Source organism: Hyla sarda, chromosome 4 (assembly GCF_029499605.1).
Source record: "Hyla sarda isolate aHylSar1 chromosome 4, aHylSar1.hap1, whole genome shotgun sequence".
NCBI classification, from domain to species: Eukaryota; Metazoa; Chordata; class Amphibia; order Anura; family Hylidae; genus Hyla; species Hyla sarda.
Window position 1 is genome coordinate 58983843 of NC_079192.1, and position 72089 is coordinate 59055931.

The 72089-nt window shown below is 42.7% G+C and overlaps 1 protein-coding gene across 4 annotated transcripts; it reads right to left on the bottom strand.

Moving 5' to 3' along the window:
* Positions 1–596: 596 nt before the first annotated feature.
* On the bottom strand, positions 597–59829 carry LOC130366810 (olfactory receptor 1009-like). 4 transcript variants are annotated; one of them, XM_056569174.1, is made up of 3 exons: positions 59787–59829; positions 3127–3205; positions 597–1634 (listed from the first exon to the last, which is right to left on the bottom strand). In XM_056569174.1, exon 3 carries the CDS (start codon positions 1628–1630, stop codon positions 683–685), a length of 948 nt encoding a protein of 315 aa, XP_056425149.1. In that variant the 5' UTR covers positions 1631–1634; positions 3127–3205; positions 59787–59829; the 3' UTR covers positions 597–682. The 4 variants fall into 4 exon arrangements, with proteins under 4 accessions (XP_056425149.1, XP_056425152.1, XP_056425151.1 ...); XM_056569177.1 differs by having other exon boundaries at positions 59770–59796; XM_056569176.1 differs by lacking the exon at positions 59787–59829 and adding an exon at positions 40418–40566.
* Positions 59830–72089: the final 12260 nt, after the last annotated feature.

The window sequence follows — 72089 nt, forward strand, 5'->3', positions numbered from 1 at the left end:
ACTAAGTCAGTGTTTAGTGTTAGCCTATAAAATGGTTAATGCCAACCCTCATTACTACATCAGTACCCACCGGCACCAGGGGTACTTGGAAGAGATAGTTACTGGCAGACTTGGACCATCAAAAATAGTTTGGGACTAGGGTGGTAGCAGGCTGGTAGTATTAGGCTGGGGAGGGCCAAAAAAAAAAAGGCCATTGCCTTGGTTAGATTGACAAACTGTAAAGGGGTATGTGATTAGCTCTACATACCAGAAAAATGCATTTTTAGAAATGACCACTGGTCCTCTTTAAGTTGCTTCCTCTTTCAACACAGTGTAATTGACAGCTCATCTTGCATGCAAGATAAACTCGCAGTCATTCTTTGTGGCCTGAAAAAAGGTGTACTCTTAGGGTTTCTCAATGTAAATGTCAGGGCAAACAGTACATGCTTTCCTCTATTCTGAATGTATACAGCTATTTATATGAAATACTAAATATAATCACAGAAAACTATGAATTTAACTGTTTCCTCCTCATTCAGATGCTGCCTCAGATAATGGAGCATAGGAGACCTGAAATATCTGCTACTAGATCTGGCATTTGTGTTCTATTCTTTATTTATTCTCCATACATAGTTATGCTCAGTTTATTGCTGTTGTTTACATTTCCATACTATAAAATTTGATTAAACAAGGCCAAAGATGCTTAAGTGCTTGCAAAAATGCTTTTACCCACAAAAGTCATCACTGCTTTTTTAATTTCTGAATTTTTAAAACTGTAGATGATAGGGTTCAATAATGGGGAGGCCACCGTATAAAAAATCGAAAAAATTTTGTCCATATTGTTGGACTTCAACCCTAAGCTTGGCCGAAAATAAATTCCAAACACAGTGCTATAGAAAGAGATAACAACAGTAAGGTGGGAAGCACAGGTGGAAAACGCTTTGTATCGTCCACCTGCTGAATGAATTCCCAAGATGTTATATATGATTAATACATAGGACATCAGAATCGCAAAAAAGGAAACAACCCCCATTACAAGAGCCATCGACAAGACAACAACTTTTCGGATGTAGGCATGGACACATGTGAGTTTTAGTAGTGGGGGGATATCACAGTAGAAGTGATTGATTTTATTGGAACCGCATAATGGGAATTTAAAAACAGCGACAGTATGAGTCACAGAGGACAGGAAGCTGGTAAAATAGGCTCCACAAACCAAACCCCAACACGCAGTCTTGTCCATAATGTTGTGATAGACAAGTGGTTGGCAAATAGCAGCATAACGGTCATATGCCATTAAAGTAACCAAGAGGCTCTCAGATGTAGCAAACATGGCAAAGAAAAACATCTGGGTGGCGCAGGCTATGAATGGAATAGACTTGGACTCTGAGGTCATATCCACCAGCATCTTCGGTGTAATAGTCGAGGAGTAACATAAGTCTACAAAAGACAAATGACTTAGAAAAAAATACATAGGGGTATGAAGATGATGATTCACCAATATCAAAACCATCAAAAAAAGGTTACTTAAGAAAGAACACACATAAATGATCAAAAATAGAACAAAAAGGACTGATTGAAAGCCTTGGTCCTTGGTTAGTCCTAACAAAATAAACTGAGAAAAAGCTGTGTGATTCATCATGTTCATCATGATTCTGAAAGAGAGTTACAGAGAATCATAGTTATAAATCTAGGACTCACAAGCAATAGTTTATATTAAAGAGGTGGGGACAAAAGTGGGGGTCTATTTGAAAGGAGGGGCCCATGAGGGTATTTGAGTCTGATTTGGATGTCTGAATTTATTTTGTGCTTTGGCCAGGGCCAATTATTGTCTACTTTTGCCCAAATGCTGCTGCCGCAGCATTTGGCTGGTAAAATCTGTGACAGAAATCCCAGCGCTTCCTAGTATAAACACCAATCTCTAGTGATGGTGCCTACCGCTAGTAGAGGATCCAAGCATCTCTTCCTCTGGGAGGAGCACAATGACTGACTTCATTGTGCACTTCCTGAAGATACAGATGCTTGCGACCTTTAGCAGCCACAGAAAGAAGCAGAAGAAAACACCAGTGACAGTGCAGGGAAGCTCTTTAGGCTATGTTCACACAGCAGAATTTCTGCATGGAATTCCGCATAAAAATTCTGCATAAATTCATAGCCAATACACTCCAATGGGATTCCGCTGTCCCATTTACACAGCTGAATTTCTGGAATTCCATTGAAGTGAATAGTGTTGAGCGGCATAGGCCATATTCGAATTCGCGAATATTCGTGAAAATATGGATGAATATTCGTCATATATTCGCGAATATTCGCATATTCGTTATATGCTCGTTTTATTTTCGCGTATGCGAAAATTAACATATGTGAAAATTCGTACATGCGAAAATTAGTATATGCTAATTTTCACATATGCGAATTTTCGCACGCCAGTCTCACACAGTAGTATTACAGCCTTCTTTACACCACACAAGCTGGAAGCAGAGAGGGGTGATCACTGTGATGTGTACTGTGAAGAAAAAAAAAAAAAAAAAAAAACGAATATTCGTAATTACGAATATATAGCGCTATATTTGCGAAATTCGCGAATTCGCGAATATGCGTTATTCGCGAATAATATTCGAATTGCGAATATTCGCGAGCAACACTAGAAGTGAATGGGCAATTAATTTCTGCGCAATTTACTGCAGAATTTTCATGCAGAATTCCGTGCAGAAATTCTGCTGTTTGAGCATAGCCTGATTTTTTATTTTGTTGTTTACATATTTTAGGGATTGGAATCAGTGTAGTTAGTACAGGAAAAATCACCACAGTGCACATAGTGTGTTGCCTTTTTCTTTCTACTTTTATACTCCTTTTGACGTGAAGGGCACTATGGGGAAATTTATCAAAACCTGTGTAGAAGAAGAGTGGTAGAGTTGCCCATTGCAACCAATCAGATCACTTCTTTCATTTTTCAGAGGCCTCTTTAAAAATGAAAGAAGCAAACTGATTGGTTGCTATGGACAACTGCACCACTCTTCCTCTTAATAGGTTTTGATAAATCTCCTCCTTTATGTTGGCTGGTGGGGTGGATTGTGTGCCAGGGCTGATTTTTTAGTCTCAGTCTGGCACAGCTGGTGGCACTAAACAGTGGACTAGCTGTCATACCTTTTTCTTGACCCCAGACTTTACAAGATTTGTGGCTGAAGGATGGAATTAATGCCAGTGTATCACATTAATAGTTAATCTGTAAGATAACAAAACAATATTAGATATTTAGTATAGCTCTGACTCTCGATATACTGCAAAAAAAAAACAACTAATTTGTACTTTAATATGAACAACTCATACTATTTGTTAATTATGTTGATGAACAAAGGATAAGCAAACTGTATACATATGTGTTTTCTAAACCAACAAACTTAATACAAGGATTTTATTAGCCCATAGTTTCACCACTTTTAAGATTCATTGTAAAGTCTACCCGGCTAATAGGCTGTTCAAATAAATGAAAGAAAAGTATTTAGAACATCACTAATAGACTGCATTCGGACCATTACAATGAATGGGCATGGCTCAGGTACATGGCAGCACACAATGGTTTACACACATGGACAAAATTGTTGGTATTCCAGTGCTGAAGACAGAAACCCCCAAAGTGCTCCCTGGAGTAACTTAAAAGTGACAAAAGTAATAATGAATAGAAAAAAATTACTGAAAATAAACTGATGAAAATCAGACATTGCTTTGCTGGTGGGCTGACAGTGAAGGAATAGGGAGACGTACATTGTATAGGTATGTTTGCACGGAGCATTTCATTTTTTTATGTGATACATTATGTATATGGTGTTCCCATGGTGATTGTGACCTCACAACGATTGACACTATCTGAAACCTTTGTTGTTTTAAGAGAGATGTGTTTACATTCGATTACAAAACTTTTTCTTATGATGTTCATCCAATGAAATGTTACTATGGTGTGTTTACATGTGTGTATGATCCATTTACACTATGCTTCATATGAAGCATATGAAGGCTTTTGTTGTCAAAACATTGTAATTGTAAAGGGGACAAATAAAACTTCAGCTTGCATCATGATCCGTGGCCTGATTGGTGCTGCGGTTTTGGACAATTTTGTGGACCTCAAATAACTGCAAATCAGGAAACTCCATAACCTTCCTCTTGGTATATCAATTTCTGTATAGTACACACAGGTTCTGCAGCACTGTACACTCAAATTGGTCCCTGTCCCCATTGGGGCTCACAATCTAAACCTATCAGTATGTTTTTGAAGTGTGGGAGGAAACACACAAAAACACAGAGAGAACATCTTTGCAGATGTTGTCCTTGGTGGAATTTGAACCCAGGTCTCCAACGCTACAAAAGTGCTAACCACTGAGCCGCTGTGATGTTTCAATGTTTAATGAAAAATAAACAGACACCAGGATTTCCATAATTGTATTCATTTCTAATCATTATGACAGAAAATACAAATCTATTCTACAAAAAATTGTAAAAAACCTGCCCAATTGCCTTAAAGATACCAACGACTTCCTCAATAGTGTTGAGCAAGAATATTCATAATGCAAATTTTTATTGCGAATATCGGCTCTTCACGATTTCGCAAATATTACGAATATAGTGCTACATATTCGTAATGACGAATATTCATTTTTTTGGGGGGGGGGGATGTTTCACATGCAAATTTTTGTGCAAATTTTCCATACAAATTTTTGCATGGAAAAAAAAGTGAGCAAACATAGTGAATATGCGAATTTTGTGAACATAGGACAAATAATAGTCAATATATTCGCGAAATATCACAAATTCGAATATGGCCCCTGCTGCTCATCACTATTTCTATCATGGATATTAAGAGTCTCTATAAGAATATTCCGGTACATGAGGGTATGTATGTATACAGGAACAATTGATAAAAGATGTTACACTGAGTCATAGTAAGTTCAGATTCCTAATGGATCTGTTGGAACTCATTCTTAATAAAAACTATTTTCATTTTGGTGAGGAATTTTTCCTACAGAAGCAAGGAACTTCAATGGGGTCCCCAGTGGCCTCATGTCTTGCTAATATTTTTATGGATAAATGTGAGAAAGAATTTGTTCCATCACATCCATTTAGTAAGTATTGTATTTACACACTTGGTTATGTTATGTGGATCATGTGTTCGTCCTCTGGACGTGCACACATCCTGAACTGTTGTAATATGTTAATCATTTGAATCAATGTTATCCTTTGATAGAGTTTACACTTGAAAGCAATCCGACTGAGATACATTACCCTGATGTACATGTAAAGAGGGTAGATCAGGGATTTCAGACATCCCTTTTTTCTAAAGAAACTGATCGTAACAATTTGTTACATAAAAAAAAAGTGGATATGCCCCCCAGGTCTTCAAAGGTATTCCCAAAGGACAGCTTATTAGAGCAAAAAGGATTTGTAGCACCCAGGAAGAATATGAAAATAACAGAAATAAGATCATAGAGAAATTTGCACAGAGAGGGTATGAAAGGAACAGATTAGAGGAAATATGTAAAATAGTGGGTAAAATACCTAGAGATGAATCGAGAAAAAAGAAAAAACAAAAGACAGATATAGGTGACAGTACATTTTTCACTACATTTGATGGACATGCTAAATTAGTCAAAAATACCATTAATAGAAACTTGGGTATTCTACAAACCAACAGCAAGCTGGTTAGTTTATTTAAACAAAAAAAGCCCTGTCTTGTATACAAGAAAGGCAAATCCATTGCAGATATGTTAATAAGATCTGACATTAAGAAAAAGAAGGTTCCACGACAGACATTTTTAAAAGCAAAAAAATAAAGGTACTTTCCAATGTGGTTCATGTCAGAACTGCAGTGGAATACTCAAAGGAGATAAGGTGAATCATCCAATGACCATCCAGGGATGGTATACATGTAATACAAAACAGGTAGTGTACTTACTAAAGTGCCCATGTGGCATGGTATATGTCGGTCAAACAATGAGAGCTGTAAAAATAAGGATTAATGAACATAAGAGTGCTAGCCGTAAATTTGCTAAAAAAACAGAGAAGGAAAAAGAAGGTATCAGTGAGAAATATGGGGAAACGAGTGTCGCTAGGCATTTCTGTGACAAGACACCAGGTGTGTGAAATGGATGGTATTAGAAGAAATCTCAGGCCCGAGTAATGAATATATAAAAAAAGAAATTGTTACAATGGGAAGTCTTTTGGATAACAAGGTTGAATTCTCTTACTCCTAATGGTATTAATGAACACTGCAACTTTAATGCATTTTTGTAATATTTTGCTATTTCGTGAAGATTTTACATCTTATGTGTGTTTTTAATTGTTGACGTAACTCTCGCGAGAATTGCGGGCTATGTAACATGGTGGAGGGCGCACTATTGTAGGCTTGACAAAGGGATGGAATGCATGCGATGACGACGGAGCTCACAGGCGTGTAGGCTCTTTTTCTTATCCCCGAAGGAGAGGCTGGACGAACGGCAAAGAGGACATTTGAAGCTCCGGCTGGAGCAATGGCCTTCCATGCATATGCGGTGTCCGTAATGTTTCACTAAAGCGACCAACTAGCACCTGGGTGAATATATGTTTTATGTACATGTGATGATACTATACCAGTTTTTGTTCTGAAGACTAATGGAGATAAAGCATTGAAATAATAGAAAACTATATCTGAGTTGGTGTACTGCTTGCTATGAATGGACTTGGCTGGAGCTGAAGGGAGCCTCAAGATGTACACATCACGCCCAGTGTGTTGAATATATACAGTACAGACCAAAAGTTTGGACACGCCTTCTCATTCAGAGTTTTCTTTATTTTCATGACTATGAAAATTGTAGATTCACATTGAAGGCATTAAAACTATAAATTAACACATGTGGAGTTATATACAAAACAAAAAAGTGTGAAACAACAGAAAATATGTTATATTCTAGGTTCTTCAAAGTAGCCACCTTTTGCTTTGATTACTGCTTTGCACACTCTTGGCATTCTCTTGTTGAGATTCAAGAGGTAGTCACCTGAAATGGTTTTCACTTCACAGGTGTGCTGGTGTGGAGGAGGAGATGTGATGGTGTGGGGGTGCTTTGCTGGTGACAGTGTTGGGGATTTATTCAAAATTGAAGGCTTACTGAACTAGCATGGCTACCAAAGCATCTTGCAGCTGCATTCTATTCCATCTGGTTTGCGTTTAGTTGGACCATCATTTATTTTTCAACAGGACAATGACCCCAAACACACCTCCAGTGCTGATGGGGTACTGCGCCAGATGACCTGGCCTCCACAGTCACAAGACCTGAACCCAATCGAGATGGCTTGGGGTGAGCTGGACCGCAGAGTGAAGGCAAAAAAGGGTCAACAAGTGCTAAGCATCTCTGGGAAATCCTTCAAGACTGTTGGAAGACCATTTCAGGTGACTACCTCTTGAAGATCATCAAGAGAATGGCAAGAGTGTGCAAAGCAGTAATCAAAGCAAAAGGTGTAATTCCACATATGTTAATTCATAGTTTTGATGCCTTCAGTGTGAAATTACAATTTTCATAGTCATGAAAACAAAGAAAACTCTGAATGAGAAGTTGTGTCCAAACTTTTGGTCTGTACTGTACACCCATCCTTGTGGTTTTCGCACCTTATACAGAAAATAAAAATCTACCTTTTAGGAGTCTGAAGTCCAGAAAAGGTTCTGTTCACATTTTATTTTGAGAACACATTTGGTGTATGCCCTGGAAGAAATTTCAAAGCACATGTCAATAAATCAATAGATTCAATGCTTCCAGAGTATGTTCAAAGAGCGTTTTTTTTTCCAAACATCAAAATATACTTTTTACAATGGAAAGCAATCTAATCTATGCCTATACAGTGCCATATGTGGAGCATTCCATGGGGTGTATACCAGATGTGAACAAAGCCAATGCACTTTAGAAGTTCAGAGAAAGCTCTTTTCATATGTTCTTCAGGGTTTGCAATTTACTTTTTGAGTTGTGTTTATGTGTAAAAGTTTATTGTAAAAAATAGGTTAAAAATATTAAGTTCATTGAGTACTTACCAACTTGTTCATCATACAGTGTACATCGCTTCCATGCAGATGATTTCCTGCTGGTATGTTGTGCTTTATATATATGATCAAAGATATTATCTTGGGAAATTATTCGTGTTGAGTATCAAGGGAAACAAAGAAAATGTTAAGGACGCTGCCTGGTTTTACCTTAATCACTAAGACACGTTTCTCTTTAGGTTGTAATAACTTTGAAATGCTTTTACTGAGCAAAGCGATTCTGAGAGTTTTTTTCGCGACATATTGAACTTTGTATTAGTGGTAAATTGTTGTTTACACATTTAGCATTTTTTGTGAAAAACGCCAAAAGATTGTGAAATTTTAACATTATTTTTAAGGCATTCACTGTGCAATAAAAATAATGTTATCTTTATTCTGTGGGTCAGTACAATTATGGCGCTAGCCAATTTGTATAGCTTTTTATGTTCTCTTCCCTTTTCACAACAAAATCCCTTTTTTTTTTTTGTGTTGCCATGTTCCGAAAGCCATCCTTTTTTTTATTTTTCGTACAATGCCATTGTTTGTTGAGGGCTATTAAGTTGACTGAGCATTATATAATAATTTAAAGGGGTACTCAGCTGGAAAATATATAAATATATATATATATATATATATATATATATATATATATATATATATAACTTCAAAAAATGGTACGGCACTCCAAATATCCAAAAAATAACTTATTTATTCCACATGTCAAACAGTGCTGCACTGTTTGACATGTGGAATAAATAAGTTATTTTTTGGATATTTGGAGTGCCGCACCATTTTTTTGAAGTTATCAATTGGCTGTGATCGAGCCTGAGGAGCTGGCACCCGTCTACTGTGGTATAGTAGTGCTGCATTTTTTTGGATATCTATATATATATATACAATGTGCATAAAAACGGCACAACCAAAATCCAGAAGAAAAGTGAGATGAGGGGTGCCCGCATAGCTGGAACCTGGGTCCACCGGTTCCTTAATCCAGACAATAGCAAATATGATGCAGCACTCCACAGGTTGCGAAAAAAAGGTGGTTTTATTCCATCATGTGCATAGACAACGTTTCACCAGCCTCACGCTGGCTTTTTCAAGTGAATCATAGTGATACTGGTGGGTATTTATAGACCGCCCACCAGGTCATGTGACAAAGGTAATACATGATTGACATATGTAAATAAAGAGGTCATCAGAAAGCATTGTGCAAACAATAATATAAATAATATAAATCATCATCTATAGTGTTGAATACAAATAAAAGGACATCAGATCATCATCTAATGTAGAATTACCGGTATTTAAGCATAATACATCAAAGTGCACTGGTAGTGATCTGTAAATCCGTGACGAGATGTGAATGCCTTCCGGGGTCCTGCCGCGATGTATCCCGGTCACAGGCGCCAATGCGCCGGATGTGATGTGCGCATCGCTGAGGAGTAGAAGCATTTCCGGGTTCGGGTGGAGCGTAACATCAGGAGCGCGTCCTCGCATCCATGGCAACCCGACTCCGGACTTAGACGTGGCTAGCGCATGCTCAGATAAGTTCATATCCTGTCAGTGAGGATTATCCCCATGCGAAAAATGAGGCCATATCAATGTCGCTGTATAGATCACAGGGTGTATATAGCTTGATTGAATAATATTAAATAAAGGCATAATGTATCCATTCCTGGGGGACAACAAAAGGTCTAGTGAGGGCTGAAAGTAAACGCAGCATACACAGAGCAGGTAAGTAAACAAAGGGAAGTGCGGTCACTGTTGCTAGGGCTGGGGTTCCATACCTTGTGGTTGCCCCTAGCAACCGGCCGTAGTATGTAAAGGCAGCAGAAAAAAGAAAAGTAAGTAAATCAGAGGGAATACAGTCCCTGATACTTGGACTTAGGCTCCAAAACTCGGGGTTGTCCTTGGCAACCGACCATAGTAGTAACAAGCTGCGAAAATAGAAAAGAGAAAAGAGGGTAATGACTAGCTCCAGTCGGCGTGTTTGGGCCGACTCCACTCTCCATACATACTAAGATGAGTTTACCGGTGTATATGAACCGGGACCGTTCTGGCATCAGCATATGTGGACCAAGATTTCCTCGGTGTGTATGGACCGATATCTGTTTCACAATAAGATGTAGAACGAGAGGCTAAAAAATAGAGAAATGTAAATTGTTAGAGCAACCTAGCAAACTCCACCATGCAAAGACATTTGTTAATGTGCGTAGATACCGTGGTCCATAGCGTATCGGGTTCTGTATTCAGGGGGTGTCTCATGAGTATTGTCCATGGACATGGACTATCTCTGCACCTATGAAGTGGTAGCCCCATGCACATCGGGTGTTCAACCCTTCAAACCCTGTAGCCCACGCTATCTTAGGACCTGAATCTAAGTCGCACCCACATGCATGAACATTCACACTGGAGTATAGGTAGTCAGTTAATAGGTCCAGTTCTCAAAAGTATAAAAAGGCAAGTATGTGGAGGGGGAGTAGAGTCAATTACCCAAAGAACAAGAAGTAAAGATTAGTAGTAGCCGAATATTTGGTTGCTGTTTCCTCAGGAATATATAATCGGAATACAATATGTGAGGTGGAGTGACGTCAAGGCAGGTACCCGGAAGGCATGTGAACTAAAACAAGAATTTAAAAAAAAGAAATTAGTAGCAAGAATAAATCACTATTCACCTCTAGCAGGGTTAATACCCCCCAGCATACAGGGCTAAACCCCCTTAGCGCCTCAACATCTTAGGTAAGACAGTAAACTCTACATTGAGTCCATTTGGTTTAAGTGTATTAAGGCTGTGGATCCACTTGAGTTCTCTAACCTGGAGGGATGCTATTCTATCACCCCCTCTTTTTGGGGGAGGAATATGGTCAACTATCATGCATTTCAGATCTGATTCTGTGTGTCCAGCTTCGGTAAAATGTTTAGACACAGGGAGGTCCAAACGTTTTTTTCTGATTGAGTACCTGTGTTGGTTCAATCTTGTCCTGAAATCATTTTTCGTTTCACCTACATATAGGTGTTTACATGGGCACCAAAGGATGTACACAACATAATCACTATCGCACGTTAAGTAGAATTTAATGGGGAATTCTTTCTGAGTGTCAGGATGTATGAACGTGGTGCCTTTCTGTAAATACTTGCATGTAACACAGCGCAAACAGGGAAAGCACCCCTTAGCTTTTACAGACAAATATTTCTGTTGTTTACCCGGTCCAGAGATGTCAGCTTTGACCAAGTGGTCTCTGAGGTTACGTGCTCTACGGTACGACATGAGTGGAGGAATTTGGAATTCCCTAATCTGTGGATAACTGTCTTTCACCAGATGCCAATGTTTCTTAATGGTTGCTGCTATGTTACTAGAGACTTCGTTGTAGGTGGAGATGAATGGTATTCTCATGGATTGGTCTTTCTTATGCGTCTTGAATTTGCCCATATGCCTTTCTGTTCTAACTTGTTGTACATGTCTAGAGATGATGTGTTTGGGATAGCCCCTCTCACTGAACTGTTTGACCATTCTGTCAACTGCGGCATCAAATTTATGGTCAGTATCAGTGATGCGGCTGGCTCTTAATAGTTGGCTATAAGGTAATGATGAGATCATAGATCTAGGGTGTGATGATTCAAATCTGAGTAGGGTATTGCAATCAGTAGGTTTATGGTAAAGATCTGTAGTCAGTCCGTTATTGAGAATGGACACCTGAGTATCCAGAAAATTAACTGTATTATCTGAGTGTGATAATGTAAACTGGAGATTGGGGTCGATACTATTGAGGTAGTTATGAAAGTTAGTCAGTTCTGTTTTGCCTGTCCAGATGAGGAAGATGTCGTCAATGGGGTGGTGGAGATACATTGACGACATCTTCCTCATCTGGACAGGCAAAACAGAAGAACTGACTAACTTTCATAACTACCTCAATAGTATCGACCCCAATCTCCAGTTTACATTATCACACTCAGATAATACAGTTAATTTTCTGGATACTCAGGTGTCCATTCTCAATAACGGACTGACTACAGATCTTTACCATAAACCTACTGATTGCAATACCCTACTCAGATTTGAATCATCACACCCTAGATCTATGATCTCATCATTACCTTATAGCCAACTATTAAGAGCCAGCCGCATCACTGATACTGACCATAAATTTGATGCCGCAGTTGACAGAATGGTCAAACAGTTCAGTGAGAGGGGCTATCCCAAACACATCATCTCTAGACATGTACAACAAGTTAGAACAGAAAGGCATATGGGCAAATTCAAGACGCATAAGAAAGACCAATCCATGAGAATACCATTCATCTCCACCTACAACGAAGTCTCTAGTAACATAGCAGCAACCATTAAGAAACATTGGCATCTGGTGAAAGACAGTTATCCACAGATTAGGGAATTCCAAATTCCTCCACTCATGTCGTACCGTAGAGCACGTAACCTCAGAGACCACTTGGTCAAAGCTGACATCTCTGGACCGGGTAAACAACAGAAATATTTGTCTGTAAAAGCTAAGGGGTGCTTTCCCTGTTTGCGCTGTGTTACATGCAAGTATTTACAGAAAGGCACCACGTTCATACATCCTGACACTCAGAAAGAATTCCCCATTAAATTCTACTTAACGTGCGATAGTGATTATGTTGTGTACATCCTTTGGTGCCCATGTAAACACCTATATGTAGGTGAAACGAAAAATGATTTCAGGACAAGATTGAACCAACACAGGTACTCAATCAGAAAAAAACGTTTGGACCTCCCTGTGTCTAAACATTTTACCGAAGCTGGACACACAGAATCAGATCTGAAATGCATGATAGTTGACCATATTCCTCCCCCAAAAAGAGGGGGTGATAGAATAGCATCCCTCCAGGTTAGAGAACTCAAGTGGATCCACAGCCTTAATACACTTAAACCAAATGGACTCAATGTAGAGTTTACTGTCTTACCTAAGATGTTGAGGCGCTAAGGGGGTTTAGCCCTGTATGCTGGGGGGTATTAACCCTGCTAGAGGTGAATAGTGATTTATTCTTGCTACTAATTTCTTTTTTTTAAATTCTTGTTTTAGTTCACATGCCTTCCGGGTACCTGCCTTGACGTCACTCCACCTCACATATTGTATTCCGATTATATATTCCTGAGGAAACAGCAACCAAATATTCGGCTACTACTAATCTTTACTTCTTGTTCTTTGGGTAATTGACTCTACTCCCCCTCCACATACTTGCCTTTTTATACTTTTGAGAACTGGACCTATTAACTGACTACCTATACTCCAGTGTGAATGTTCATGCATGTGGGTGCGACTTAGATTCAGGTCCTAAGATAGCGTGGGCTACAGGGTTTGAAGGGTTGAACACCCGATGTGCATGGGGCTACCACTTCATAGGTGCAGAGATAGTCCATGTCCATGGACAATACTCATGAGACACCCCCTGAATACAGAACCCGATACGCTATGGACCACGGTATCTACGCACATTAACAAATGTCTTTGCATGGTGGAGTTTGCTAGGTTGCTCTAACAATTTACATTTCTCTATTTTTTAGCCTCTCGTTCTACATCTTATTGTGAAACAGATATCGGTCCATACACACCGAGGAAATCTTGGTCCACATATGCTGATGCCAGAACGGTCCCGGTTCATATACACCGGTAAACTCATCTTAGTATGTATGGAGAGTGGAGTCGGCCCAAACACGCCGACTGGAGCTAGTCATTACCCTCTTTTCTCTTTTCTATTTTCGCAGCTTGTTACTACTATGGTCGGTTGCCAAGGACAACCCCGAGTTTTGGAGCCTAAGTCCAAGTATCAGGGACTGTATTCCCTCTGATTTACTTACTTTTCTTTTTTCTGCTGCCTTTACATACTACGGCCGGTTGCTAGGGGCAACCACAAGGTATGGAACCCCAGCCCTAGCAACAGTGACCGCACTTCCCTTTGTTTACTTACCTGCTCTGTGTATGCTGCGTTTACTTTCAGCCCTCACTAGACCTTTTGTTGTCCCCCAGGAATGGATACATTATGCCTTTATTTAATATTATTCAATCAAGCTATATACACCCTGTGATCTATACAGCGACATTGATATGGCCTCATTTTTCGCATGGGGATAATCCTCACTGACAGGATATGAACTTATCTGAGCATGCGCTAGCCACGTCTAAGTCCGGAGTCGGGTTGCCATGGATGCGAGGACGCGCTCCTGATGTTACGCTCCACCCGAACCCGGAAATGCTTCTACTCCTCAGCGATGCGCACATCACATCCGGCGCATTGGCGCCTGTGACCGGGATACATCGCGGCAGGACCCCGGAAGGCATTCACATCTCGTCACGGATTTACAGATCACTACCAGTGCACTTTGATGTATTATGCTTAAATACCGGTAATTCTACATTAGATGATGATCTGATGTCCTTTTATTTGTATTCAACACTATAGATGATGATTTATATTATTTATATTATTGTTTGCACAATGCTTTCTGATGACCTCTTTATTTACATATGTCAATCATGTATTACCTTTGTCACATGACCTGGTGGGCGGTCTATAAATACCCACCAGTATCACTATGATTCACTTGAAAAAGCCAGCGTGAGGCTGGTGAAACATTGTCTATGCACATGATGGAATAAAACCACCTTTTTTTCGCAACCTGTGGAGTGCTGCATCATATTTGCTATTATATATATATATATATATATATATATATATTTTTTTTTTTTTTTTTATCAACTAGTGCCAGAAAGTTAAACATATTTGTAAATTACTTCTATTAAAAAATCTTAATCCTCCCAGTACTTATCAGCTGCTGTATACTTGAGAGGAAGTTCTTTTCTTTTTTAATTTCCTTTCTGTCTGACCACAGTGCTCTCTACTAACATACCTGTCCATGTCAGGAACTGTCTAGAGCAGGATAGGTTTGCTATGGGGATTTTCTCCTGTTCTGGACAATTTCTGACATGAACAAAGGTGTCAGCAGAGAGTACTGTGGTCAGACAGAAAGGAAATTTAAAAAGAAAAGAACTTCCTGTGGAAAATACAGCAGCTGATAAGTATTGGAAGGGTTGAGTATGTTTAACTTTCTGGCACCAGTTTATTAAAAAAAAATGTTTTCCAGTGTAGTACTCCTTTTATGATGCTTTATTTTATCTAGTGTGGTGTTGTAACTAAACTGAACAGCTACAGTCAGGTTGTCTGATTGGCCTGACACACCTCCTGATAGGCTGAGCTGGCGGCACTATGACCTGCAGGGCCATCATCAGGATGATAAAAGATGCCGGAAGAGCAGACGTGGTGCTGGAACCATGGCAGGTAAGTTTATTAAATAAAAAAAAAATGAACCTTGTTTTCAAGCTACAGAGGGAAAATTACCACCTCTCAAAGAGAAAATCTGTGTATACTACATATACTGTGCCTACAAAAGACTGTATACTGTATCTGCTTGCACAGAGAAACTACCTCAGTAAAGCCATTGTTATTTGTTCAAGTTCACGTCTGTCTCTCCCTATTGTTTGCAAAACCATCATGGGCATTCCACACATGATCACCAACTTGGCCCAATAGGGTTTAGGTCTGGAGACATGCTTGACCAGTCCATCACCTTTACCCTCAGCTTCTTTAGTAAGGCAGTGGTCATTAGTATTGCTCGCAAATATCGCATATTCGCGAATATTCGTGAATATAGCACTATATATTCATAATTACGAATATTCATTTTATTTTATTTTTTCACAGTAAACATCACAGTGATCACCCCTCTCTGCTTCCAACTTGTGTGGTGTAAAGAAGGCTCTAATACTACTGTGTGAGACTGGCGTGCGAATTTTCACATATGCGAAAGTTTGCATATGCTAATTTTCGCATATGCTAATTTTCGTTTATGCTAATTTTTCATTTATGAGAATTTTTTGCATATGTGAAAATAAAACGAGAATATTACGATTATGCGAATTTAGCGAATATATGACGAATATTCGTCCATATATTCGCGAAATATTGCAAATTCGAATATGGCCTATGCCGCTCAACACTAGTGGTCATCTCTGAGATGTGTTTGGGGTCTTTATCATGTTGGAATACTGCCCTGTGGTCCAGTCTCTGATGGGAGGGGATCATGCTCATCTTCAGTATGTCACAGTACATGTTGGCCTTCATGGTTTCCTCAATGAACGGAAGCCCCCAGTGCCAGCAGGGAAATGGCTAACTGGGCCCAATTTAGACTTTTCCACTTAGAGGGGACACAACATTAAACACTGTTATACCGGCTGTGCACTCATTACTTTACATTGTAGCAGAGGGTCATTTCGACAGTGTTGTCACATGAAAAGATGGAGGAAAATATTTACAAAACTGTGAGGGATGTACTCACTTATGTGAGTTACTGTATGCATTCAGTATGACTCAATATGAATCACTCATGATGCCAATAAAATAATATGCCCTATTTACACATTCTGATTCTGCAGCGGATTTACATAAAAATTGGTGGACTTGTATCTCAGCTGTTTATTTCTGATCAGCATCGCACCTTCTATGGGATTTCTGTCATTCTGTAGTCGCACTGTTCACTGAACCGAGCTATGAAGATCAGAAATGAACAGGCACAGCCCTTAGCTGCTACCCATTTATTTTAGGGATTAGTGGGGGTCTAAACACCAGTACCCTGCAGCAGTTTTGCAATGTTGCTATGATATATCAGAATTTGCAAAAAAAAAAAAAAAAACACAGGAGCCCTTTAGGTTAAGTTTTGGTGAATATTTTTAGCCAAAACCTAGAGTTTTTAGGAATTAATTTAGATTTCAGCTTAACCCCTTAACGACGCAGGACGTATATTTACGTCCTGCGCCGGCTCCCGCGATATGAAGCGGGATCGCGCCGCGATCCTGCATCATATCGCGTCTGTCCCGGCGCTCATCAATGGCCGGGACCCGCGGCTAATACCACACACCGCCGATTGCGGCGATGTGCGGTATTATCCCTTTAGAAGCGGCGGTCAAAGCTGACCGCCGCTTCTAAAGTGAAACTGAAAGTGACCCGGCTGCTCAGTCGGGCTGTTCGGGACCGCCGCAGTGAAATCGCGGCGTCCCGAACAGCTGACCGGACACCGGGAGGGCCCTTACCTGCCTCCTCGGTGTCTGATCGACGAATGACTGCTCCGTGCCTGAGATCCAGGCAGGAGCAGTCAAGCGCTGATAATGCTGATCACAGGCGTGTTAATACACGCCAGTGATCAGCATAGGAGATCAGTGCGTGCAGTGTTATAGGTCCCTATGGGATAACAATGATCAGTATAAGAGATCAGTGTGTGCAGTGTTATAGGTCCCTATGGGACCTATAACACTGCAAAAAAAATGTAAAAAAAAAAAGTGTTAATAAAGGTAATTTCACCCCTTCCCTAATAAAAGTTTGAATCACCCCCCTTTTCCCATAAAAAAATAAAACAGTGTAAAAAAAATAAATAAACATATGTGGTATCGCCGCGTGCGTAAATGTCCGAACTATAAAAATATATCATTAATTAAACCGCACGGTCAATGGCGTACGCGCAAAAAAATTCCAAAGTCCAAAAAAGCGTATTTTGGTCACTTTTTATACCATTAAAAAAAATGAATAAAAAGTGATCAAAAAGTCAGATCAAAACAAAAATCATACCGATAAGAACTTTAGATCACGGTGCAAAAAATGAGTCCTCATACCGCCCTGTACATGGAAAAATAAAAAAAGTTATAGGGGTCAGAAGATGACATTTTTAAACGTATAAATTTTCCTGCATGTAGTTATGATTTTTTCCAGAAGTGCGACAAAATCAAACCTATATAAGTAGGGTATCATTTTAACCATATGGACCTACAGAATAATGATAAGGTGTAATTTTTACCGAAATATGCACTCCGTGGAAACGGAAGCCCCCAAAAGTTACAAAATGGCGTTTTTTTTCGATTTTGTCGCACAATGTTTTTTTTTTCCGTTTCGCCATGCATTTTTGGTTAAAATTACTAATGTCACTGCAAAGTAGAATTGGCGACGCAAAAAATAAGCCATAATATGGATTTTTAGGTGGAAAATTGAAAGGGTTATGATTTTTAAAAGGTAAGGAGGAAAAAACGCAAGTGCAAAAACGGAAAAACCCTGAGTCCTTAAGGGGTTAAAATACTGACAAAAATACTAGTGTGAACCAGCCTTAGCCAGAATAGCATTGTTTCGGGGGGAAGGCACATAGATTTCTGCAAGCCCTATTGTAGAAATGTGTGAATGAAATATCTTGCTTATAAGGCTGAATTCCCACAATGGGAAGGTCCCGAGGGTGTCTGGCACTGATTGTATAGGAAAGCTCCACAGCTGAAATTCCTTAGTGTACACTGTGCAGCAGAATTCCATTGACAGCAATGGGTCTCTATTGCACTGAAATTTTAAAATGGAATTTCAAAGTAGAACTCTGCTCAGAAATTCTGCTGTGTAAACATTGCCTTAAAGGGGTACTCTGAACCCTGGAGCCGGCGCCAAGTGCTTCACCAAAAGGAAAAGAGATACGCAATACAATGCACACCCACAGTTACTGTATTACAAAAGATTATCTTGGTTGCACATAAGTATATACAAAATGCAGACAATACAATTAAAATCAATTAAAAGGCACAATTGGAGGCAACTGCCTCCACAAGTGAATAGGTTACAAGCCTATCTTATTACAATAATATTATACCAATACAGTCCTAACCCCACAACACCAATAGCTTGTATACAACCTGAATGTCTTTCATGAATAATAGTGTTGAGCGGCATGGGCAATATTTGCATTCGCAATATTTCGCGAATATATGGACGAATATTCGTCATATATTCGCTAAATTCGCATATCCGTAATATTCGCGTAATATTTTGGCATAAGCCAAAATTTGCATACACGAAAATTCACATATGCGAAAAATTAGCATATGCAAAAATTAGCATATGCAAATTTTCACATATGCGAAAATTCGTACGCCAGTCTCACACAGTAGTATTAGAGCCTTCTTTACAACACACAAGCTGGAAGCAGAGAGGGATGATCACTGTGATGTGTACTGTGAAAAAAAAAATATATATATTCATAATTGCAAATATATAGTGCTATATTCGCGAACATTCGCGAATTCGCGAATATGCGATATTTGCGAATAAAATTCGCATTGCGAATATTAGCGAGCAACACTAATGGATAACACAAGGGGGATAAGCAGTAAAGGACAATAGAGTAGCCAGGCAGGTGCCCCCTAGAGGCCCCACGCATTACGTTGCCCGTCGGCAACTTCCTAAAGAGCTTGTGACATCATAGCCCCCCCTTATGACATCACGCCCCGCCCCATCAATGCAAGTCTATGGGAGGGGGCGTGATATCCGTCACGCCCCCTCCCATAGACTTGCATTGAGAGGGCGGGACGTGACATCATGATGGGGTGGGGCTATAGCATCACAACCTCCCTGCGCCAACTCCAGCGTTCGGAACAGTTTGTTCCAAACGCTGAGCAGCGGAGTACCCCTTTAATGTTTCTGTTATCATATCCTTGCCATCTGCTTTCATTGGCTTTGGTTTACCAAGATGAATGCAAACTATTGACTTAATCTGCCTTTATTAGACTTCCTGTATATATTGGGATCAAGACCACTCAGATTCAAAATACAAAGTCCCTATATTTTATTGAGACTATACATAAAACCATGTTAGTAAAACATGTAACGTCCATACAGGACTATCAATCACACCCAGGCCTTGGTGTCTTATGGGGCCTAAATAGCTTCTATCCATACCATACCCTCCGTCCTAAGAGCTGGAAGACACTATTATTGTAAAAGTGACATGGTGAATAGAGGTCCCTTGGCTTTGAGGCCCTGGAACGTTAAATTACATCTTTATTATAAAGCTATAGCCCTCTATTAGACATTTTCAGAATTATGAAGAGTTAATAGATTTTCTAAGGTGAGTTCATTTCACATAACAAATGTAGAAATTGTTTTCGGCAACTGAAGTCACAGAAGAGAATATGGCAGCATGTTTTCCCCAAGGTTCTAGTTAAAAGAAATCTCTCGGAGTCTTATCATCTTGTTTACTCTTACTTGTCTTGTTTAAAGACCTTAAATGAAAATTAGGCTTAGTTATGTCTATAGGGGAAAGCTCTCTATGGAGCCTTGTTACATCTCTTGTTTGTTATCTTACTAATGAATCACATTAACTAATCTCTTTTGTCCTCTAGTAACCTTTGTGAATTCATACAAGTGATATACACATAGAATGATAGATATGAATGTGTGTATTACAACTCTATTAATATGAACCATTCATGATGACAATATACATACAATAATGTGCCCTGTTTATCATAATAATGCTATTTGTAAAAATTTAATATTTATGCAATAACTGTAAAGTAAAAAAAAATATAGCAAAATCCATAATGTAACAATCCATATTTCGCAATCTTATGATTAAGGCTTTGTTCCCATTGCATTTAATGAAACTCTTTTGATGTAGATGGTAAACATGCTAATATATACTATGATAGGCCCCACATATGTCAGTATAGGTTGACTTTTCTTTCAATCCAGCTTTACTACTATTTAAAGGAGTACTACCATGCTGACAACTTATCCCCTGACAACAACGATCTCGCACGCAGCACCCCACTCTCATCAGGCACCGGAGCGAATATCCGCTCCAGGTCTGATGACAGGGCCGGTGATCGTGACCTCACAGCTCTGCCCCCGTGTGACGTCACACTCTACCCCTCATTGCAAGTCTATGGCAGGGGGCGAGACAGCTGTCTCGCCCCCTGCCATAGACTTACATTGAGGGGCGGAGCGTGATGTCACATGGGGGCAGAGCCATGACATCACGATACTCCGGCCCCGTGATCGGCAGTCATCAGACCCGTAGCGATGTTCGCTCCGGGGCCTGATGAGAGCGAGATGCTGTGTGCGAGATCGCAGGGGGTCCCCAGCGGCGGGACCCCGCGCGATCAGGCAACTTATCCTCTATCTAAAGGATAAGTTGTCAGCAAGGTAGTATCCCTTTAAAAAAATAACACTCAGTAGATGACATATGTGGTTTTGCGTTCAATGTATACATTAGGAAAATTTTCTAGCATACTGTATATATCAAACATGCATCACGATACTGTTTTCTAGACTGCAAATAGCAACTGCCAACCTCTGCGGCACACACAGTAGATGGCAGAGTATAGCAGAGCATGGCACACCAGGAGTCCCTGATCTGTACAGGGTTTCCCGTTCAAGAGCCGACAGTGCGCCAGCTTGTGGTTCCCTTTCTGCTCCTGAGCTGGGCACATGGCTATATTTCATGACATGTAGGGATGATGCGTTGGAAGGCTGTCATGAGAAACCACACTCAGTTAACCCCTTAATGACGCAAGGTTGTTTTGAGTTTAAAGGGATTATCCAGGAATTGAAAAAACACCTGATTTCTTTCAAAAACAGCTCCACATCTGTACCCAGGTTTGGTGTGGTTTTACAACTTGGGTCCATTCACTTCAATGGAACTGAGCTGCAGAACCACACCCAACCTGTAGACATGTAGACAGACAAGGAGCGGTTTTTGAAAGAAAGTAGCTTTGTTCTTTTATTCCTGGATAACCCCTTTAATAACCAATTCCCTTTTTTCAAATCTGACACATCTCTCTTTATGTGGTAATTACTTTGAAATGTATTTTTTTTCATCCAAGCAATTCTGAGATTGTTTTTTTTTTTTTTGTGACATATTGTACTTTATATTAGTGGTCAATTTTTGTTGATAGATTTAATGTTTTTTTGAGTGAAAAATCTTGCTTTTGTCAAGATTTGAAATTCTCTTCTTGGAAGAGAAATAGTCATGTTAAATACATTAGTTTTTAATTATTGAAATTTATAAACAAGGAGCTTTAAATATAAAAAGATTTATTGAATGCAGGTGGTAGGTAGATAGATCTATGTGGACAAGGAAGGTAAATGTGAAGAATGGGATATCATTGTTTTGTAACTAAGATGTATGGCAGTCTCTGAAAGCGAGGAAATAAGGGACTACAGAGTAACTTGCCTCCTCATCTGGTCCAAAATTGCATCATCAACTAATGTTGAACGAATATTCGAAATGCGACTTTTCACCACTTCTCAAATTTCGCAAATATTTAGAATATAGTGTTAAATATTCGTAATGAAGAATATTTTTTTTTAAATATGCGAATTTATGCAAATAGGCAAATATTTGTGAATATTGGCACTTCCAGAGGACACTGATCCCTCCCTTCTTTTAGGTGAAAGATATCGCGCATGCGCACTATGCGAATTTCAAGCATCAGGTGCAGACCCGGAGGCTTGTGAGGTCACGGCCATGCCCCCTCAATGCAAGTCTATGTGAAGGGGCATGGCCATGATGTCACGAGCCTCCGCCCCACATCACTAGTCATCCGGCATGGAGAAAAGTTTGCTCCATGCATCGGATGTCTGGGGTGCCACAGCCGAGATCACGGGAGTTGCCTTTGGATAAGGGATAAGATGTCTAGGGGCAGAGTACCCCTTAAATGACTGTGTTTTTTTGTTTTGTTTTTTCTTTCAGTTTTTTTATTTTTTTCAAATTGCCCTCACTTTGTCATTTCTGTATTTTTGCTCTCAAAGGGGAGTGGCTTAGCGTGTGCAGATTGATTTGTTGCATTATTCCATTATTATTATTCCATTATTACTATTTTTGTGCTTTACTCCCTAGGTGGTGTAGAATTTGATGTGTGTCTTCTTCCCCATACCGTTTTCTTTTTAAAAAATTTACACAATTTATTTAAGCTGCTTGCGCAGTTTCTTGAAATGGAAACTGATACAAATGATATTCTCCCCTTAATCTTTTCCTCTTACATTTAACCTTTTTTTTGTGATGAAATGCCAGTGGGCCAATTCAAAATCCAATGGTATATATATGAAATGCCAGTGGGGACAATGTTTAGACCACAACAACAGATCAAAGATATTTCTGAATAAATTCTTGTACAGATTTCTTAATATCTTTGTTTCTCAAGCTGTATATTAGGGGGTTGATCAGTGGAGTGAATACAGTATATAGCAAGGATAGGATTTTATTAAGATTCGATGTTTGTCCTCTTGTCGGAAGAATATAAATACTGAACAGAGTGCAGTAGAATATGGAGACCACAATAAGGTGCGAGCTACAAGTGGAGAAGGCTTTCTGTCTACTGATATTTGATGGAATATTTAAGATAGCGCAGACAATGTTCACATAAGAAATAACAATTATTATGCTGGGAATAATCACTATTGGAATACTTAGTAGATACCTTTGTACTTTCAGAGGAAATGTATCAGAACAGGAAAGTTCTTGTAAGGGAACAAGATCACAGAACAAATGGTCAATGATATTCGGTCCACAAAACCTCAGCCTTGTTAGTGTAAAAATGTAAATAAATCCATTAAAAAAACTGACCAGCCAACACACAGCGACTAATGTTATATAAAAGTTACTTGTCATGATAGAGATATAATGGAGGGGATTACAGATGGCCACATATCTGTCATAAGACATCACAGAAAGGAGAAGGCATTCAAATGTTTCTGAGGCACAGAAGAAACAAAACTGAGTCATACAATCAATAAAAGTAATGATTCCCCCATTACTCAATAAAATACGGAACATGTTGGGTGCAATATCTGATGTCAATAAAATGTCACTGATGGACAGTTGGGAGATGAAGAAGTACATTGGGGTGAGGAGACCCTTGTTGGTGGACACCAGGACGATGATCAGAAGATTCCCACATATTGTCCCACAGTAAACCACAAGAAGGAGACAGAACAGGGAAATTCTCAAATTCTTGCTGCCTTGAAATCCTAAGAGAAGGAACTCATTGATGGCAGCCTGATTGGTCTCCTGCATTCAAAGCAAAATAAAATACTAACTTATCTAAAATTTAACCTTACAAAGCAATATCTGTGTAACTAAAGTTTATGATTAGAGTGGAGCGAGCTTTTGAAAAGTTTTATGCAAATCAGGCAATAACCCTCAAAACTTAATTAATTTGTTAACCCCTTCCGGCTATAGGACGTATGCATACTTCCCAGCACCCAATATGTTCGCGCACTGGGATGCATGCATAAGTCCTGCTAATCTCCTGCTCTGCCGTACTCAGCTCAGGAGATCAGCAGTGGGACCTGGCTGTCAATCACAGCCGGGGTCCCACCACAGCAGCTAGGGCCGTGATTACGCCGTTCCCGGCAGCATTAACCCCATAGATGCCGTGATCAATTCTGACCACGACATCTATGGTCTTGACAGGGGGAGTGGGCTCCCCCTGTTCACCAATGGTAGCACTGCAATACAATCGTGGGTCGCCATTGGTTGCTATGACAGCAGGAGGACAGATCATGGCCTCCTGTCTGCCAGCTATGGAAGCCTGTGAGATCCAGCCATAGGCTGCATCGCACAGGCTGTAGTGCAGTGATTCCCAAACTTTTTTGGCTCTGGGAACCCCTCGTAAAAAACATCTGTGGTGCTCGGGGATGAAGGGAGAACAGGGTGTTGCAATGTAGTGTTGCTGGGTATAGGAATAACTCTTGATTGTCGTGACGTCAGGATGAGGGCTTCCTCTAGTTATATATGTCCTACCGCCACCCGTCACAAGAACGATAGGGAGGAATAAAGGATTGTCCACAGCCGGAATTGTAATAAACTTGAAATAACTTTACTGCAGATTTTATGCAGGATGAATAACAAACAGTCTTTTGCAGAGGACCGGGACTGAGGCTCCTCACAGGTTGGCTGGGACTTTGTCGCTAATAAGCTTTGATGTTTGCTGTACGCTGTTCCAGTGAATTTAGGGTTATGTTTAGGTTCAGTAGTCACATAGGATTGTTAGGATGGAGTTGGATTAACTCACGGTTTAACAAGGTGCTGAAGTAGTAGGGTTCAGGCCCACATTGTCTTGTCACTGCAATAACACATCTGCTTACTTGGAGATCCCAAGGGAAAGAGCAGGAGCAAAAGAGAGCGATTATTGGATACAGTGCCCTTATATACTGAAGGGGCAGGATCAAAGCTTATTGGTCCCCAAACCCGTCAGTTCTAGTACAAAGCATTATGGTACATCATGTGAATTCAGGTAGAAGACAGACATGGTGCACATCTACAATCTTGCACAATTGCTTCTCAGCATAATTTCAAAAACTAACAGGTTGTTAGTATATACGTTTTGATCAAAAAGCACAAAGCCCACTTGCCACGTCAAGGCCACCTATTTAGAGTGGGTCCCTAACGTCCCTAGCATAAAATTGCGTAGCAATGGGTGGCGACCACCACCGCTGCGACACCAGTGACCACAGGGGGAACAACCCACTGGCAGAGCAGCCCCAATGCCACTCAAACCAGTCCATGGGTCGCACCTCCCCGCAGACACGGCGCCACGGCAGCAACAGACGCCGCACAGCACCACACCAGTGTGAACAGGGTGCTACAGCTCACTTACCATGCTCTCCCAGTCTGACTAGTCTGACCGGGAGGCTGCTAGGAAAGAAATGGCCCATGTGTAGCTAACTACTACTTATATAGGGTTGGGCTGAGGGGGTGGGGAAGAGTGCAGACACATGTTCAAACAAAAAAAAAAGAGGGGATGGAAAACACAATGTGAATTCAGGTAGAAGACAGACATGGTGCACATCTACAATCTTGCACAATGATCTAATTGCTTCTCAGCATAATTTCAAAAACTAACAGGTTGTTAGTATATACGTTTTGATCAAAAACCACAAAGCCCACCCGCCACGTCAAGGCCACCTATTTAGAGTGGGTCCCTAACGTCCCTAGCATAAAATGGCGTAGCACTGGGCGGCGACCACCACCGCCATGACACCAGTGCCCACAGGGGGAACGACCCACTGGCAGAGCAGCCCCAATGCCACTCAAACCAGTCCATGGGTCGCACCTCCCCGCAGACACGGCGCCATGGCAGCAACAGACGCCACACAGCACCACACCAGTGTGAACAGGGTGCTACAGCTCACTTACCATGCTCTCCCAGTCTGACTAGTCTGACCGGGAGGCTGCTAGGAAAGAAATGGCCCATGTGTAGCTAACTACTACTTATATAGGGTTGGGCTGAGGGGGTGGGGAAGAGTGCAGACACATTTTCAAACAAAAAAAAAAGAGAGGATGGAAAACACAATGTGAATTCAGGTAGAAGACAGACATGGTGCACATCTACAATCTTACACAATGATCTAATTGCTTCTCAGCATAATTTCAAAAACTAACAGGTTGTTAGTATATACGTTTTGATCAAAAAGTACAAAGCCAACTCGCCACGTCAAGGCCACCTATTTAGAGTGGGTCCCTAATGTCCCTAGCATAAAATGGCGTACACTGGGCGGTGACCACCACCGCCACGACACCAGTGCCCACAGGGGGAACGACCCACTGGCAGAGCAGCCCCAATGCCATTCAAACCAGTCCATGGGTCGCACCTCCCCGCAGACACGGGCCACGGCAGCAACAGACGCTGCACAGCACCACACCAGTGTGAACAAGGTGCTACAGCTCACTTACCATGCTCTCCCAGTCTGACTGGGAGGCTGCTAGGAAAGAAATGGCCCATGTGTAGCTAACTACTACTTATATAGGGTTGGGCTGAGGGGGTGGGGAAGAGTGCAGACACATGTTCAAAAAAAAAAAAAGAGGGGATGGAAAACACAATGTGAATTCAGGTAGAAGACAGACATGGTGCACATCTACAATCTTGCATAATGATCTAATTGCTTCTCAGCATAATTTCAAAAATTAACAGGTTGTTAGTATATACGTTTTGATCAAAAACCACAAAGCCCACCCGCCACGTCAAGGCCACCTATTTAGAGTGGGTCCCTAGCATAAAATGGCGTAGCACTGGGCGGCGACCACCACCGCCACGACACCAGTGCCCACAGGGGGAACGACCCACTGGCAGAGCAGCTCCAATGCCACTCAAACCAGTCCATGGGTCGCACCTCCCCGCAGACACGGCGCCACGGCAGCAACAGACGCCACACAGCACCACACCAGTGGGTGAGTGCTACAGCTCACTTATCATGCTCTCCCAGTCTGACTGGGAGGCTGCTAGGAAAGAAATGGCCCATGTGTAGCTAACTACTACTAATATAGGGTTGGGCTGAGGGGGTGGGGAAGAGTGCAGACACATGTTCAAAAAAAAAAAAAAGAGGGGATTGAAAACACAATGTGAATTCAGGTAGAAGACAGACATGGTCGCACATCTACAATCTTGCACAATGATCTAATTGCTTCTTAGCATAATTTCAAAAACTAACAGGTTGTTTGTATATACATTTTGATCAAAAAGCACAAAGCCCACTCGCCACGTCAAGGCCACCTATTTAGAGTGGGTCCCTAACGTCCCTAGCATAAAATGGCGTAGCAATGGGCGGCGACCACCACCGCCGTGACACCAGTGCCCACAGGGGGAACGACCCACTGGCAGAGCAGCCCCAATGCCACTCAAACCAGTCCATGGGTCGCACCTCCCCGCAGACACGGCGCCACGGCAGCAACAGACGCCACACAGCACCACACCAGTGTGAACAGGGTGCTACGGCTCACTTACCATGCTCTCCCAGTCTGACTGGGAGGCTGCTAGGAAAGAAATGGCCCATGTGTAGCTGGGGGATCGACCCACTGGTACATCACATGCCCTATCACATGACTCAAAAGGTCCTTAAACCTAGCAGAACACAATTTTCTATACATATCACGTGACCAAAAGTCCTGTACATAAATTACATTATAAAATATATTAAATATTGTTACGCCTAGCGCTCCGGGTCCCCGCTCCTCCCCGGAGCGCTCACGGCGTCTTTCTCCCTGCAGCGCCCCGGTCAGTCCCGCTGACCGGGAGCGCTGCACTGTCATGGCCGTTGGGGATGCGATTCGCACAGCGGGACGCGCCCGCTCGCGAATCGCATCCCAGGTCACTTACCCGTCCCGGTCCCCTGCTGTCATGTGCTGGCGCGCGCGGCTCCGCTCTCTAGGGCGCGCGCGCGCCAGCTCTCTGAGACTTAAAGGGCCAGTGCACCAATGATTGGTGCCTGGCCCAATTAGCTTAATTGGCTTCCACCTGCTCCCTGCCTTTATCTGACCTCCTCCCATGCACTCCCTTGCCGGATCTTGTTGCCTTGTGCCAGTGAAAGCGTTAGTGTGTCCAAAGCCTGTGTACCTGAACTTCTGCTACCCATCCTGACTACGAACCTTGCCGCCTGCCCCCGACCTTCTGCTACGTCTGACCTTGCCTCTGCCTAGTCCTTCTGTCCCACGCCTTCTCAGCAGTCAGCGAGGTAGAGCCGTTGCTAGTGGATACGACCTGGTTGCTACTGCCGCAGCAAGACCATCCCGCTTTGCGGCGGGCTCTGGTGAAAACCAGTAGCCTCTTAGAACCGGTCCACTAGCACGGTCCACGCCAATCCCTCGCTGACACAGAGGATCCACTACCTGGAAGCCGAATCGTGACAAATATATACATTTCTGAAGGGAATTAGGAGGCGACTAGGGGTGAACCCACCAGGAAAGCGCTACCAGCATAGAGGAACTCTGACTGTGGGACTTACAACAAAGGTATGGGTCCAAGTCCAGTACCGGGACTCATTTTTCACGAGGAAACCCTACCGAATTTGACGAACAAAAAGAAAAAAAAAAACAGCCGCAATGTACAATATCTATTTATCTGATGGCCATGTAGATTACAGTGCTGCTTTATACAGCAACTCACAAATGACGTCTTCTAAAATCAGCGTTGTTCCCTTCTCTTCTCCATCTGGTCCATGCCATCATGACGATTTCTTACAGCCACCCAGCTACAATTCTTCACGGTTAAACCTGCAGAACAAACCTATTAGGCTCCGCACTTTTCTAGCATCAGCCTCCAGATTCCCCTTTTACAAGTGAGGAGGAATACAGGGGTATATAGGTGTAAAGGGGTAACAGAGGGGTGTGGAAAGGTGTACATGGGTGAAAGGTGTGCATAGGAGTGCATATGGGTAACAGAGGGGTGTAGAAAGATGTACATGGGTGACAGGTGTGTAGAGGAATGTACATGGGTGACAGATGGGTGTAGAAAGGTGTACATGGGTGACAGGTGTGTAGAGGGGTGACAGAGGGGTGTACGGGGAGTAGAGGAGTGTACATGGGTAACAGAGGGGTGTACATTGGTGACAGAGGGGTGTACGGGGTGTAGAGGAGTGTAGGGTGTGACAGAGGGGTGTACTTGGGTAACAGAGGGGTGATGGGGGGTGTCGAGGAGTGTACATGGGTGACAGATGGGTGTAGAGGAGTGTACATGGGTGACAGGGGAGTGTAGGGGTGACAAAAGGGTGTACATGGGTGACAGATGGTGGTAGAAGAGTGTACATGGGTGACAGGGTGAAAGAGGGGTGAACAGGAGTAACAAGGTGGTAACAGAGGGGTGGACAGGGGTGACAAAGGGACAGAGGGGTGAATAGTGGGGGTTGGACATTGGTGATGGGGTGTGGTCAGAGGGGTCGTGAACATGGGTGACGGGCGGACAAGGTGAACATGGATGACAGGAAACTGGACAAGGGTGAAAGGGGGAAAAAGAGGGGTGACAAAGGAGCGGGGGTGGACAGGGGTGACAGAGGGGGGAGGGTGCAGTACCTTAATTAAGCTGAGCTGTTTTTCCTTCTGCGGGGGCCGGGCCGCTTGTCTGGGAAGCTGGTCTGGGGGGGTCAGGAAACTGATCAGGGGGGCCTGGGAGCTGATTCGGGGGCCGGGAATCTGGTCCGGGGGGGGGGGCAGCGCACCCTCCCCATTCACATTTATCCTCTTCCCAGCCTGCACGCCTGTGACTCACTCCCAGCGCCGTGGGGGGGACGGGACGCTGTGTGTGCAGTGCACATGTACACGCAATGCGCACGCAGGCTTCCCTTCCTCCCTGCGCTGCAGTGATTCACAGGCGCGCAGGTCGGGGCGGGAAATAAAAAAAATAATAATAATAATAATTTCCGGAGCGTCACGATACCCTGGGAAGGGCCTGATGTATAAATATATAAATATATTGCAGCATAATATAACCTGTAAAAAGTGAAAAATAAAATAATAAAAGGTTCTTCAATAAAAGTATGAAGTGTAAAAAAAAAAAAAAAATGCCCCTTTCCCAATAAAAGCCCTGTATTATCATAAAAAACCACAAATCATATACAGTACATACTAGGTACTGCAACATCCGTAATGACGTGTACTATAAAGCTATAATGTAAATTATCCCGCACAGTGAACACCGTAAAAAAACAACAAAAAAGCACAAAATTCGACAATTCTGGTACATATAGCAGAATGAAAAAGATCAAAAGGTAGCACCGATCGTAAAAATTATACCAATAAAAAGCACAGCTTGTCCAGCAAAAAATAAGCCCCCACTCAATATTCTTCAGACAAAAAAAAAAGTTACGGAAAATGATAACAGAAAAAAGGGAAATAGAGAATTTTGCTTAGAAAAGTTAAAAGAACATAAAAAGCTATATAAAATGGGTATCGCCATAATCGTTCCAACCCACAGAATAAATATAACATCACTTTTACCACACAGTGAACACCATTAAAAAAAAAAAAAGTTTTTCACAATACTTTCGAGTTTTTAGGAAAAAAAAAGCGGCATATGTCAGCAAAAATGCACCACTTATATAAAGTATAATATGTCACCAAAAAACAAACTCAGAATCGCTCCGCTCAGAAAAAGCGTTCTAAAATTATTACCATTTAAACAGACACATGTCAAATAAATAAAAAAAAGCCTGGTCATTAAGGTAAAAAATGGGTCCGTCCTTAAGGGGTTAATTTATTTCTGATATGTGATGCTGCTTGAGTTGACCAAGCTTTTTCCAAAAAGTTTGGTTCATGGCCAACAGGCTCTACACCGAATATACACTAAAAATATGTGTATAACCTGCCTAAGAGCTCTAGTCCTGTATAACACCTGTGGTGTCACCAAGGAATGTATTCAAGTAGTTTTAAAGTGGTTTTAAGGCTAAGTTAATGTCAAAGTTACGGTGACATGCGGTAACCATTGAAAATTAACAGCTTGTTCACAAACACACTGCACTAGCAGATTTTGTATGCTTTTTAACACTAAAATAAAGCTGCATACAGTGTTCATGGTTGTTGGCAGATGCCTGCCGGTGTTAAAATGCTCTTTGAGGTATCAGAATACCTGATGTAAAAACTTTGTCATCATGCACCCCAACGTGGAATTGCTGTTGTCACTGCTGCTCCTGCCTCTTGCAGGGGTAGAGCTGCCAGAGGAAGTGGAGAGTTTACTCTGCAGAGAGTGGATCCCCATTCAGCAGGTGTTTGCTATTCAAAAGGTGAACAAAAAGAATTCCTCCATTCTGGCTTTATAATGAGGGTCTAAGGGGATGACTATCCAGTCCTTATCTCTTTCCTATTAGTGCTCAGTAAGCCTGTCACTCGCAAGTGAGAAAGCATACAATTTTGCTAGTTTTCCAAGAGCCCGGCTGGTTCCGCCTCAGTCCCATACTGCCAAGGGCCGTCATCATCACGGCCATCATTGTCATCCTCATCAACACTGTTACCTTGTGTAGGTTCCTCATCCACTATCTATTTGACAGATTTCATCTCCAAATCCTCTTTAGGTCCCACTTTATTATCCAACTCCTCCTCAAAAGAACGTCCATACTGCTGCCAACCAGATGTGAACCCTCCTTCATCCCTCCTTCCTCAATCATCATTGTGAGTGTTTGCTCCGGAAAGAATATCAGCAGAATAACATCACTTATTCTACAGTTGTCCTGCAAAACTTGTTGCCTCTTTGAAAGGTCTGAGCATGGGACAGGCGTCTTCTATTATCTGTCAATGCCTGAGCTGAAAGACACACTGGCTCCAAAGCTGTCTGTCTGCTGCATTAGAAAGTCTGTTACCACTTTGCACTGCTGGTACAGGTGGTTCAACATGCGGAATGTTGATTTTCACCATGTGGCAACATCACAACATGTAGGAACTGTAGGTCTAGGAGGGCATTTTTAAAAGCATAAACTGAATGCTAAATGTCCTGCACATAGCCCGCCCATGCCTTAGACAATTTCACCAAATGTTTTATGACAAAGTTAAGCACATGTGCAATACAGGGAGAATGTGCCATGTCACCTAGACACAGTGCGGTCATAATGGTAGTCCTCGTCTTGGCAAACATGCTTCCAAATCTCAGATTAAGACCAGAGAGCCAGTGTGACACTCCCTGCTGTTCCCTGCTCCTCCGGTGTGTGGCTTTTCTCACCAAAGCTTAGCAGATGTAATACAGCATGGCAGTGCTTTCCTTTACACTGATGAAAGAAGGGAGGAAGAGGAGAGTAAGCCACACTCTGCCATGAGGGGACTGCAAGGTGTCCATAGAGGAGGACCTGAATGAGGAAGAGGAGGATAGGGATAGGTAGTAGATGTTAGAAGTTGTGCTGGATCGGCACAACCATGGATATGTTTTTTTGCCTTTTTGCAGTAGACCCTCGTTCTGCAAGATGTTGACCAGTGTGCCCTAAAAATATCACCTCTTTACTTTATGGCAAATTTGTATAAGTATAAATCTTAGGTGTTGTCCCTTTACATGTAATAGTAACCTACCAAACTAGATGGGAATAAGTGAAACATTTCATCATTCTGGCAAGAGTTCCAAATTTAAAGAGAGCAGAGCTTGTGCTGGAGACCAACTGATAGAGTATTCTAATATTTCTTCCACCACCTGATGTACTTGAACCAAAATGCTTGGATACTGGGATAACTCCACTAAATATGATAAAGATTGCATGTTGCTGTGCTACATCTCCGGCACAAAGCCAAGCTGTCAGGGAACATCACCATGTCTAGATGGTAGGGAGTATTATCCCAGTGATATAGAATTTTTTTTATTGTTGTATATTATTTCTCCCACTATTTCTTTAAATTTAAAGAAATGTAACCACTACAGGACAATGGATGTGCAGGGTAGGCCATTTATATGGATACAGTGACCTTAATAAAATGGCAATTGTTGGTGATATTAACTTCCTGTTTGTGGCACATTAGTATATGTGAGGGGGGAAACTTTTCAAGATGGGTAGTGACCATGGCGGCCATTTTGATGTCGGGCCATTTTGAATAGTTTTTTCAATAGGAAGAGGATCATGTGACACATCAAACTTATTGGGAATTTCACAAGAAAAACAATGATGTGCTTGGTTTTAACGTAACTTTATTCTTTCATGAGTTATTTACAAGTCTCTGACCACTTATAAAATGTGTTCAATGTGCTGCCCATTGTGTTGGATTGTCAATGCAACCCTTTTCTCCCATTCTTCACACACTGATAGCAACAGTGCATGAGAAATGCTAGCACAGGCTTCCAGAATCCGTAGTTTCAGGTGCTGCACATCTCGTATCTTCACAGCATAGACAATTGCCTTCAGATGACCCCAAAGATGAAAGTCTAAGGGGGTCAGATCGGGAGACCTTGGGGGCCATTCAACTGGCTCACGACGACCAATCCACTTTGCAAGAATTTGTTCATCTAGGAATTCTCGGACCTGACACCCATAATGTGGTGGTGCACCATCTTGCTGGAAAAACTCAGGGAACGTGCCAGCTTCAGTGCATAAAGAGGGAAACACATCGTCATGTAGCAATTTCGCATATCCAGTGGCCTTGAGGTTTCCATTGATGAAGAATGGCCCCACTATCTTTGTACCCCATATACCACACTATACCATCAATTTTTGTGTTCCAACAGTCTTGGAGGGATCCATCCAATGTGGGTTAGTGTCAGACCAATAGCGGTGGTTTTGTTTGTTGACTTCACCATTTACATAAAAGTTTGCCTCATCACTGAACAAAATCTTCTGCGTAAACTGAGGGTCCTGTTCCAATTTTTGTTTTGCCCATTCTGCAGCACCTGAAACTACAGATACTGGAAGCCTGTGCTAGCACTTCTCCTGCAGTGCTGCTATCAGTGAACACATTTTATAAGTGGTCAGAAACTTGTAAATAACTCATGAAAGAATAACGCTACGTTAAAACCAATTTCTTGTGAAATTCCCAATAAGTTTGATGTGTCACATGACCCTCTTCCTATTGAAAAAACAAAAGTTGGATTCAAAATGACCGACTTCAAAATGGCTGCCATGGTCACCACCCATCTTGAAAAGTGCCAACCATTCCCATTTTATTAAGGTGTATCCATATAAATGGCCCACCCTGTACATGTACACCATGATTGTCTGGTACACCAGGACATACATGTGGACTACATCCAGACTATGAAGTGAGCACAGGAGCTGTGCTCGCTTCTTAGACCATAGGTCCCGACTGCTGTCCACAGCCAGGGACCCGCCAGTTTTGGCAGACATCAGTGATCAAACTGATAACCATCATCAACCCTTTAGATGCTGGAATTACAGCATCTAAAGTAATGCCAGGGCTTTGTAAGACTCATTGGACCACCCACAGTGTGATTCAGCTTGAGTCAAGATGGTGGCCAGAGGTCTCCTTACCCCCTCTGTGCCACTCTTCCATTGTCTTTCTTCTTCCAGGCTACACAAGTGGATCACCGATATTAATGATCAGTGTTATGCAAATGCAATAAAAGTGTTTAAAAAATGTAAAAAAAGTTATAATTTTTTTAAAAATGTGAATAAGCCCCTCTACCAATAAAACTGATTAGATCACTCTCTTTTCCCATTTTACAAATAAAAAACTTAAAAAAAATTTTTTTTTACATATTTGGTATTGTTGCATGCTGAAATGTCTAAACTATTGAAATATTATGCAACAATTATGTACAGTGAACTGCATAAATGTTTACATCACATCCCAGAAAAAAGGGGAATAAAAAGTGATCAAAAACAGCTGAAGGCACACTGATTAAAAAACATTGCCTGTGCAACACTGTGCAATGTTCACATATTTGGCATCACAATGAAATTAGGTGATTTAAGTATTAATATAATAAAAACATCTTCGGAAACATGACATGGAAAATGTCCATTTTTTTTATTATTTAAAATAATGCCAGCTTTAACTGCAAACATCCTTTAAAACATACAGTAGAATATTTTCCTCTTGACTTCAAATCCTGAAATATTTTCAGTCACTAAATAACCAATGTTTTTGTTCTTCCAGCACTTACATTCGATTTGTTCATGTTCCTAAAATAAATATTCTAGATCATTCATTTCAGTTTCGTTCTCCAAAAGAGTCTGTGAGGTGGCAGGGGGCAGTCTCGGAAGGGGGATAAAACATGATGTGTAGCCAACACAAGCAAAGAATATACAGTGAGTATAGCCCCGTGTATATATAGTCAGACTGAAGCTGTGAAATTATTCTATGGAGATAAATTATTTCCTCCTGTGTCTCCTTAATTTTTTCTCTCTGGCATTATAAGAAAAAAATTATGGCAATAATTGTTCTGTGATGATAATAATACCTGCTCTCTAGAGCTGAGCAAACTTTTCAAAAGTTTGGTTTGCCGGGATTGCAGAACTTTTCAATAAAGTTTGGTTTGCGGTGAACAAGTTCAACACGAACGGGCAATGCAATAATCCTCAAAATGTGTATAACGCTGCCTAAGAGCTCTAAAGTTCTGTATAAGGGTACGTTCACACACGCGGATTTTTGCAGCCAATTTAGCTGCAGATCCGCTGGTGAAGGCCCGCTCTATGCTGGCTTTACATGTGCCTGCTCATAACGGCAATACGCCGCTACCAGCAGACACAGTGCAGCGATGTGCGCGGCGTACTCGCACATTGCGGCCGCTCTCCCTGCTCTGAGCTAGGCAGAGAGCTCCCGTGATGTGCGAGTATACTGCGACTTGCACATCGCAGTGTTTCTGCTGGTAGCGGCGTATTGCCGCTACAAGCAGGCACATTTAAAGCCAGCATAGAGCGGGCCTTCATCAGCGGATCTGCAGCGTAAAATACAATGTAAATCCGTGCGTGTGAACGTACCCTTACACTTCTAGGGGTCAAGGGATGAATTTTAGATGGTTTAAAAGTGATTTTAGGGTAGAGGTTAATGTCAAAGTTACGGCAACATGCAGTACCCCATGGTAACTTACAGTTAAAAAAAAAAAAAAAAAACACTGTGCTAGAGGATTTTATATGCTGTTTATTAAATGGGCACTCCGGTGGAAAACAATTTTTTTAAATCAATTGGTGCCAGAAAGTTAAACAGATTTGTAAATTGTAGAGATAGAAAAAATGGGTGGGCACTGCTAGAGAACCACTATGCAGGTGCAGCAATCAATATATACGAGTGTCAGGCTGGTATATGGTGCTGGACAATAATAGAAACAGTCTTTCATATATAGTGGAACGAAGATAGAAAAATGTCCGCACTCACCAAGCCGTATCAAATGACTTGCTTTATTGGATTCTTCAGATATCCATGAAAAAGCATAAGACAAAGACACCCGAGTGCAGGGAGGGGGAGCAGCTCCGAACAGGGAGACTAGGAATGGCTGTCAGGAACAACAGCACCGTTTCGCGTTATTCACGCATCTTCCGGTTCTTGGTTCTCTGGAATACCTCACAGGTATATATTGGAAAGGGGGAGGGGAATTGTGCACCCGTCACCAATATACTAAAATCCTATAAAAGTGAAAATAATCTACTTAAGGTAAAAACAGACGTGACTCGGGTGTCTTTGTCTTATGCTTTTTCATGGATATCTGAAGAATCCAATAAAGCGAATCATATGATACGGCTTGGTGAGTGCGGACATTTTTCTATCTTCGTTCCACTATATATGAAAGACTGTTTCTATTATTGTCCAGCACCATATACCAGCCTGACACCCGTATATATTGATTGCTGCACCTGCATAGTGGTTCTCTAGCAGTGCCCACCCATTTTTTCTATCTCTACATACTACGACTTGCCTTTATCATGGATGAGAGCACGCATAATGAAACCGACAATAATGCACATATCAATGCAGAAAATAATATGGACACCACTGATCCTATAGGGAGGGAGGATGCAGGAGCTTATTTTTTATTTTGTGATACCTTAGACAAATTGCAAACTCTAAGTGTTAAAGCCCTGGAATACCGCATACATTCACTAGGAGAAAAAGAAACACGTGTCTTCTGGACAATCAAATCACTCACAGCATACAAAGATTGTAACAGAGCTCCTAGAGGCTTACGATCATACAAAGCCCCATCACAATTTCATGAAGATATTGCATTTATGACAGAATGGAAAAATGCCCACTTGAAACATGCTTTGGAATTGCAAAATATTGTTTTACAAAAAAATCAAAGGGATTATGAAATAATCACTACAGATTTATTACGGGCAAAATCAGAATTGAAAAAACGCATATCCACTACTCTGTATAATACATTTTGTGCAACTCTGGAGAAAAAAATTACAAAAACTCCAAGACACAATAAAAGAAACGAAAAGAGACAAATATATGAGAGACAAGAAAGATTTTGATACAGGAAAAATATTCTCTTGGAAAGCATATAATTACAAGCCGAATAATTACACAAAACCGAAATATACTGCATATAACAAAAAAGGAAAAACGACAAAAAGTACTGACTTTTTTACTACTGAATCGGATACATCAGATGAACAAGGTTCTAGCACAAATAAATCTAAATCTGAAGCAGCTGCAACCCCTTTAGGAGGAAGACAAGAAGGGGCGGAAAAAGACAAAGAAAGAGAAAGACGCAATGTGTGGATGCAACCAAAGAAAAGAAAAAATGTTTCGTGGAGACAGTGAATAATTTTTCGAATGTTGTCAATTTATCGGACATCACCTTATCTCAATCATGTTTAGAAGTTCTTCAAAAAGGACTAAATTACGGACTGTGTGAAAAATTCAAGGAAGAAGTCTTTGAAATAGATCTATTCAAAGCTATGAGGAAATTTAGCCTAGAAAGGTTTTTTAAAATCACTAATAGCAAAGAAAAATCAAAAAAATATGATACTGAGGAAGAAAAGGGGTTTAATAAAAAGAATGGTGAAAAACCATGTAATATCAGTAAATTGGGTTTTCCTATTACCAAAGATTTTGACGATATTGATGATAAAAATGTCTCCATGTTGGTGGAACTTATGTGTATGGGCGATTTGCCCATACACAATCCTATTGAAGAAACCACCAACATGGAGACGTTTAAGGGAGGAAACAGATCGAGATTCTGTCCCGGTATCCCTCCGGGCAGTAGTCTCGACCTGTTTTGGCAAGCAGTTAAAAAAGATGTGTATGCACTAATGTATCCTGAACCAATTGCTAATCTTTCGCCTGCCCATCAGGAAGCTATAAAATGGTTAGGTTCTAATAAAAATTTAGTTGTTTCTCGAGCGGATAAGGGAGGCGCAGTGGTCGTGTGGCCAAAAGCTGACCACGACGCCGAAGCCCTTAGCCAGCTCAACAACAAAGATGTATATGAGAAATTACAAGATAACCCTACCAATTAAATTATTAATAAATTACGTTCTTTATTAAGAACAACGGTAGAGAAAAATCTACTCACGGAACATACTGCTGCCAAACTCCTACCCGATAATCCCAAACCAGCTACTTGGTACATACTCCCTAAAATCCATAAGTCGCTGACCCGACCACCTGGCAGACCGATTGTGGCAGGGATCGGGTCAGCGACCCAATATCTATCTAGTTATGTCGAATGGCTCATATCACCTCTGCTTCCCAGTATTTACTCATATGTTAGAGACACCAGTGATTTACTTAGCATATTGGAAATATATACCTGGCAAGATTCATACAAACTTGTTTCATTAGATGTCGAAAGTCTGTACACTAGAATTCCATGGAAAGCAGGAGTGAGAGCCATGACACACTTTCTATCCAATTCAGGAAAATCACAAGATTTTATCGATTTCATAGCAGAATCCTTGAAATTTATATTGAGCAACAATACATTTACGTTTAATGGAGAATGGTACAGACAGATACATGGAACCCCTATGGGGTCATCTGTATGATGCACACTAGCAAATATATATCTAGCTATTTTTGAGCAGACATATGTCCACACTCTCAGAAACCCCTTCACAAAATATGTGAGGGGGTTTCTGAGATATGTGGACGATATTTTGATTATATGGGATGGCGACAGACAACAGTTCGAGGAATTTGTACAATATCTAAATCAGAATGATATAAATATGCTGTTCACACATGAATATGGGGGAAAAACTCTACACTTTTTAGATGTTACCCTTAATATTGAAAATAATATATTAAAAACAGAAGGACACAGAAAAGTCACAGCTAAAAATTCATTGCTAGACTATCAGAGTTCACATCCTCATTATGTAAAAGATAATATTCCATATTCCCAATTTATTAGACTAAAAAGAATAAATAACAGCTCAATAACATATTATCAACAGGCAGAAGAATTAAAAATAAGATTAATAGAAAGAAATTATCCAGAAAGCATAATTAACAAAGCATTTTTGAAAGCATAAACAAGAAACAGAGAAGAATTATTAATTTCAAATAAATTAAAAAAAGAAAAAATACGGTAATTCCAATTCAAAAAAAATTATCTTTTCTTTTGAAAATAGCCCCATGAATATTGCAATCAAAAAATCAATATGGTCAAATTGGTATATGCTTGAACAAGATCCACTTGTAGCAGAAACAGCAAAAAATAAACCAATTGTTACCTTCCGCAAAAATAAACCAATATCAGATGCGATCAAAAAAAATGCAAAGGAAACTGCAAATAAGTCAAATTGGCTAAATAAACAAGCACCTAATGGAAATTTTCCATGTGGACATTGCAAATTTTGTACATTTATGTTAAAAAAGAAATCTTTTCAGTTAGGAGGACACACTATTAATGTTAATCAGTTCATCTCTTGTAAATCACAATTTATAGTCTACTGTATAACGTGTCCTTGTGGACACTATTACATAGGTCAGACTAAAAGAAATTTAAACACAAGATTCAGGGAACATATTTATTCCCTTAAATCCAAAATAAGAGCAACACGTTTAATTACACACATAGAAGAAGTACACGCAGGTAAATCAAAATGCATGAAATTTGCGGGCAAAGAACACATTCCTATACAACCGCAAGGTATAGATAGACACGTAAAACTCATTCAAAGTGAAGCTAGGTGGATAATAAAATTAAAAGCTCTAGGGCCAATGGGTCTAAATGACCGAAACGACCTAAGTTTGTTTTTATAAAATCAATTAACATCTTCAAACTATAGGTATTTCTTATACACAAGATATAATGCTGTCATCTCTGTTTTTACCTTAAGTAGATTATTTTCACTTTTATAGGATTTTAGTATATTGGTGACGGGTGCACAATTCCCCTCCCCCTTTCCAATATATACCTGTGAGGTATTCCAGAGAACCAGGAACCGGAAGATGCGTGAATAACGCGAAACGGTGCTGTTGTTCCTGACAGCCGCTCCTAGTCTCCCTGTTCGGAGCTGCTCCCCCTCCCTGCACTCGGGTGTCTTTGTCTTATGCTTTTTCATGGATATCTGAAGAATCCAATAAAGCGAATCATTTGATATGGCTTGGTGAGTGCGGACATTTTTCTATCTTCGTTCCACTAGATTTGTAAATTACTTCTATTTAAAAATCTTAATCCTTCCAGTACGAATCAGCTGCTGTATACTAAAGAAGAAGTTCTTTTCTTTTTTTTTATTTCTTTTCTGTCTGATTACAGTGCTCTCTGCAGACACCTCTGTCCATGGCAGGAACTGTCCATAGTAGGAGCAAACCCTCATGGAAAACCTCTCCTACTCTGCTGGACAGTTCCTGACATGGACAGAGGTGTCAGCAGAGAGCAATGTGGTCAGACAGTAAAGAAATTCAAAAAGTATACAGCAACTGATAAGTACCGGAAGGATTAAGATTTTTAAGTAGAAGTAATTTACAAATCTGTTTAACTTTCTGGCACCAGTAGATTTTAAAACATTGTTTTCCACCGGAGTACCCCTATAACACAATAAAATAAAGCTGAATAAAGTATGGGCCTGGTTATTGGCAGATGCCTGCTGGTGTTAAAAGCAAGTTAAAAAACTGCGGTATTGGAAAGGGTGTACTCAGCGCTCTTCCTCCGTCAGTAGAATGCTCCTCTTGGTCACAGAGAGATGGAGTCGGTGGTGTAGTCCAAAAGAACTTCTTTTATTCCATAGAACAATTAGACATTATAATGAGAGGTACCAATGGATGACGCGTTTCCAGGGGACAGACACCCCTTCGTCAGATCAGATCGTCTATGGGCTATTTCTACGGACACTGCTGGGATTTGTAGTGCAGCAACTGGACACAGTAATGTGCATCACTGAGATCAGCCCACCGCACAATGCTTTGCTCCATTGTATTGTATATGTGAAAGCTTTCTGGGATCAGTAATTCCACACTGAGTTCTTCTGTGCGTTATTCACTGTTCAGCTTTCTCTCCAAGATGGCAGCCTCAATGCAGTGCATAGGGTTAAATCAATCTCTTAAATTCACCCCTATGCTTCTATTCTTCTGTCCTGTGAGCTGTATGCAAGCAATGATTGGATTAGTCATGTGATCTTTCTGCTAACTGTAAAGTATGCTGAGCTATCCTGACATCATCTAAGTGTTTCTACTTCCTTATCCTAAACTGGCATAGCGCCAAAATGCCCTGTGTTCCTCATCCCTTCTTCTATAACAGCACTGTTCCCAGGCTTATGTGAGCCAGGCCTGGCAAAGTTCTAATATTCAGCAAGCTTCATTTTACCCATAATTCTAAAGGGAGACCTTATTCGCCAGACTCAGCTCGCTTATCTCTACTGCTATTCCATTCATGTAAAATGAAGCTATGATAAAAAGATATAACCACACCCACAAAAAATAGCAGTACATAGAGAGTTTTATGTCGAGTTTGTGCACTTTTAAGGATGCTAATCCTGTTGCTACTCCCCAAAATGGGAATCATTTTTTTCAGCTTGTAAAAAGCAATCGCTTCTTCTGAAACCTCTTTGTGCATATAAAGATCGGCAGGCATCTACCTCCAAAAAGGGATCATTATTGGACATAATTTAAAAAAAAGCATAAAAAACCCACTAGTGCAGTATGTTTTTATTTAACCTGTTAGTTACCACATGGTACTATAGCCATAGCCATACATGTTGCCGTAACTTTGAAATAATCTTTGCCTTAAAAATAGCTCAACGGTGAGCTAACAGGTTTATACAGGGCTATTAGGGTTCTCAGAGTTTGTCAAACCAGCAGAACTGAACTTTTAAAAGTTGTGCAGATGTGCTTATCTCTACCCTTAAGGAGACAGCAGGTTAAGGCCTTGAAGATACAGTAAATTGTCATTTTTCTCCTTACCTTTTAAGAGACATAACTTTAATTTTCTCTCCAGAGACGCATATGAGTGCTTGTTTTTTGCATAACCAGTTGTTCTTTATAATGACACCTTTCATTTTACCATTAAATAAATTTCAAAACAAAAAAAACTATTATTTTTGGGCAGGACGTTGAAAAAAAAGCTGCAATTTTGGAGGGTGGGGAGTGTTTTTACACAGTGCATTTTACGCTAAAACGGACATGTTATCTTTATTATGTGTTTCAAAATAAATATGCTTCAAATTGCCCTATCCTGATCCCTATAACTTTGTGTTTATACGAGGCTGTATGAGGGCTTTTTTTTTGCATTTTTGTATTTTTGTTATGATGGTTAAGATGGGACTTTCTGATCACTTTTTATTCATTTTTTTCTAATATATGATGTCACCAAAAATCTATTTTGTTTGAAATTTTTGTTTTTTCATTTATGCCGTTGTGGGATCGCAAACATTATATTTTATAGTTTGGACATTTCTCCAGGACATACAGGTTGTATGCTTAGGCCCAGATGGCGAGGACATACATACTGTATGTGTTGTCTACGGGTTAAACCATACTTCTTCCTATGGTGCATTTTTGTGTCCTTGGTTCCTCCAGGTAGCTGATGCACAAACAAGGCTATTCACTTGATGTAAAAGATTCATCAGGTTTGTCAGACCAGACCAACTTCTTCTATTTCTCCACAGTTAAGTTTTGATACTTATGGGCCCATTATGGGTACAAGTGGTGGTAAGCAAAGGTAAGCATGGGCATTCTTAGCTGTCTGTGGCTATGCTGCCCCACATACAGCAACTGCAATTCTCTAGCCCAGATTTACCAACTGATGATGGGAGGTAACACATTTATTTTTAAGGGGGCTGGTAGTAAGCTATCTGTATTATGATGACAAGTTAATATGTCTAGTGCTTGGATGAGCAAATTTAGTTTTATTTTGTGCCTGTGTGAACATGGACGAATTTTCCAATAAAGAGCAGGAGAAGCCCAGTTTTGAACAATGCCCCTGTTTCTGACTTCTGTTTAATGCTGTTTGTCTATCACAATGGTTACCTGTAAAATTCATATGTACATTATACTGTCTTTATACTATAGTGAAAAGTCATAAAAATGTCTGTCAGAAGGAGGATGAAAAGAAACTTGCAAAGCTGTTGATAAATTCCCCCCAATTTGTAACTTTTATTGTAAAATATTCTTTATAGAAACTACTCCCCCCCCCCCCCCCCCCCCAGGGGGTTGAAGCAATAGGTGCACAGGAAAAACCTGGGGGTGGCAAAAGTTTGTAACCTAGAAATGTGAGAAGTGCTGTTTATACTATCTAAGGAGAGTGGCTTTATTTTAGTTGAAGAAGGTTCTAGGAGTTTGGATGCAGTCATTTAACAACAATGACTGCATTAAGCTTTTGTGTTGAGTAGCACCACAAATTTGATATTATATTATATGCCTTTCTTAATGATTCTACAAGTGTTTGGATGCCCTGTGCCCGCTGACCCCACATCATAGTGGGTTGGTTCCGGCAGCTACCCGTTGCTAAAACCGAAAATCACTGATTGCGGTGATGTCCGGTATTAACCCCTTAGACACGGCAATCAAAGTTGATGAAAGCTGCAACTTTTTTTTAAAATTCTCTCTGACCTGGCGATGATTTGCAACTTTTTGGGGTGGATTGAGACTTTCCTTGCGACTTTCTCTACAAAGTTGCAATGATAAATTCCAGACCACTGCATACTTTAACACAGATTTGACTGTCTACAGTCATTTCTAATAGATCTGCGGTGAAGTGAAAAGTCGTAAAAATGTCTCACAGAAGGAGGATGAAAAGAAACTTCTAAAGCTGTTGGTAAATTCCCCCCAATGTGTCATTTTTATTGTAAAATATACTTTATAGAAAGTAACCCCCCCCCCCAGGGGGTTGAAGCAATAGGTGCACAGGAAAAACCTGGGGGTGGGGGTGGCAGAAGTTTGTAACCTAGAAATGTGATAAATGCTGTTTATACTATCTAAGGAGAGTGGCTTTATTTTAGTTGAAGAAGGTTCTAGGAGTCTGGATAGCTGTGGTTTATCTGATATCATATTGGATCTTCCTCAGAGAACATCTTACCTTTAACAACACTTACTGCATTAAGCTTTTGTGTTGAGTAGCACCACAAATTTGATATTATATTATATGCCCTTCTTAATGATTCTACAAGTGTTTGGATGCTGTCCATTCTTTAGACTCAATGGATTGTGCTGAGCTGTGCTGTAGAGCTCCTTCACTATGTGGCTTCCTTTCATATGATTGAGTTCATTATGGAAATTTATAAACAAGGAGCTTTAAATATAAAAAGATTTATTGAATGCAGGTAGTAGGTAGATAGATCTATGTGGACAAGGAAGGTAAATGTGAAGAATGGGGTATCATTGTTTTGTAACTAAGATGTATGGCAGTCTCTGAAAGCGGGGAAACAAAAGGGACTATAGAGTAACTTGCGTCCTCTTCTGGTCCAACATTGCATCACCCACTAGTGTTGAGCACGAATATTCAAAATGCGACTTTTTACGTCGAATATCGGCATTTCTCAAATTTAGCGAATATTTAGAATATAGTGATAAATATTCGTAATGACAAATTTTTTTCCCGAATATGCAAATTTATGCGAATATGCTAATATTCATGAATATCGGCACTTCCAGAGGACACTGATCCCTCCCTTCTTTTGGTGAAAGATATAATCGCGCATGCGCACTATGCAAATTTTAGCATTGAAAGAAAAAAGGAATGAACATAGCGAATATGCAAGTTTCGCAAACATAGGACGAATATTTGTCCATATATTTGCAAAATATCTGTTACGCCTAGCGCTCCGGGTCCCCGCTCCTCCCCGGAGCGCTCACGGCGTCTTTCTCCCTGCAGCTCCCCGGTCAGTCCCGCTGACCGGGAGCGCTGCTCTGTCATGGCCGTTGGGGATGCGATTCGCACAGCGGGACGCGCCCGCTCGCGAATCGCATCCCAGGTCACTTACCCGTTCCCGTCCCCTGCTGTCATGTGCTGGCGCGCGCGGCTCCGCTCTCTAGGGCGCGCGCGCGCCAGCTCCCTGAGACTTAAAGGGCCAGTGCACCAATGATTGGTGCCTGGCCCAATTAGCTTAATTGGCTCCCACCTGGTCCCTGACTATATCTAACCTCCTCCCATGCACTTCCTTGCCGGATCTTGTTGCCCTTGTGCCTAGTGAAAGCGTTTTGTGTGTTTAAAACCCTGTGTACCAGAACTTCTGCTATCTCCCCTGACTACGAACCTTGCCGCCTGCCCCCGACCTTCTGCTACGTCCGACTTTGCTTCTGCCTACTCCCTTGTACCTCGCCTATCTTCAGCAGCCAGAGAGGTGAGCCATTGCTAGTGGATACGACCTGGTCACTACCGCCGCAGCAAGACCATCCCGCTTTGCGGCGGGCTCTGGTGAAAACCAGTAGTGTCTTAGAACCGGTCCACTAGCACGGTCCTCGCTATCCCTCTCTGGCACAGAGGATCCACCTCCTGCCAGCCGGCATCGTGACAGTAGATCCGGCCATGGATCCCGCTGAAGTTCCTCTGCCAGTTGTCGCTGACCTCCCTACGCTGGTCGCCCAGCAAGCTCGTCAGATCGCCCAGCAGTCGCAACAGATAGCGCAACAAGATCACCAGCTGTCGTACTTGACCACCATGACACAGCAACTCCAGTCACAACTACAGCAAGTACAGTCGCAGCTACAGCAGCAACAACCATCTCCTCCGCCAGCTCCAGCACCCCTTCCGCGGCGAGTGGCCGCTCCTAGCCTCCGCCTGTCCTTGCCGGACAAATTTAATGGGGACTCTAAGTTTTGCCGTGGCTTTCTTTCGCAATGTTCCTTGCACTTGGAGATGATGTCGGATCAGTTTCCTACTGAAAGGTCTAAGGTGGCTTTCGTAGTCAGCCTTCTGTCTGGAAAAGCCCTGTCATGGGCCACACCGCTCTGGGACCGCGATGACCCCGTCACTGCCTCTGTACACTCCTTCTTCTCGGAAATTCGAAGTGTCTTTGAGGAACCTGCCCGAGCCTCTTCTGCTGAGACTGCCCTGCTGAACCTGGTCCAGGGTAATTCCTCCGTTGGCGAGTACGCCATACAATTCCGTACTCTTGCTTCTGAACTATCCTGGAATAATGAGGCTCTCTGCGCGACCTTTAAAAAAGGCCTATCCAGCAACATTAAAGATGTTCTGGCCGCACGAGAGACTCCTGCTAACCTGCATGAACTCATTCATCTAGCCACTCGCATTGACATGCGTTTTTCTGAGAGGCATCAAGAGCTCCGCCAGGAAAAAGACTTAGATCTCTGGACACCTCTCCCACAGTCTCCACTGCAATCTGCGCCTAGGCCTCCCGCCGAGGAGGCCATGCAAGTGGATCGGTCTCGCCTGACCCTGGAAGAGAGGAATCGCCGTAAGGAAGAGAATCTTTGTCTGTACTGTGCCAGTACTGAACATTTTTTGGTGGATTGCCCAATCCGTCCTCCACGTCTGGGAAACGCACGCTCGCACCCAGCTCTCGTGGGTGTGGCGTCTCTTGATGCCAAGTCGGCTTCTCCACGTCTCACGGTACCTGTTCGGATTTCGACTTCAGCCAGCTCTCCCCTCTCAGCCGTGGCCTGCCTGGACTCTGGAGCTTCTGGGAATTTTATTCGGGAGTCCTTTGTGAATAAATTCCGCATTCCGGTGACCCGTCTTGTCAAGCCACTCCTCATTTCCGCGGTCAACGGAGCCAGGTTGGATTGCACCGTGCGTTACCGCACGGAGCCCCTCCTAATGTGCATCGGACCTCATCACGAGGAGATTGTATTTTTTGTCCTTCCTAATTGCACTTCTGAAGTTCTCCTTGGACTACCCTGGCTTCAACACCATTCCCCAACCCTGGATTGGTCCACTGGGGAGATCAAGAGTTGGGGTCCCTCTTGTTCCAAGGACTGCCTTCAACCGGTTCCCAGTACTCCCTGCCGTGACCCTGTGGTTCCTCCTGTATCCGGTCCCCCTAAGGTCATTAAGGACTCTGCCTGCCACAGGAAATGCCCCTCCCCCCCTCCCAGTTCCATCAGGCAAGCTTCTGTGTCCCCTCATGGCCCTCGTCCTGGTGTCACACTGCCCCGTGCCAGGTCTCGCCCTCTGCCCTCTCTCCCCATTCCTACTCCTGCGGTTCTGCCTGCCGTTGAGGAATCCCTCCATCCTTTCCCGGTGTCCTCATCCCAGGGGAGGCAGTTACCCGATAAAGAGAAGGGGAGATCTAAGGGGGGGGGTACTGTTACGCCTAGCGCTCCGGGTCCCCGCTCCTCCCCGGAGCGCTCACGGCGTCTTTCTCCCTGCAGCTCCCCGGTCAGTCCCGCTGACCGGGAGCGCTGCTCTGTCATGGCCGTTGGGGATGCGATTCGCACAGCGGGACGCGCCCGCTCGCGAATCGCATCCCAGGTCACTTACCCGTTCCCGTCCCCTGCTGTCATGTGCTGGCGCGCGCGGCTCCGCTCTCTAGGGCGCGCGCGCGCGCCAGCTCCCTGAGACTTAAAGGGCCAGTGCACCAATGATTGGTGCCTGGCCCAATTAGCTTAATTGGCTCCCACCTGGTCCCTGACTATATCTAACCTCCTCCCATGCACTTCCTTGCCGGATCTTGTTGCCCTTGTGCCTAGTGAAAGCGTTTTGTGTGTTTAAAACCCTGTGTACCAGAACTTCTGCTATCTCCCCTGACTACGAACCTTGCCGCCTGCCCCCGACCTTCTGCTACGTCCGACTTTGCTTCTGCCTACTCCCTTGTACCTCGCCTATCTTCAGCAGCCAGAGAGGTGAGCCATTGCTAGTGGATACGACCTGGTCACTACCGCCGCAGCAAGACCATCCCGCTTTGCGGCGGGCTCTGGTGAAAACCAGTAGTGTCTTAGAACCGGTCCACTAGCACGGTCCTCGCTATCCCTCTCTGGCACAGAGGATCCACCTCCTGCCAGCCGGCATCGTGACAGTAGATCCGGCCATGGATCCCGCTGAAGTTCCTCTGCCAGTTGTCGCTGACCTCCCTACGCTGGTCGCCCAGCAAGCTCGTCAGATCGCCCAGCAGTCGCAACAGATAGCGCAACAAGATCACCAGCTGTCGTACTTGACCACCATGACACAGCAACTCCAGTCACAACTACAGCAAGTACAGTCGCAGCTACAGCAGCAACAACCATCTCCTCCGCCAGCTCCAGCACCCCTTCCGCGGCGAGTGGCCGCTCCTAGCCTCCGCCTGTCCTTGCCGGACAAATTTAATGGGGACTCTAAGTTTTGCCGTGGCTTTCTTTCGCAATGTTCCTTGCACTTGGAGATGATGTCGGATCAGTTTCCTACTGAAAGGTCTAAGGTGGCTTTCGTAGTCAGCCTTCTGTCTGGAAAAGCCCTGTCATGGGCCACACCGCTCTGGGACCGCGATGACCCCGTCACTGCCTCTGTACACTCCTTCTTCTCGGAAATTCGAAGTGTCTTTGAGGAACCTGCCCGAGCCTCTTCTGCTGAGACTGCCCTGCTGAACCTGGTCCAGGGTAATTCCTCCGTTGGCGAGTACGCCATACAATTCCGTACTCTTGCTTCTGAACTATCCTGGAATAATGAGGCTCTCTGCGCGACCTTTAAAAAAGGCCTATCCAGCAACATTAAAGATGTTCTGGCCGCACGAGAGACTCCTGCTAACCTGCATGAACTCATTCATCTAGCCACTCGCATTGACATGCGTTTTTCTGAGAGGCATCAAGAGCTCCGCCAGGAAAAAGACTTAGATCTCTGGACACCTCTCCCACAGTCTCCACTGCAATCTGCGCCTAGGCCTCCCGCCGAGGAGGCCATGCAAGTGGATCGGTCTCGCCTGACCCTGGAAGAGAGGAATCGCCGTAAGGAAGAGAATCTTTGTCTGTACTGTGCCAGTACTGAACATTTTTTGGTGGATTGCCCAATCCGTCCTCCACGTCTGGGAAACGCACGCTCGCACCCAGCTCTCGTGGGTGTGGCGTCTCTTGATGCCAAGTCGGCTTCTCCACGTCTCACGGTACCTGTTCGGATTTCGACTTCAGCCAGCTCTCCCCTCTCAGCCGTGGCCTGCCTGGACTCTGGAGCTTCTGGGAATTTTATTCGGGAGTCCTTTGTGAATAAATTCCGCATTCCGGTGACCCGTCTTGTCAAGCCACTCCTCATTTCCGCGGTCAACGGAGCCAGGTTGGATTGCACCGTGCGTTACCGCACGGAGCCCCTCCTAATGTGCATCGGACCTCATCACGAGGAGATTGTATTTTTTGTCCTTCCTAATTGCACTTCTGAAGTTCTCCTTGGACTACCCTGGCTTCAACACCATTCCCCAACCCTGGATTGGTCCACTGGGGAGATCAAGAGTTGGGGTCCCTCTTGTTCCAAGGACTGCCTTCAACCGGTTCCCAGTACTCCCTGCCGTGACCCTGTGGTTCCTCCTGTATCCGGTCCCCCTAAGGTCATTAAGGACTCTGCCTGCCACAGGAAATGCCCCTCCCCCCCTCCCAGTTCCATCAGGCAAGCTTCTGTGTCCCCTCATGGCCCTCGTCCTGGTGTCACACTGCCCCGTGCCAGGTCTCGCCCTCTGCCCTCTCTCCCCATTCCTACTCCTGCGGTTCTGCCTGCCGTTGAGGAATCCCTCCATCCTTTCCCGGTGTCCTCATCCCAGGGGAGGCAGTTACCCGATAAAGAGAAGGGGAGATCTAAGGGGGGGGGGTACTGTTACGCCTAGCGCTCCGGGTCCCCGCTCCTCCCCGGAGCGCTCACGGCGTCTTTCTCCCTGCAGCTCCCCGGTCAGTCCCGCTGACCGGGAGCGCTGCTCTGTCATGGCCGTTGGGGATGCGATTCGCACAGCGGGACGCGCCCGCTCGCGAATCGCATCCCAGGTCACTTACCCGTTCCCGTCCCCTGCTGTCATGTGCTGGCGCGCGCGGCTCCGCTCTCTAGGGCGCGCGCGCGCGCCAGCTCCCTGAGACTTAAAGGGCCAGTGCACCAATGATTGGTGCCTGGCCCAATTAGCTTAATTGGCTCCCACCTGGTCCCTGACTATATCTAACCTCCTCCCATGCACTTCCTTGCCGGATCTTGTTGCCCTTGTGCCTAGTGAAAGCGTTTTGTGTGTTTAAAACCCTGTGTACCAGAACTTCTGCTATCTCCCCTGACTACGAACCTTGCCGCCTGCCCCCGACCTTCTGCTACGTCCGACTTTGCTTCTGCCTACTCCCTTGTACCTCGCCTATCTTCAGCAGCCAGAGAGGTGAGCCGTTGCTAGTGGATACGACCTGGTCACTACCGCCGCAGCAAGACCATCCCGCTTTGCGGCGGGCTCTGGTGAAAACCAGTAGTGTCTTAGAACCGGTCCACTAGCACGGTCCTCGCTATCCCTCTCTGGCACAGAGGATCCACCTCCTGCCAGCCGGCATCGTGACAATATCCCAAATTATAATATGGTCTCTGCCGCTCATCACTATTATCCACCTAAAATAGGGCATTTGAATTATGAGGATACAAAACTGGCCTTCTGTACTGATGTATAACACTTAATCTAAAAAAAGATATATACACATATGGGGCATTCATTATTTTCTTGCAGTGTTTTAAGTGGTTTTTCAGATTGGAAGGCCTCGCAACCTATTAAAGGGGTACTCTACCCCTAGACATCGTATCCCCTATCCAAAGGATAGGAGATAAGATGTCTGATCGTAGGGGTGCAGATCTCACTGCTGCACCCGGCGTTTATTTAGAGCATCAGGTGCAGAGCCGGAGGCTTGTGAGGTCACGGTCATGCCACCTCAATGCAAGTCTATGGGAGGGGGCGTGACTGCCGTCACACTCCCTCCCATAGACTTGCATTGAGGGGGCATGGCCATGACGTCATGAGCCTCTGCCCCGCATCACTAGTCATCCGGCACGGAGCAAAGTTTGCTCCATGCACCAGATGTCTGGGGCGCCAAAGCCGAGATCGTGGGAGTTGCTTTTGGATAGGGGATAAGATGTCTAGGGGCGGAGTACCCCTTAAATGACTGTGTTTTTAGTTTTGTTTTTTCTTTCAGTTTTTTTTTTTTCAAATTGCCCTCACTTTGTCATTTCTGTATTTTTGTTCTCAAAGGGGGAGTGGCTTAGTGTGTGCAGATTGATTTGTTGCATTATTCCATTATTATTATTCCATTATTACTATTTTTGTGCTTCACTCCCTAGGTGGTGTAGAATGTGATGTGTGTCTTCTTCCCCATACTGTTTTGTTTGAAAACATTTACACAATTTATTTAAGCTGCTTGTGCAGTTTCTTGAAATGGAAACTCACACAAATGATACAAATGATAGATTCTCCACTTAATATTTTCCTCTTACATGTAACCTTTTTTTGTCATGAAATGCCAGTGGGCCAATCCAAAATCCAATGAATGTTTAGATCACAACAACAGATCAAAGATATTTCTGAATAAATTCTTGTACAGATTTCTTAATATCTTTGTTTCTCAAGCTGTATATTAGGGGGTTGATCAGTGGAGTGAATACAGTATATAGCAGGGATATGATTTTATTAAGATTCGATGCTTGCCCTCTGGTCGGAAGAATATAAATACTGAACAGAGTGCAGTAGAATACGGAGACCACAATAAGGTGCGAGCTACAAGTGGAGAAGGCTTTCTGTCTACTGATATTTGATGGAATCTTTAAGATAGCGCAGACAATGTTCACATAAGAAATAACAATTATTATGCTGGGAATAATCACTATTGGAATAGTTAGTAGATACATTTGTACTTTTAGAGGAAATGTATCAGAACAGGAAAGTTCTTGCAGGGGAACAAGATCACAGAACAAATGGTCAATGATATTCGGTCCACAAAACTTCAGCCTTGTTAGTGTAAACGTGTAAATAAATGAACTAAAAAAACTGAGCAGCCAACACACAGCGACTAATGTTATACAAAAGTTACTTGTCATGATAGAGATATAATGGAGGGGATTACAGATGGCCACATATCTGTCATAAGACATCACAGAAAGGAGAAGGCATTCAAATGCCTCCGAGGCACAGAAGAAACAAAACTGAGCCATACAATCAATAAAAGTAATGATTCCCCCATTACTCAATAAAATATGGAACATGTTGGGTGCAATATCTGATGTCAATAAAATGTCACTGATGGACAGTTGGGAGATAAAGAAGTACATTGGGGTGAGGAGACTCTTGTTGGTGGACACCAGGATGATGATCAGAAGATTCCCACATATTGTCCCACAGTAAACCACAAGAAGGAGACAGAACAGGGAAATTCTCAAATTCTTGCTGCCTTGAAATCCTAATAGAAGGAACTCATTGATGGCAGCCCGATTGGTCTCCTGCATTCAAAGAAAAATACTTAGCTAAAATTTTACCTTACAACGCAATATCTGTGTAACTGATAGTTTATGTTTAGAGTTGAACGAGCTTTTAAAAAGTTTTATGCAAATCGGCAATGCAATAACACTGAAAGCTTATTATTTACTTATTAACTAAACTTGTTAACTAAAATTAATTTCTTAACCCCTTCCCACTATAGGACGTATGAATACGTCCCAGCACCCAATATGATTGTGCGCTGGGACGTATGAATACGTCCTGCTAATCTCCTCCTCTGCCGCACGCAGCTCAGGAGATCGGTGGCGGGACCCAGCTGTCAATCACAGCCGGGGTCCCGCCGCAGCTGCCAGGGCCGCGATCGTGCCGGTCCTGACAGCATTAACCCCATAGATGCCATGATCAATCCTGATCTCGGCATCTATGGTGTTGACAGGGGGAGGGGGCTCCCCCTGTTCATCAATGGAGGCGCCGCAATACGTTCGTGGGTCGCCTTTGGTTGCTATGGCAGCAGGAGTACAGATCATGGCCTCCTGTCTGCCAGCTATGGAAGCCAGTGAGATCCAGCCACAGGCTGGATCCCACAGGCTGTAGTGCAGTGTTTCCCAACAGTGTTTCCCAAATTTTTTTTGCGCGAGGTACACCTGGACATACATGTAGACTACATCCAGACTATGAAGTGAGTGCAGGAGCTGTGCTCGTTTCTTAGACCACAGGTCCCGGCTGCTGTCAGCTGTCAGTGATCATACTGATGCCCATCATCAACCCTTTAGATGCTGGAATTACAGCATCTAAAGTAATGCCAGGGCTTTATAATACTCATCGGACCACCCACAGCGTGATTCAGCTTGAGTCAAGATGGTGGCCAGAGCCACTCTTCCAGGATCCATCTGCATAGTTTTCCTTCTTCTTGACTATACAAGTGGATCACCGATATTAATGATCAGTGTTATGCAAATGCAATAAAAGTGTTTAAAAATGTGAAAAAAAGTAATAAAAAGTTTTCTTAAAATGTGAATAAGCCCCTCTCCCAATAAAAAAATCACTCTCTTTTCCCATTTTACAAAAAAAAGTTAAAAAAAATATATATAATAAACATATTTGGTATTGTTGCATGTCTAAACTATTGAAATATAATGTTAATAATTATGTACGATGAACGGCATAAATGTTTACATCACATCCCAGAAAAAAAGGGGAATAAAAAGTGATCCAAAACAGCTGAAGGCACACTAATTAAAAAACATTGCCTGTGCAACACTGTGCAATGTTCACATATTTGGCATCACAATGAAATTAGGTGATTTAAGTATTAATATAATAAAAACATCTTCGGAAACATGACATGGAAAATGTCCATTTTTTTATTATTTAAAATAATACCAGCTTTAACTGCAAACATCCTTTAGAACATACAGTAGAATATTTTCCTCTTGACTTCAAATCCTGAAATATTTTCATTCAATAAATAACCAATGTTTTTGTTCTTCCAACACTTACATTTGATTTGTTCATGTTCCTAAAATAAATATTCTAGATCATTAATTTCAGTTTCGTTCTCCAAAAGAATCTGTGGGATGGCAGGGGGCAGTCTCGGAAGGGGGATCAAACATGATGTGTAGCCAACACAAGCAAAGAATATACAGTGAGTATAGCCCCGTGTATATATAGTCAGACTGAAGCTGTGAAATTATTCTATGGAGATAAATTATTTCCTCCTGTGTCTCCGTAATTTTTTCTCCCTGGCATTATAAGAAAAAAATATTAGCAATAATTGTTCTGTGATGATGATAATATCTGCTCTCTAGAGCTGAGCAAACTTTTCAAAAGTTTAGTTTGCCGGGATTGCAGAACTTTTCAATAAAGTTTGGTTTGCGGCGACACGAACCGGCAATGCAATAACCCTCAAAATGTGTATAACACTGCCTAAGAGCTCTAAAGTTCTGTATAACACTGCTAGGGGTCAAGGGATATATTTTAGATAGTTTAAAAGTGATATTAGGGCTTGGTTCATGTCAAAGTTACGGCAACATGCGGTACCCCATGGTAACTAACTGCGCTAGAGGATTTTATATGCTGTTTATTAAAGTGGTTCTTCTGTGGAAAACAATTTTTTAACATCAACTGGTGCCAGAAAGTTAAACAGATTTGTAAATTACTTCTATTTAAAAATCTTAAATCTTCCAGAACTTTTCAGCTGCTGAATACTACAGAGGAAGTTCTTTTCTTTTTGAATTTCCTTTTTGTCTGACCACAGTACTCTCTGCTAACACCTCTGTCCATGTCAGGAACTGTCCAGAGTGGGAGCAAACCCCCATAGCAAACCTATCCTTCTCTGGACAGTTCCTGACATGGACAGAGGTGTAAGCAGAGAGCACTGTGGTCAGACAAAAAGGAAATTCAAAAAGAAAAGAACTTCCTCTGTAGTTTACAGCAGATGATAAGTACTGGAAGGATTAAGATTTTTAAATAGAAGTAATTTACAAATCTGTTTAACTTTCTGGCACCAGTAGATTTTAAAACATTGTTTTCCACCGGAGTACCCCTATAACACTAAAATAAAACTGCATAAAGTATGGGCCTAGTTATTGGCAGATGCCTGCTGGTGTTAAATGCACACAGAAGTAAGGCGTAATGGATTTTTCCAAGTATTCCAAAAATTATCTTTTTTTTGTCAGTTGCAATAGGATTGGTGTCCTCTTTCCTCTACCCAGTCCTCAGCCAATCATTCTTTTAACACGCCTTTTTTTTTATAAAAAGGTTTTGAGAGGATTTTGTGTTTGGGGTCATTTGTCAGCCACCAACTGGTCAAGTGATGGAGGAACTGCCAGTCATCTTAGCTTTCTATGGGCTCATCCTGCAGTCACACTGCTGGGATTTGTAGTGCAGCAACTGGACACAGTAATGCGCATCACTGAGATCAGCCCACCGCACAATACTTTGCTCCATTGTATTGTATATGTGAAAGCTTTCTGGGATCAGTAATTCCACACTAAGTTCTTCTGTGCACTATTCACTGTTCAGCTTCCTCTCCAGATGGCAGCCTCAACGCAGTGCATAGGGTTAAATCATTGATTGGACTAGTCATGTGATCTTTCTGCTAGCTGTAAAGTATGCTGAGCTATCCTGACATCATCTAAGTGTTTCTACTTCCTTATCCTAAACTGACATAGCGCCAAAATGCTCTGTGTTCCTTGTCCCTTCTTCTATAACAGCACTGTTCCCAGGCTCATGTGAGCCAGGCCTGGCAAAGTTCTAATATTCAGCAAGCTTCATTTTACCCATAATTCTAAAGGGAGACCTTATTCGCCAGACTCAGCTCGCTTATCTCTACTGCTATTCCATTTATGTAAAATGAAGCTATGATACAAAGATATAACCACACCCACAAAAAATGGCAGTACATAGAGAGTTTTATGTCAAGTTTGTGCACTTTTAACGATGCCAATCCTGTTGCTACTCCCCAAAATGGGAATAATTTTTTACAGCTTGTAAAAAGCAATTGCTTCTTCCAAAACCTCTGTGTGCATATAAAGATCGGCAAGCATCTACCTCCAAAAGGAATCATTATTGGACATAATTTTAACTCCTTAATGACGAATATTTATGTCCTGCGCCGGCTCCAGGGATATGCCGCGGGGTCACGTGGTGACCCTGCGTCATATCACGGCGGTCCCGGCAGCCATCAACGGCCAGGACCTGCCGCTAATACAGGACATCACCGATCGCTGTGATGCCCTGTATTAACCCTTCAGACGTGGCGCGGCTGACCGCCGCGTCTGAAGCGAAAGTGAAACTATCCCGGCTGCTCAGTCGGGCTGTTCGGGACCACCGCGGTGAAATCGCGGCGTCCCGAACAGCTTACAGGACACCAGGAGGGACACTACCTGCCTCCTCAGTGTCAGAATGGAGAATGACTGAGATCCAGGCAGGAGCAGTCAAGCGCCGATAACACTGATCACAGGCATGTTAATACATGCCAGTGATCTGTGTAAAAGATCAGTGTATGTAATGTTATAGGCCCCTATGGGACCTATAACACTGCAAAAAAAAAAGTGACTAAAGAACATTTAACCCTTTCCCTAATAAAAGTTTGAATCACCAACCTTTTCCCGTTTAAAAAAAAAAAAAAAACTGTGTAAATAAAAAGTAGTATCGCCACGTGCGGAAATGTCCAAATTATAAAAATATATCATTAATTAAACCACATGGTCAATGGCATGCGCGCAAAAAAATTCCAAAGTCCAAAATAGCATATTTTTGGTCACTTTTTATATAAGGAAAAAATGAATAAAAAGCGATCAAAAAGTCCAATCAATAAAAAAAATAGTACTGCTAAAAACTTCAGATCACGGCGCAAAATACCGGCCCATACAAGGAAAAAAAAAAAAGTTATAGGGGTCAGAACATGACAATTTTAAACGTATACATTTTCCTGCATGTAGTTATGATTTTTTCCAGAAGTATGACAAAATCAAACCTATATAAGTAGGGTATCATTTTAATTGCATGGACCTACAGAATAAAGGTACGGTGTCATTTTTACTGAAAAATGTACTGAATAGAAACGGAAGCCCCCAAAAGTTACAAAATGGTGTTTTTTCTTCAATTTTGTTGCACAATGATTTTTATTTCATTTTGCCGTAGATTTTTGGGTAAAATGACTGATTTCATTACAAAGTAGAATTGGTCCCACAAAAAATAAGCCATCATATGGATTTATAGATGCAAAATTCAAAGGGTTATGATTTTTTTAAAGGTAAGGAGGAAAAAAATTAAAGTGCAAAAACAGAAAAACGCTGAGTCCTTAAGGGGTTAATGCATAAAGTAATAGAGGTCACATTTGCAACAAATTCTGCCATCCTTAGGGTCATTATGGGTTCCGTCCCCAAGGGTTAAACCAAGCTACAAATACTGTTTTTGATTTAACCCAGATAACACAGGAAATTTGGCCTAAAATGCCTATTCCGTATTTACCCTTAATATTGTAGTGTGATAGCTTTCTATTGGCTCATTCTGCAGTTACACTGCAGAGATTTTAGTGCAGCACTGGATACAGCAATGTATGTTACTGAGGTCAGCCCACTGCACAATGCTTTGCTCAACTTTCTTTGTATTGTAGCTTTTAAAAGAGTGATAGTGGAAAATGCATTTTAGGCCAAGATTCCTGTATTTTATAAATCTAACATATAGTATTTCTACCTGGGTTTAAAATATGCATTAAAAATAATGAGAGTAAACATTAACTGGCACTTTCTCCACCACTTAACTAGTATGTAAAAAAGCACCCCAAAAACTTAACCTCCAAATCTTCTTCCATAAACAAAATCTCATAAAGGAATGGATGATCGAGGAAGGGGTGGAGGAAAGAGCACCCCTCTCATGTCCTCTGCCAATAAGCATGTTGGTGGCAGCACCAACACCATTCATTTGCCCAGGACCAGTACAGCCCGGTGGCTGGTGGTAGTAGTAGAAGAAGCATCAGCAAGCAAAATTTGTCCATGTCTTTCAGGGGTTGTGTTGTTTAAGGGAAAAATAAGCTATTGTGGACCGGTCAGCTCATTCTCAGTCATCTCAAGAGGAGAAATAGCCTGACGATATGTCATTGAGCCAGGTGTCTGTGAATTCCATTGTCCACATTTGCATGGTGCAGTGGCAATGCCCTTCCCAGATGGTCTGTTCCATCATCTTTATATTTGCTTCCCCCCACCCTGTGCTAAGTAGAAGGATAGCACTAGCTACAAGAAGGAGTTGTGTGAGGACAGGCAACCCTTGGAGTGTGTTGCGAGAGTGGGGGAGGTGAAAGCAGTGGCCGAGCATAGCACTAGTGGGATGATGGTGGTGGTGATACTGTAAGCTTTCATGGTGGATATGCTGAGGGGGAGCAAGGAGGCCATGATCAGACATTAGAAGTTAAAGGGGTACTCCGGTGGTCAACGTGTTTTTCCGTTTCTGACTTACCCTATTTGTTTTGTTTCATTTCTATTCTTGTTGTTTAGCCTACTCTATTTCCGTTCTTTGTTGTCTTTTTATCCCCCACTTTGTTTTCCTATCTTTGCTTCTATTTCCTGTTTCTTGCTGTGCTGAAAACTACAAATCCCAGCATGCCACATGCCTTGCTGGTTTGGGACGGCTCCTTTTGTTTTTTGTTTGTTTGTTCCGCCCTTTACCCATCCTACTATTTTCCCGGGTTGTCCCCCTTATACACAGCACACTAATATAATCAGCCCAGGTTGGGATACACTGTCATACACACACAAAAGGGACTACAACTCCCAGCATGTGTCATTCAGGAGTCTTCAGTCTGTGGTATAACACCAGCATGCTGCCTCTGTAGTCTCCTGGGGGTTGTAGTTCACCACACCTCTGTTGGGCATACACCAGTGTTTCCCAACCAGAGTGCCTCCAGGTGTTGCAAAACTACTACTACCAGCATGCCCGGACAGCCCTTGGGCATGCTAGGAGTTGTAGTTTTGCAACAGCTGGAGGCACACTGGTTGGGAAACACTGGTGTAACATGATGTGTATGCTGAATAGGCTAGAACTGTGTTTCCCAACCAGTGTACCTCCAGCTGTTGCAAATCTACAACTCCCAGCATGCCCAAAGTCTATCCAGGCTTGCTGGGAGTTGCAGTTTTGCAATAGCTGGAGGCACACTGGTTTGTAAACACTAGCATACACACACACACACAACAGGGACTACAACTCCCAGCATGTGTCATTAAGGAGTTTCCCCCCTCCCCCTTCACATATAGGGGGAGATTTATCAAAACCTGTGCAGAGGAAAACTTGTCCAGTTGCCCATAGCAACCAGTCAGCTTGCTGCTTTCATTTTTATGAAGGCCTGTGAAAAATGAAAGAAGCAATCTGATTGGTTGCTATGGGCAACTGGGCAAGTTTTCCTCTGCACAGGTTTTGATAAATCTCCCCCATAGAGATCATTCCCAGTATGAGATTTATTCCTCTGCAGTCCATACATTCCCAGCCCGTGCACCTTCTCATCCTCCCCTTCAGATAACACTTCTCTGTGTTTCTTCTCCTGTGCAGACCTGTGTCCTTAGAATAAATAGCAAGGGGGAGGGGAGGGGCTATGTACTCAGCTGGAGGAGATGAGGGGGCGTGGCTTATTCCTCTCATGCAGACAGAGGGGAAAAAAAGCTGTGACATCTTGTCCACAACAGACTCAGAACTGTGGACAACAGTAAAAGAAAACCCTCTGAACTACAGAACTTCCTGCCCAACAAACAGGTAAGAAAAACACATACATGCTGCCAAAACATATAACACATGTATATTGCAAAAAAACTAAACTTAGGCTGGGTCCACACTACGTTTTGTCCCATACGGGAGCGCATACGGCAGGGGGGAGCTAAAAGCTCACGCTCCCGTATGTGACCGTATGCGCTCCCGTATGTCATTCATTTCAATGAGCCGGCCGGAGTGAAACGTTCGGTCCGGTCGGCTCATTTTTGCGCCGTATGCGCTTTTACAACCGGACCTAAAACTGTGGTTGACCACAGTTTTAGGTCCGGTTGTAAAAGCGCATACGGCGCAAAAATGAGCCGACCGGACCGAACGTTTCACTCCGGCCGGCTCATTGAAATGAATGACATACGGGAGCGCATACGGTCACATACGGGAGCGCGAGCTTTTAGCTCCCCCCTGCCGTATGCGCTCCCGTATGGGACAAAACGTAGTGTGGACCCAGCCTTATAAAGAAGATGCCATATAGTCAAAAAAATTAACAACCGGAGTACTCCTTTAACCCCTTAAGGACCAAGGGCGTACAGATACGCCCTTGGTCCTGCTCTCCTGATATAACGCGGGGTTACACAGTAACTACGCGTCATATCACGGCGGGCCCGGCGTCATAGTGAAGCCGGGACCCGTCTCTAATAGCGTGCAGCGCCGAACGCGGCGCCGCACGCTATTAACCCTTTAGCCGCACGCTCAGAGCTGAGCCGCACGGCTAAAAGTGAAACCGAAAGTGGCCGGCTAGCTCAGTCGGGCTGTTCGGGATAGCCGCGGCTAATCGCGGCATCCCGAACAGCTGACAGGACAGCGGGAGGGCCCCTACCTGCCTCCTCGCTGTCCGATCGCCGAATGACTGCTCAGTGCCTGAGATCCAGGCATGAGCAGTCATGCGGCAGAATCGTTGATCACTGGTTTCTTTTGAGAAACCAGTGATCAATGATGAAGATCAGTGTGTGCAGTGTTATAGGTCAATGGCGTGCGCGCAAAAAAATTCCAAAGTCCAAAATAGTGCATTTTTGGTCACTTTTTATATCATTTAAAAATGAATAAAAAGCGATCAATAAGTCCTATCAATGCAAAAATGGTACCGTTAAAAACTTCAGATCACGGCGCAAAAAATGAGCCCTCATGCCGCCCCATACAGGGAAATATAAAAAAGTTATAGGGGTCAGAAGATGACAATTTTAAACGTATTAATTTTCCTGCATGTAGTTATGATTTTTTCCAGAAGTCCGACAAAATCAAACCTATATAAGTAGGGTATCATTTTAATCGTATGGACCTACAGAATAAAGATATGGTTTCATTTTTACCGAAAAATGTACTACGTAGAAACGGAAGCCCCCAAAATTTACAAAACGGCATTTTTTTTTTCAATTTTGTCGCACAATGATTTTTTTTCCGTTTCACTGTAGATTTTTGGGCAGAATGACTAACGTCATTACAAAGTAGAATTGGTGGCGCAAAAAATAAGCCATCATATGGATTTTAAGGTGCAAAATTGAAAGAGTTATGATTTTTTAAAGGCAAGGAGCAAAAAACGAAAATGCAAAAACGGAAAAAACCCCGGTCCTTAAGGGGTTAATACTGAAAGAAGTGGTGGGGATGATGAGGTGGAATTTGATAATAATGATGTCAGCAAAGAGCAGGACAGAGGTAGGACCAGAACATCTGTCAAACGTACAAAACGTGGGTTTGCTGGTATGATCATCTTAGAAACAGGTGACTTGTATTTTTAGACATGAGAAAAAAGCCTTCCAGAGGAACAGCACAGTCGAATGTTGGTGTATGTATCTCTTTATAGTATTCTGCTGTGTGAATTTTTTTTCTATCTTACCAGATGCAGTAAATCAGGCATAGTGCTTTTCCTGTAAAAAAATAAAGTAAGGCATAGCCAAGGTCAACTTTTAAAAATTACGGCTATACTTAACCACATGGAGAAGCCTCACAAGGCCCTGCTACAAGTATTACTAGTTTACCACTCTCTGCTGTCTGCTGGCTACAACTAGAAATAGTGCTCCACTCCTCCTGCCTCTTGGCTACTACAACTACCACTAGTCCACCTGCCTGCTGTTTAATGGTTACTACAACTACTACCAGTCTACCACCCTACACATACACCAGGCCTACACATAAACAACTCATCATCCCAAAAAATATATATTTTTTGGTTTTCAAACAAAAACTATTTTTTCTTTTGCAACACCATTCAGAACATCCTGTTGAAACTACCAAAAGGGGAACTTTTTGGAACAACTGGAAAAATCCATTGTGTCTTCTTCATTTGTCAGCCACAATACCTGTTGCAACTCCCAAAAAGGGAACATTTTTGATAATTTTTTTCAAACAGAAAGTAAGGCATCACTTTGGTGCAAGAAAAGGTGTGCTGAGCACTGCTAAAGCTGGAAAATGGTCTAGGAAGGTACGGCAATAAATCCCCATACAGACTATGCAATAATACTGCTGGCATGTGGGAGGTGCTCACTTCTCACGGTGACTATGCAGACAGTCCAACATTCTAACAGTCCATCATTAGAAATTTTAGTTTTTAATAATTTTTTTTGTAGACATCATCCATAGGAAAAAATTATTAAAACTAAAATTAAGAACCAAACTAATAAACCTAGATTTGTATCCTCTTTCAATAATACACCACTCAATAATGTTATCCATAAATATATATATATATAAATATATATATATATATATATATATATATATATATATATATACAATAACTGGTTTACATTACAAGATGACATTGATTTGAAAGAATGTACATATGAAAAACCTATAATTACCTATTAAAAAAATATTACAATTCAAGGTTATATAAAGAAACAGCAGCAGAAAAAGAACGGGATAACAAAACTAATAATTGGCTGAGTGATATGAGACCCATAGGTAATTTCCCGTGTGGCACATGTAAGTTTTGGTGATATAATTCTAGAGCGAGAGAGATCTCATTAGGTGGTCATTCTGTACAAATTTATCAATTTATAACATGCAGATCAAAATGTACAGTATATGATCTAGTGTTCAAATGTAAGCAGTACTGTATAGGAAAAACTACTAGACCATTATTCAACCATATTCGGGAGCATATCCGCTCTCTCCACAAGGGTGAGCACATCAAGATTTATAAAACATATTAATGAGGTTCACAAAAATGATCTGAAAGCGTTTACATTCGCCGCCCCGGAAAGAGTGGAATGCTCAAAAAACGGAGTGGATAAACATCAGATTCTTATAAAAAAGGAGCTTGTTGGATCATGAGACTTGACGCTATGGGACCTATCGGGTTTAATAATCGCAACGAGATGCATGTATTTTTATGATTCTTTATCCTCCTGTCACATTTTATGTTTGTTTCTTGCTTTTAACCTCCACTATGTTAATAATTTTATCATGTACAACTGGGTTACTACCGGGTCAAAGGTTATAAGCGCACCTGTGACACTAACATGCTTGTGGGCCAGTTGAAGCGCTGTCAGGCACAAAACGTCACCGTAGACCCTTTGTGGAGTGACCCCGTTCATGCACACATATTTATTTAATCTTTAATAAAGAAGTATCTGCGCAAGCATCAAGTGGGTAAATGCCCTTACTATACATTTCTAATGTTGGACAGAAAGTAAGGCATGGCTTGCGGCACAGTTTATGAATTACGACTGTACATAACCACATGGAGTGACACCCCAAGGCCTGGCTTCAATGCCTGCTGTGCGCTGGTTACAACTACCACTAGTCTATACTTACAGTCATATTGTGGGCATAAGGGAGAGCACTAAGTACTGGACAGCCACATTCTTAGACCCTCAGTATAATGCTGGAACAGGAGTATTTTTTTTTATAACTTGGATTTTTATAGGGACAATCTATGTAGCCAGCTTGTCACAACTTTCCAACAGCAAAAACCTGCTGAACAGGAGTCAACTCTCCGCTCCCCATTGAGTCAACACTCCTCTCCCTCTGCCAATGCTTCCTATGCAAAAGGCAGGAGCAGCAGCAATAGCATCTTCATATTGAACTACATGATGAAGATCTTCCATATAGTATTCTAATCGGACATAGATTGACACTGAAAAAATGTACTGCTACAACCAGCCAGGCCTACACATACACAACCCGCCATGTAAAAAAAAAAAAATAGATAATTGCAAAAACTTCATGTGCAGTTTAACAATGGCAGGAATCTGGCAACAAGAAGGAATACTTATGCACCTTTATTTTAAAGGGTTACTCCACTGGCCAGCCTTCCGGCTGCATTTGGAACGTTTGAGGGGGTGTGACCAACTAAATGTTCTGAACGCAGCCGGAAGGCTGGCCAGTGGAGTACCCCTTTAATGGTAAAAACATACAAATCCACTAGTGCAGTCTATTGTTGATTAAATAATTTGTCTAATTTACATATACACTTATACACTCCAAAGACAAAAAGTTTGAGCCCTATTAGAGTTCATGGGTTGCAGCAACCTTGAAATAAACCATGTAGACCAAAACAAGAAGACAGACTGCAAGGAATAATGTGTGCTCTAGGTAATAATAAACATGGGGCTTCTCTCCCCTCCTAGATGTTGCAGTGTAAACTTGCATTATGCAGCGATTGTGGATAAGTCATATGCACTTACACAATGTATTTCCATCGGTAGCAGTGGGATATTCGATCTCTAGCACTTTATTTTCTTATTTTCACGTAGGCACTTTATTTTTTCGAGCATATTTATTCTTTTTTATATTTCATACTAGCTGAATACCCGGCGTTGCCCGGTTTTTCCTTCCTAATCCTTGTTGGGGTGGAAAATATCCCGACCTCCTATCCCATCCTCATAGCCCATCCTCCTATCCTGACCTTCTATCCCGTCCTCCTATCTCGACCTCCTATCCCGACCTCCTATCTCGACCTCCTATCATGACCGCCTATCCTGACCTCCTATCCCGTCCTCCTATCTCGGCCTCCCTTTTCTCCCAGGTATTCCTCTAGATCAGACTAATCTACTCCATAGACTATAATTAGAGATGAGCAAACTTTTCAAAAATTTGATCCGGCTGATTCGCCGAATTTTCCGGAAAAGTTCGTTTCGATCCGAATTTTTTTGCGGCAAATCTATATTAAAAAAGGCTATTTCTAGCCTACATACAGCCTCTATAGGGGTATAGAACACTTTGCTGTGTTCTAAAACGCATATGGAGTGTGCTGGGTTAGTGAAATAATACTGTTATTCAGAATAACATGCAGAATACTGGCATCGCTTTTAGAATCACTGCCGCACAGCAGCACAATGACAGAGCCTGGTGGTGGCATCAGTGTCAGGAGACCATATAGTGACCGAATGACATAGCGTGGAGGTGTTGGGAGCATGAGGAGACCATTTAGTGGCTGAATGGCACAGCGTTGAGGTGTTGGCAGCATGAGGACACCATATAGTGGCTGAATGACACAGCTTGGATGAGGCTGAAGCATGAGGACACCATATAGTGGCTGAATGACACAGAATGGAGGTGTTGGCAGCATGAGGAGACCTTATAGTGGCTTAATGACACAGCATGGACATGTTGGCAGCATGAGGACACCATATGGTGGCTGAATGACACAGCTTGGATGAGGCTGAAGCATGAGGACACCATATAGTGACTGAATGACACAGAATGGAGGTGTTGGCAGCATGAGGACAACATATAGTGGCTGAATGGCACAGTGTGGATGTGTTGGCAGCATTAGGACACCATATAGTGGCTGAATGACACAGCTTGGATGAAGCTGAAGCATGAGGACACCATATAGTGGCTGAATGACACAGCATGGAGGTGTTGTCAGCATGAGGAGACCATTTAGTGGCTTAATGACACAGCATGGACATGTTGGCAGCATGAGGACACAATATAGTGGCTGAATGACACAGCATAGACATGTTGTCAGCATGAGGACACCATATAGTGGCTGAATGACACAGAATGGAGGTGTTGGCAGCATGAGGACACCATATATTGGCTGAATGGCACAGTGTGGAGGTGTTGGCAGCATGAGGACACCATATAGTGGCTGAATGACACAGCTTGGATGAAGCTGAAGCATGAGGACACCATATAGTGGCTGAATGACCCAGCATGGAGGTGTTGTCAGCATGAGGAGACCATATAGTGGCTTAATGACACAGCATGGACATGTTGGCAGCATGAGGACACCATATGGTGGCTGAATGACACAGCTTGGATGAGGCTGAAGCATGAGGACACCATATAGTGGCTGAATGACACAGAATGGAGGTGTTGGCAGCATGAGGACACCATATAGTGGCTGAATGGCACAGTGTGGAGGTGTTGGCAGCATGAGGACACCATATAGTGGCTGAATGACACAGCATGGACATGTTGTCAGCATGAGGACACCATATAGTGGCTGAATGACACAGCTTGGATGAGGCTGAAGCATGAGGACACCATATAGTGGCTGAATGACACAGCATGGAGGTGTTGGCAGCATGAGGAGACCATATAGTGGCTGAATGACACAGCGTGGAGGTGTTGGCAGCATGAGGACACCATGTAGTGGATGAATGGCACAGCCCGGAGTTGCCAGCAGCATGAGTAGGCACTAGGCCTTCACAATCCCTAAGATTAAAAGATGAATGAAGAAATGTAAACAGAAGATTTTGGATAGCGGGTGCTACCTATGAGAAAATTTGAAATTCCCAGACCCAGGCCCAACAGCGGCATCAGTAACCCATATATTGCCTGAATGACACAGCCTGGAGTTGGCTGATGCACGAGTACACACCAGGGCTTCACAATCCCTCCAATAAAACACCACAATTTTTGAAATTTTTGAAAAAGATTTTGGATAGCGGGTGCTACCTATGAGAAAATGTGAAATTACCAGACCCAGGCCCCACAGCGGCATCAGCAACCCCTATATTGCCTGAATGACACAGCCTGGAGTTGGCTGATGTACGAGTACACACCAGGGCTTCACAATCCCTCCAAAAAAGCACCACAATTTTAGAAATTTTTGAAAAAGATTTTGAATAGCGGGTGCTACCTATGAGAAAATTTGAAATTAACACACCCAGGCCCCACAGCAGCATCAGTAACACATATATTGCCTGAATGACACAGCTTGGAGTTGGCTGATGCACGAGTTCACACCAGGGCTTCACAATCCCCCCCAAAAAACACCACAATTTTAGAAATTTTTGAAAAAGATTTTGGATGCTACCTATGAGAAAATTTGAAATGAACAGACCCAGGCCCAGCAGCACCATCATTTTTTTATTTTAAATTTAAAACAACCTTTGCATGTCCCGGACCCCAGCGTGTGGGTACGAAGGACCAAATCCAACAAGCCCCCACAGGGCTCATGTGGCCGTGAGATTTAGGCGAAACATCTCCATTGCCCTGACCGGCCATTGTTTCTAAGACTTCTCGCCAAGGCAAACCATGTGAAGAACAGCGTGACACCGCCGTGACCTGCACACATGGAAGGGCCACTGAGACTTGTCCGGGCAGTGGAGGCTTAAGACACAGAGGAGGATGTGGAGGCGGAGTAGCACACTGTCGCAGGACCAACGGGCTGACAGAGTGTAGCAGGAAGCAGAATTGAGTCCACACCAGGGCTTCAGAATCCCAAAGAAAAAACAACCATTTTTAAAATAATTTTAAGAATATTTAGGACAGCGGGTGCTACCTATATGTTGCATGAATGACACACCCTGGAGTTGGCTGATGCATGAGTACACACTAGGGCTTCACAATCCCTCAAAAAAACATAACAATTGTAGAAATTTATGAAGAAGACTTATGGATAGCAGGTGCTACCTATGAGAAAATTTGAAATTCCCAGACCCAGGCCCAGCAGTGCCATCAGTAAACCATATATTGCCTGAATGACACAGGCTGGAGTTGGCTGATGCATGAGTACTCACCAAAGCTTCACAATCCCTAATAAAAAAGACAAACATTTTTGACGAAAAATTTTAACGAAAATTTAGGACAGCGAGTGCTCTATATATATTACCAGAATGACGCAGCCTGGAGTTGGCTGCAGCATGAGGAGACCATTGAAATGTGTGATTTTTTTATTTGAAATTTAAATCAAAATTTGTGTCCCGGACCCAGTCGTGTGGGTACAAAGGACCTAATCTCACAAGCACCCACAGGGCTCATGTGGCCCTAAGATGTAGGCACAACGTCTCCATAGCCCTGACCGGCCATTTTTGGTTTTTTTACCTTTGTTTAAGAACAAGCGCATATCCAAGAGTCCAGAAGACTCTATAATGAGGACGGTGGACCACCAAAAGACATTCTTCTATAAAAGAATTTTTTATGAAATAAAGAAGCAGAGTTCCTCCCTCTGCGTATTTTTTTTTTAAATTTTACTTAAAAAATCACACGCAACAATCGTTCAATGGTGTAATGGTTATTATTGTGGAAAATTCAAGTTTATTACTGTGATAATTATCAGAAAATTTGAAAAAAACACTACCCAAGAGTGTTTAATAACCCCATACATTGCACCATAAATGTTGAAATTTTAATTAAGCATGTATGTATGTATGTATTTAAAAAATCCTAAAATTAAAGGCCCAAGCCCAGAAGCATCAGGAAGTCAAGTACTTCCTGAAAGACACAGGAGCAGTCAGGAGTAGGCATCAGCAGTACCCAAGAGGCTTTAATAACCCCTTACATTGCGCGATCACTCGCGAGATCGAGCAATAACAGGTGTGTTATGCCCTCAGATGCCCGGGGCTGCACGCACGCTACACTGAACGGACCAGTGTGTGTCTATCTTTCACCGTCGGGTGCGGGTAACCCGCTGAACCCCCTTCGCGATAGGGATCAGGGATTGCAATTGTTTGCCAGGAAAGAAGAATCACAACTAAGCACCGGTCATAAGCTCGGGTTCATTAAGTCCCTGCCCTTTGTACACACCACATGTCTCTACTACCGATTGGATGGTTTAGTGAGGTCCTCGGATCGGCCCCGGCGGGGTAGCAGAAGGCCCTAGCAGAGCGCCGAGAATTTAAAGATCATTGTTGAAATTAGCATTAAGCATGTATTAGCTACTGCCAAGGCCTGAGGCATCAGGGAGGCAATTATTTCCTGAAAGACACTGAATGAGTCAGGAGCAGTCATTCGCAGTACCCAAGAGGGTTTCATAACCATCCCCTTACATTTAAAAGTCAATGTTGAAATTTGCATTAAGCATGTATTTAGCTACTGCTAAACATCCAAAAATTGAAGGCCCAAGGCCTGAGGGCAGAGAGGCAAGTAGTTCCTGAAAGACACAGAATGAGTATGGAGCAGGCATTCGCAGTACCCAAGAGGGTTTCATAACCCCTTACATTTAAAGATCAATGTTGACATTTGCATTAAGCATATATTTAGCTACTGCTAAACATCCAAAAATTAAAGGCCCAAGGCCATAAGCATCAGAGAGGCAAGTAGTTCCTGTAAGACACAGGATGAGCCAGGAGCAGGCAATCGCAGTACCCAAGAGGGTTTCCTAACCAACCCCTTACATTTAAAGATGAATGTTGAAATTTGCATTAAGCATGTATTTAGCTACTGCTAAACATCCAAAAATTAAAGGCCCAAGGCCAGAAGCATCAGTGAGGCTAGTAGTTCCTGAAAGACACAGGATGAGCCAGGAGCAGGCAATCGCAGTACCAAAGAGGGTTCCATAACCCTAATTGATAACCCAAGAGGGTTTCATAACCAACCATAATTGGGAAATGTTGGTGTAGCAGCTTGGTCAATCTACTCTGAGGCATCTGGCATTGGTGGCTGGAAATCCTGGCTGATCCATCCCTGATTCATCTTGACAAACGTCAGTCTCTCCACATTTTTGGTGGACAGACGAGTTCGCCTTGGGGTGACTATGGCCCCGGCCGCACTAAACACCCGCTCTGATGGCACACTACTGGCCGGGCAGGACAGCTTTTCCAGGGTAAACTCTGCTAGTTGTGGCAAAAAATCAAGTTTGGCTGCCCAGAAGTCCAGCGGATCTTCAATGGTTGTTGGCATGGCCATGTCAAGGTATGCCATCACCTGCTGGTTCAGGTCCTGCTCCATGTCTACCTGCTGCTGATGAGTTGCTTCACTATGCGGGTGAAGAAAGCTACTCATCAGCGACTGTAGACTCAGGCTGCTGCTGATTGAGCTGGTACTGCTCCTCCCACCCCTCCCCTCCCCAGCAGCCATGGCAGTGGAAGGTGAGCGCAGAGGGCCCCCCGAGTCAAACCTGCGAGTGGATGGACCATGTGGCCGATAGGCATCAGCCAACTGACTACGTAGAATCTCTCTGTAGTAGGTCAGTTTGTCCTCCCTCTCAGTGGGTGTAAAAAAGGCCCCCTTTTTGGGACGGTAGTGAGGGTCTAATAAGGGGGAGATCTAGAAGTCATCCCGCTGACGAATTTTGACAATTCGGGGGTCACTACGCAAGCAACTGAGCAGGGCCGGACTGGGTGTGAAAACCAGCCCTGGAAAAAATTACATACCAGCCCCATAGTGTTGCTTCATTATACCAGCACGTCATTATTTTCTTGTTCATAAAAGGTAAAATCATGCATTTTAAAGCATATTAGTTCCCCCCACATTAGGTGCAGTATAGTTCCCCCCACATTAGGTGCAGTATAGTTCCCCCACATTAGGTGCAGTATAGTTCCCCCACATTAGGTGCAGTATAGTTCCCCCACATTAGGTGCAGTATAGTTCACCCCACATTAGGTGCAGTATAGTTCCCCCACATTAGGTGCAGTATAGCTCCCCCACATTAGGTGCAGTATAGCCCCCCACATTAGGTGCAGTACAGTTCCCCCCACATTAGGTGCAGTACAGTTCACCCCACATTAGGTGCAGTACAGTTCCCCACATTAGGTTCAGTACAGTCCCCATATTAGGTGCAGTATAATTCCCCACATTAGGTGCAGTCACTGAGGACAAGCAGTGCTCTGTACTCTGAGGACAAGCAGGGCTCTGTACACTGAGGACAAGCAGGGTTCTGTACACTGAGGACAAGCAGTGCTCTGTACTCTGAGGACAAGCAGGCCTCTGTACACTGAGGACAAGCAGGGTTCTGTACACTGAGGACAAGCAGGGCTCTGTACACTGAGGACAAGCAGGGCTCTGTACACTGAGGACAAGCAGGGCTCTGTATACTGAGGACAAGCGGGGCACTGTACACTGAGGACAAGCGGGGCTCTGTACCTGAGGACAAGCGGGGCTCTGTACCTGAGGACAAGCGGGACTCTGTACACTGAAGATAAGCAGGGATCTGTACACTGAGGACAAGCAGGGCTCTGTACACTGAGGACAAGCAGGGCTCTGTACACTGAGGACAAGCAGGGCTCTGTATACTGAGATCAAGCAGCGCTCTGTACACTGAGGACAAGCAGGGCTCTGTACGCTAAGGACAAGCAGGGCCCTGTATACTGAGGACAGCCCCCCCCAATCCTCAAGTAGAAAAACAAAGCCACCCCCCCCCCCCCCGCCCGCATCTCCCACCTGCCAGCTAGCTGTTGGAAGACTAAACTCCCAGCATGCTCTTACAGTGAGGACATGCTAGGAGTTGTAGTTCTACAATTCAGAAATATGGGTGCACTACTGTGGTAGATGTATACAATGACATTGGCTATCCCTCAACACTGATGTTAAAATTGAGACATTCGCCAGTGTATCCTTATATGAAGGACACACCAGAGCCCGCACACCAACGCCAAGGTTTCTCAAAATGGTGCGAGACCTAACGCTAATCCTACCTGTGCTTAATAAGCAAAACAGGGGCCAGTGGGCAATTACGGCAGCATTCGGTCGACTCACAACTTCCTCCCAGATACCCTCCAGCGTGACTGAGCACACATGCAATGGGAGGAGGGAGGCAAGCTGCAAGCCCCACCTGAGTTGGCTAATATGGGTGCCTGGCCTCACAGGTGCTACCTTAATGCTGCCTTGAAGGTATTCAAGGCGCATTAATTTTGGAGTTTACACACCTCCAAGTATAAAATTTAAACAAACGACCGAATGCTGCCGTAATTGCCCACTGGCC

What these genes read in the sequence shown, in the direction of transcription:
- LOC130366810 (XM_056569174.1), bottom strand. Translation starts at nt 1,630, where the DNA reads ATGATGAACATGATGAATCACACAGCTTTTTCTCAGTTTATTTTGTTA.